General features: G+C 32.6%; 5 protein-coding genes across 5 annotated transcripts; all 5 read left to right on the top strand.

Annotated features, from left to right (window-relative positions):
* The first annotated feature begins 7213 nt into the window (after positions 1-7213).
* On the top strand, positions 7214-7606 carry LOC133292349 (nuclear transcription factor Y subunit B-6-like). Its single transcript, XM_061490758.1, has one exon. It carries the CDS (start codon positions 7214-7216, stop codon positions 7604-7606), a length of 393 nt encoding a protein of 130 aa, XP_061346742.1.
* Positions 7607-13467: 5861 nt separating this feature from the next.
* LOC133292348 (nuclear transcription factor Y subunit B-9-like) lies at positions 13468-14055 on the top strand. Its single transcript, XM_061490757.1, has one exon. The coding sequence runs from the start codon at positions 13468-13470 to the stop codon at positions 14053-14055; it is 588 nt and encodes a 195-aa protein (XP_061346741.1).
* A 22604-nt stretch (positions 14056-36659) lies between these two features.
* Positions 36660-45295, top strand: LOC133292347 (nudix hydrolase 10-like). The gene is made up of 12 exons (XM_061490756.1): positions 36660-36845; positions 37834-37899; positions 38137-38274; positions 38405-38482; positions 38577-38627; positions 38733-38767; positions 38981-39089; positions 39956-40153; positions 41671-41893; positions 43564-43734; positions 43856-43987; positions 45231-45295. Exons 1-12 carry the CDS (start codon positions 36660-36662, stop codon positions 45293-45295), a joined length of 1452 nt encoding a protein of 483 aa, XP_061346740.1.
* Positions 45296-60119: 14824 nt separating this feature from the next.
* LOC133292346 (nuclear transcription factor Y subunit B-9-like) lies at positions 60120-60659 on the top strand. Its single transcript, XM_061490754.1, has one exon. It carries the CDS (start codon positions 60120-60122, stop codon positions 60657-60659), a length of 540 nt encoding a protein of 179 aa, XP_061346738.1.
* Positions 60660-68232: 7573 nt separating this feature from the next.
* LOC133292345 (nudix hydrolase 10-like) lies at positions 68233-71723 on the top strand. The gene is made up of 8 exons (XM_061490753.1): positions 68233-68418; positions 69465-69530; positions 69776-69913; positions 70054-70131; positions 70226-70276; positions 70382-70416; positions 70621-70729; positions 71520-71723. The coding sequence occupies exons 1-8, from the start codon at positions 68233-68235 to the stop codon at positions 71721-71723; spliced, it is 867 nt and encodes a 288-aa protein (XP_061346737.1).
* The last annotated feature ends 366 nt before the right edge of the window (positions 71724-72089 follow it).

Genomic DNA, 72089 nt, shown 5'->3' with positions numbered 1-72089 from the left:
GATTAGTATTGACACACATGACATGATTATCTGCTGCATTGCATTGTTTTTGGAATGATAAATGATAAACTGCTTTTGAACTTATATTGCACATGTAAGTGAGCTTGGGGTGGAAGATCCTTGAGGACTCACTGACTTACTGAGATTTCTAGATTAGAGATCTTACCCCACGTTTGGGGAATGCTTATTTCAGGATCAGGTAGTATGGGTACTGATGCCTCAGGCGGCAGGAGGCCGGAGCTTAGCTGATTTTGTTGTTTCTGCTTATTTGTTAGCATGACTGGATTTGGATGCTGTTTATGTTTTCCGCTATTTATGATATGATGTTGTTGAGACTGATGTTGGGCATGTTGCCTTAATTGAGTGAGCATGGGGATTGTCCATGACACTTTCTGTTAGTACTTGTAGTTTGGAGTTGTATAAACTGTTAGATGGTCCGGTCTACGTTGTTGTAGTTCCGTGACTAGAGCCACACTTATATTATCTATGTTATGAGGTATTTCAGTTAGCTGTTTTATTGCAATTACATACAGACGATGTTTTATTAATTGATTATTAAGCAAGTTGGTAATGTTAATGGCATCATAATTGAAAAGAAAAAGTAATTCCGCATTTTAATTAAGCGCAGCTTAATACGATATTATGATAACATTACCGGATATATACGGGGTGTTACAGGTTTCCCATCCAATCAGGCTCCTTGTGTGTAAGTATAATGTGATAATAATATCAAGTTCCCAGCCTACAATAAATCAATAATAGGCTCTCACCTTTAAAAAATTCATAGTGCACCAGAGCTTACACATATTGATGTTAATTAGCTTATAGTGTTATGTATTATAAGTCACTTCCCCAAAACAAATTTTATAAGACAAAATCAATCATAAACATTACTTTTTGTAAACCAATTCACCAATATTGCAGTGCTTCTCAAGGATTCAAATGTAAAATTATAAACAACTCACAAAATATGTAGTATCCTTCCATAGCATTTCTCAATATCTTCTAAACCAATATATTTATTAAATATGATCATAATCAACAGAAATGTTACAAAAAATTGTTATAGAAAGCAAATCATACAACTCTATTTTATATTACCTCATCCCTTAAAAATGATTATGTAAATAATATTGTATCTTTTCATTCATAAAACTATTGTATAACAAAATTAAAACTAAAATAAAAATATTGATAATAGAATTTGAAATAAAGTTTGGACTTGGCCTATATAGTCCCCATTATTCACTCACCTAAGTGTTGATGAAAAAGGTAGGAGTCAAGACTACTACCAATTGGTGTGAAGATCTTGAGTAAATATTTACTTGATAAGAACTTCTTTCAAATCTCCTTATGTTTAATTCTTTCTCTATCTTTCTATTTCACTCTACTGTCACCATTTTCTTCTCACTCTCTTCAATTTTTCTCCCCTCAAAATTCTACTAAAATCTCACCTATTTACAGACATTCCTCCTTTAGAAGGAGGCAATGATATTAGCACCATCTTTGGACATTTTTCCTTAATTATTATTGCTTTTACTATTAATCCTTTTGGTAATTTTCAATAATATAGCTTCATTATTTCTTTTTTTTTTGGAAACTGATCATAATTACCTCTTTGAGGCGAATCAGAACCCTCGGTATCCCCACGGGTTCGACTCTTTGAGCCGCCTATGGGACTAATCCAGAGTTTGGGTGCGAGTCCAAGGATTACGGTACTTATGCCCCTCTCCATATGGTGTTGGTGGGATTCGAACCAAGGTCCTCTCCCACCACTCAGTCCCCATGCTACCAACTGAGCAACCACACTTGGGTATAGCTTCATTATTTCTTTCACAACTAATCACATTATCACCACCATTTCGTATTTTTCAATGATGTTGCTTCGTTATTATTTTCACAACTAATCGCCTTTGTCATTGTCATTTGATATTTTTCAATGATATTTCTTCAATTTGGACCCTTTTGCCTACAATTATTTTTATAACTCATCACTTTATCACCACCATTTGGTGTTTTTTTAGTAATATCCTATCATAAATTTGCATAATTAAAAAAAGCCAATAAATTATTTGATGATATATATTATCAACTTGTTTTATACTCAACACAAATTTATTTCTTTCTTTCTTTCTTTCTTTCTTTTTAATTTTTTTGGATGTTATATTAATATTGTATTTGGCTTCTAGATTAGCTTCAATATTTAGTCATATTATAAAATTGATTTTGCGTATAAAAATTGCCATATATATATATCTATGATAAAAAAAGTTTTATTTTCGCTACGAGTAAACCATGCAGAATGTCTTTTTATTTTATTCTGTTAGATTTTTTCCTAAAGTTTGGATTAATTATAACCAAATCCATGATTTTCATCATTTTGGAAATTTGGATAACAGACTCTTCTCGGAAACGATCATCCATAACCGACTTTGTGTGATGGAAAGAGGGGTGTGCACTCATGGTTTTGGTCCTAAAACCCACGCTTACTCACAGTGTTATACGTACACCATCTAATTAGGGAGAGAAAGGATTTAGAAGGGTTGAAATGAAACACTACTTCACAACCTTGAGTTACGGAGCAAGAACGACTAGGGCAGGATGATTCGATCCTTTTATTTTCATTCCACATTGATCTAATAGTTGTTTGATTATGTGAGCATGATTAGATTGTTTAAGAATATCTATCATTTGATATTAGAACACTTTAATTTTTTGTTTTTGATTTTTGCAATGTTACGTATATAATATGTATTTAGTAAAATAAAATAAAATTTGGAGAGTAGTAATTTTTTTATTTATTTCAATTTTATAATTTAGAACCTTTTTATGAAAAATAAGGTTAAAAATATAAACAATAATAGGATTTTTAGCATTTTGTGTTTTAAACTATATATCGATTTTACCGTGTGGAATCAAAGTTGAGACAGCATGTGAGAGTTAAACTAAGGCAACAACAATAAGAATTGTGATAATTGATGATAATTTCTTGTTTATTGGCTGCAATTTTTCCCTCATTTGATTTTCTTCGAATAGCGGTCAAACAAAGTGTATGAGAGAAACATAGACAAATTAAGCTTACAAAAGAAATTAGAAGAAATTAATCATAGTAACCATGTTTGGCAAGGATATTTCATCAGAGTAACTACATAGAGTCCCAACTTAGTATTTCCCTGCTTGTGGTATACGCTTAACTTTTGCTGCATAATCCAGCTGTTAAACAAAAAAGAAAAGAAAATTAAGAACTTCAATTAGTCTAAACTTTCACAACCCTAAATTTATAAAGAACCGTGGGGTTATATCGTTTCTCCAAACTCTTTTTCAACTGACATTGCTGATATCCTGGAAGACCTTGCCATTAAGTTCCTTGAGGCAATGCCTTTGGTCCTTAATTAGGCTTTGCAATGATGAAAATGTTAAGGTCATACCGAAGATACTCGACCCTCTGGGTTGACTCCTTTGTTCTTTGTGCTGCCCCACTAGGAGGCCATGGTTGAAGGAAGAAACTTTCTTTCAGTGGCAGCTGAAGATCTCTTGGTTAATCTGAGGTCTGTGTTCCAGCTGCCAAATTCCATAACACGTAAGGTTATAATTATCTTCATTTTACTTTCTTTATGTCACTAAAAAATACCCCATTTCTTATTTATTTTTTTTCCATGTCTTTCATCTAACTCATTATAAGAAGCTACTCAAAATTTTTCTACCGCATTTCTATATTATTCATCTTTCATCATTCAATGGAACATCCATGACCCATTTTAGCAATTAAGAGTCTTTGCTGGGAGGGTACAATATATACTACAATATATGAGACGTAAAAATTAGTGATTTCCACTATACAAGCCAAGATCTTTGACCTAATGACCCTTACAATCAAAGGGGGCATCTCTTATCTTGAATAGATATAGAAAATTGTATCATCAAGAGAATTTAAGTAAACCAAGCAAAATGTGTAAAACAAAGCACGTCAAGAAGAAGGCAGATCAGAAAGCACGAGCAACAAGAAATTAATTTGAAAAAAAAAAAAACTCGAAAATCAAGCTATGTCAAAAAAGGCTTAATTTGAAGGATCTTATCGATTGTCGAGAAGCTACCTGGCGACAGAGACCGGCAATGGTGGCTGTTAAAGTTTGTGAAGAAGGAGGAGAAAACGTCCACAGAGTCTGAAATTTGTAAAACATGAATTGATTTCAAGCCCATATCATTGTAATAAACTAACTATAAGGCCATATTAACGTAAAATTTTCCATTTGTATGTACTTATATAATCCAACTTAATATGAATATTACATTAGTGTACTTACATAATCCCACCAATCATCACTAAATTTATAATTCATTAATTTTATCCCAACTCTACATATTTTTATTTCCTATACCATAATTTCATTTTTCACGTTTACCGATAAAATTACATTGCAGTATTTTATTCGGTAAAAATCACTATTCATCAAAATTTCTCAAAACATACCTACCAACTCCAAATTTTGTACTAAATCCATTTTCAGTATTATTTTACTCAAATTAAACTCCGATTTATCATTTCATGGTACAGGTTACGTAATTGGCAATTTATCATTTTGCCCCTGATGGATATTTTGACTTCAAATATCATGATTTTCACTAATTACACCCTCTAACCCTCAATTTAGCATTTAATATCATAATTAAATATGTGAGATGTTATATAGATGACTCAGTATAATTTAGTTTGCCTTTGACTAGTCTTGGCATGATACATTTTACAAATAGTACAAATTAATTTAGACTTATTAAAATACATATTTAGAAATTAAGCCACAAGTCTATTTAAAAAGACCCAACCTATAAACCTTTAGGTCCGGCTTGTATTTTTTAATAAATAATATATTACGCAATTTTCAACAAAATAGTTAAATCGTCAATATTTTGGCTTCAGTTATTGTATTATTTTGATTTTCTATCAACTTAAACATACAAAAGAAATAAAATAATTATAAATTATAATTTATAAAGTACAATATGTTATTTTTAAAGATTTTGTAGATTTGATAGGCCATATTAGATTTTGTAATTTTAAAAAACAAGGCAGGTCAAATCTATAATTTGATTGGTATCATGCTAACAAGTAAACACAGACTTGAAATATATTTTATACAAGTACAAATCAATTAGTCTCAAGTCTAGTTTCACATGGCTCATTTATACCTTCATCCCCATTTTTAGATCCCAGCGCTGGATATGGTTTCAATTATCACCAAAACTTTAGCAAAGAAATTAACATTATAAACTTTTAAAAAGAGATATCGCATGGGTTTATCGTAGCCACAAAACAAAAATTATTATCGATATATGACAAGTTTTATACCCAACATCAACTTTATAAGGACATATTGAAGCTAATCTACAAGATGAATACGACATTAATATCACTCACTTTTATAATAGGGGAAAATATTTATCTTTTTAAAGGACACTTATTATTTTAGTTAAAATAATTATTTTATTTAATATATAAATTAAAAAATCTCCTACTTTATCCTACCATGATTTTTATTGTGTAACTATTTCTCTCACCATAAAATATTGTAGTTGGAATAATTGTCCACCCTTCAAGCCCAGTGAGCTCTCGTGTGAGGGGATGTGTTGAGATATATAAAATCATTTATATAGTCTCACCCAATAACTTAAGTTTTTGGGTTGAATTGGTTCTTTAAATTTACTAAAATAACATAATTCTATGTTGTCTTTTTTTTTGGAAATAATAATTCTATGTTCTCTAAAAGAACAAAAACTAAGCCCTTTTTAATAATATATTAATAAATTTTGTAAATATGAAGAAAATCTAAATTATAAAATTATTTATTTTTTAACGCTTGAAAAAACACACTCACCTTAAAGTCAAAATTTTCAAAAAAGAAATTAAGAAAAAAGAGAGAGTTAAATGTCTTATTAATAAATTTATTATCCAATTTGTCTTGTTTTGATTGACCAACTTTAAATAAATTACAATGTAATAAATTTTTTATTACTCACAATAAATGATATTTATAAAAAAATAAAGTCTTAGATCCCTCATAAGAAACGCAAGATTTACTTTTCTCCTGTATAAATCCAGGGGATTGAAACCAGTGTTCATTCAATATGAAAATTAAAGCCATATTTCTTTTATGGGATTTGCATTTATCATTTAACATGATCACAAAAAGTTTTCTACACACACAACATTTTGTGGGGTCCACATGTTTTGAAGAAAAAAAAACTACAGCACGCAAAACGAATCTCTATAACATATCACAATCACTTTTCCTACAACATAACTTTTATAAAACTCTTCTTTTATTCAGCCTTTTATTATTTTGTTCAACTTTTAATTAATTATAAGGATAAAGTATGTGTTATTTTAAAGGATGTAAAGTTGTGTCATTTTAAGAGAGAGAAAGAGATAGATAAAGGAGGAGAGAGAGTTGACAAAAAAATAAAGATGTGGGTTCCACTTCTTTATGAGAGTAAAATGATATAAGTTGTGTCATTTAAAAGGATAAACATTTTTCCCTAATTATAAAGTAATAAATTTTTTGTTCTCAATATTAAATGGTTTTTAAAAGTCAAACCATCTTATCTCCCTCATTAAAAACACCACGATTTCACCAAAGAAAAATAATTAAATAAAAAGATCAAGATTAGCTTTTCCCCCATTATAAATTGAACACACTGTAACCAGTGTTCATTCATAAGCAAAGGAGAAAATTCAAGCATCTATTCTTTTATTCAAGGAGAGAGTATGGAGCACGGAGGGCCTTCCTTTCACCGTGGCCAGCCTGAAAAATCAATCTCTAGTAAGCACTCCAAAGAACTCAAACGTGTTGAATATATATATTGGTTTTCATTTTTAATACTCATCATATATAGACGTGTATAAGCTTTATCTCCAATACTATAGGTTGATATCTATACTAGTTTTGATAATTTTCTACAAGAATTGTTGTTTAAAATTTTATTCTCAATTTTTCTGTGAATATTGTCTTTGGTAATTTTTTATCAGAGTTTTTATCTCTCCTTTCCTTTTCTTCTTAATGTATAATTATTTGTATGAAGATAAACGATCACAAAACTTGGGGTGCATGTGTTTTTAGGTTCAAAGCAATTGCAGGAGGAAGGGGATTCTTCTTCAAAAAACAAGCAGGTGGTGGTGGAAGGTGCAGCTCCCCATCAAGAAAATCAAAACCTGCAAATGCCCAATGTGCTAAGAATCGTGCGCCAAGCTCTTCCACCGAATGCAGAAATCAGTGATGAAACAAAGATAACAATGGTACAGTGTGCGACTAATTTCATTAGCCTCATCACTAGCGAGGCTAAAAGACGGTGCGAAAGCGAGCAACGATCATCTGTTACCGAAGAAGATTTGTTATGGGCAATGAGGAGGTTAGGTTTACATAATTATGCTGCCTTTTGCACTCTTTACTCTGCATATCGTGGCGGACCTGTTCCAGCTGCACAACCAGCTGTGATTGCAAATGATAGTGTGCCACCACCATTATCAACAGCTTCTGATGCCCCAACTGAAAAAGATGAGTCAGGAGCTGGTACCAGCTCAAGTGGTGCCAAAGTTTACCGCTTACCTTAATCCTGACGAATTCTTCGATGACTGAGATGGCCGAAGAACGAAGCAATGCATTTGTAGCGTGGTGATCCAAGACAAATAAAATGTTATGTTTGCTTTATCAATAAATAAATAAAATAAAATAAAGAACGAACCTGTTTTATTTAGTGAAATTTATGTTGGAATTTTCTGATTATTTTTATGGTCTCTGCAATGCAATCAATTATTATTTTCGATTTGGCAAAATAGAGGCTAATATGTGAATCAATTTGAATATACTTAAAAGTGAGCTAATTCACACCTTTGTTAAATGTGCTTTTGATAGCAAGATGCCATAAAATTATCATCTTGAATTTTTTTCAGAATATCCTCAATGTATTTTCGCTGACTCAACCACAATCTTCCTTTATCACGCCCTTTCTTAATTTGCATACCCAAAAATCACATTGTTTGCTCCTAGATCTTTTATTTCAAATTGCTTTGTCAGGAGTCCTTTCACAGCGATGATCATCTTTAAATTATTTCCAATGAGTAACACGTCGTAAACATACAAAGTTAGAATAACAAAGTCACGTTCTATAATCTTTTCACATAAATACAACGGTCAACATCACAATGATCAAAGGCAAGCTTTACCATATAAGTGTCGAGCTTCAGGTACCACATCTCGAGAGGACTACTTTAGGCCATACAGAGATTTATTCAGCTTGCATACTAGCTCCTCTTTGCCTCTCCTCCTTTAAAATTAATTAAATAAGTAATATTGCATTTTATCATTCATAAAACTATTATATAACAAAATAAAAATAAAAATAGAAATATTCATAATAAAAACGTGGATAACATCCAATATTCAGAGACGGTCATCCATAACCGACTTTGTGAGAGGGAAAGAGGGTTGTTCACTGTTTACCAAAAAGAAGAAGAAGAGGGCTGTGTATTCATGGTTTTGGTTCCAAAACCCACGCTTACTGTCAGTTCTATACGTACGCCATCTAATTAGGGAGAGAAAGGATTTATAAGGGTTGAAATCAAACACTTCTCACAAACTTTATGTGATTTAATCCTTTTATTTTCAATCCACATTGATCTAATTTATATGATCATGATTGGATTGTTTAAAAATATCTATCATTTGATACTAGAACATTTAATTTTTCGTTTTTGATTTTTGCTATGTTACGTATATAAGTATTTAGTAAAAAAAAAATTATTTCAATGTTATAATTTAGAATCTTTTTAAGAAAAATAAGGTTAAAAACATAAGCAAAAAGGATTTTTAGCATTGTTATGTTTTAAACTAGGGAAAAATATTTCAGTTTTTGTTGCATAGATACTTTATCTGTCACACACACATAAAAATGAGTAAGTCTCATTTTGAAAAGAAAAGACAGAAGAAATTAATAAGATTCATTTACTTTTGTGTGAGTGTGACAGTGAAAACATTTCTGCAGTAAAACATAAATATATGTTAAACCTTTAAACTATATATCGATTTTGTCGTGTGGAATCAAAGTTGACTGCATGTGCGAGTTAAACTAAGACGACAACAATAATAATTGTGATAATTGATGATAATATCTGTTTATTAATTGGTGGCAAATTTTCCCTCATCATTTAATTTGATTTTCTTCAAATAGCGGTCAAACAAAGTGTATTAGAAAAACATAGACAAATTAAGCTCAGAAAAGAAATTAGAAGAAATTAATCATATTAACCATGTTTGGCAAGGATATTTCAGAGTAGATAGAGTCTCAACTTAGTACTTGATCTGCTTGTGGTGTGCTCTTAACTTTTGCTGCATAATCCAGCTGCTAAACAAAAAAGAAAAGAAAATTAAGAACTTCAATTAGTCTAAACTTTCACAACCCTAATTAAATTGATAAAGCACCATGGGGTTATCTCGTTTCCCCAATCTTTTTTTCAACTAACATTGCTGATATCCTGGAAGAGCTTGCCATTAAGTTCCTTGAGTGAATGATTCTGGCCCTTAGGCTTAATTTGCAATGACGGAATTGTTAAGGTCATACAGAAGATATATACTCCCCTCAGATGCAACAATGTCCTTGGCTGACTCCTTTGCCCTTTGTGCTGCCCCACATGGAGACCATGGTTGAAGAAGAAAGTTTCTTTCAGTGGCTGCTGAAGATCTCTTGGTTAATCTGAGGTCTGTGTAAACCTGCCAAATTCCATATATAACACACCTATATACAGCTGTAAGGTTATAATAATCTTCATTTTACTTTCTTTATATAGTCAGGTCTAATTTTTTTCCCCATGTCTGTCTTTCGTTATAAGTACTCAAAGTTTTCCTACCCCAATTCTATATTCATCTTTCATCATTCAATGCAACATCTATGAACCATTTTCTGTTTAAGACTTGCTGGGTGTACAATACTACAATGACACGTGAAAATTAGTGATTTCCACTATACAAGCCATGATCATTGACTTTGTTGAGATATATAAAACCAATAATATAGCTTCACCCAACAGCTTAAACTTTTGGGTTGAATTGGTTCTTTAAGACTTAATGACCCTTATAATCAAACGGGACATCTCTTATATATCTTGAGTATATATAGAAAATTGAATCATCCAGAAAATTTAGGTAACCAAGCAAAATGTGTAAAACAAAGCATGTCAAGAAGAAGGCAGATCAGAAAGCACGAGCAACAAGAAATTAATTTGAAAAAAAAAAACTCAGAAATCAAGCTAAGTAAAAAAAAGGCATAATTTGAAGGATCTTACAGATTGTCGAGAAGCAACCTGGCGACAGAGACCGGTAATGGTGGATTGGTGCATGGTTGTCATAGTTTGTGAAGAAGAAGGAGAAAACATCCATAGAGTCTGAATTTTGTAAAACATGAATTGATTTCGAGCCCATATCATTGAAATAAACTACAAGGCAATATTAACGTAAAATTTTACATTAATGTACTTATATAATCCATCTCAATATTAATATTACCTGTATAATGAACAATAATCAATACATCACACAATGAACGTGATGAAGCTCATATCATTCTCATGCTTAAGGAGTTTTTCTTCACACTATAAATACCCTCTCTCCTCCATGAGAGAGATCATCTCTTTCACCATTACCATTAGCCTACAGAGAGCACTGTTCATTGCCATAACAGTGCCTTTACACCTCCCCTTGATTCATAACTTGCTTGAGACCTCTACGCATGGTGAACTCTATTAAGATATATTTCAATACTATTGTTTTTTTTGTTACTGTTACATTGATTTACTAGGAATATATCACCCTTCTTTTCCCTTAACAAATTCAGGTATTAAATTTATCCGATACCAAATGATAAATATTCTTAAATGATGTAATCGATCATGCCTACATATCCAAATAGCAATAAGATCATTGCGGAATGAAAATAAAAGGATTGAATTGTGCCTCCTACCATTATTGTTCATTCAAGGTTATAATTAAGTAGTATTTGGTTTCGACTATTATAAGTAGTATTTTTATAAAAGCTCTTACTATAATTTTTTTTTTATATAATATTAAAAAAAATCTAAAATCTCTTAAGAGAAACTTTTTTTTTTGAAGATGTATACCAATTTTTTAGAAAAAGTTATATATTATTTTACCAAATAATTTGTTTTTAGCTTGAGAAAATAAAATAGTTTGTATAACCACCAAATAACTTTTAATTTTTTAAAAGTTTTTATTTTTAACTTTAACTTAAAAAATAGTTTTAGCATAAAAAATGTGTCAAATATGCTTTAAATCATTTCTTTTACGGCCTATGTGGTGTATTTCAATCTGGGTAAGAATGAGTTTAGAGAAAAAAAAAAATTCATGAGTGTATGCCCCTTTTATAAGCTCTTCCCTTCGTAAAGTCGATTATGAATGTGCAGCAATAAATGATGATGGTTTCTAAACATTGGAAAAATACATTATGCACATTTAGGAGTGTAGTCGGGTCAGACGGCATGTCAAGGGCCTACAACTTGATCTATCATAGCATGATATGTTTTAAAAATGGTACAAGCTGCAGATTCATTAAACTGTATATTTAGAAATCAGGCTTCAACTTCATTTTAAAAGACCTTACCTATATACCTCTAGGTCCAACATGTGATTTTTTAATAAATAATATCTTATGATATTTTTGCAAAACAGTTAAATTATCAATGTTTCGGATTGTGACGTGGCTTCAGTTATTCTATTATTTTGACTTTCAATCAACTTAAAAAACAAAAGAAATGAAGTATCATAATTAAATTATAATTTATAAAATACAATATGTCATTTTTGAAGACTCTGTAGATTTGATAGATTATACCAAATCTTATATTTTTTAAAAATAAGTCAGGTCAAATTTATAATTTGATTTATATTAAGCTAATAAGTCAACACAAACTTAAAATATTTTATACAAATCTAACTCATTCAAGCTAAAGTTTGGTTTGACATGACTAATTTATACGTACCCCTATCCACATTCATAAATCCTAACACTAGATATGGTTTCAATTATCACCAAAACTTTAGCAAGAAAAATTAACATTATAAACTTTTAGAAAGAGATACCGCATGGGTTTATTGTAGCCATAAAAAAACATTATCATCGATATATGACAAGTTTTATAACCAAGATAGAATGTATAATAAGTACATATTGAAGCTAATCTAGAAGATGAATACGATATTAATATCACTCACTTTCATAATAATATATTATAAATTTTGTAAATTTATATAAAAGCTAAAGTATAAAATTGTTTTTTTAACGCTTAAAACAACACACTCATCTTAAAGTCAAAATTTTCAAAAAACCAATTAAGAAGAAAATAAATTTAGAGTTAAATGTCTTATTAATAAATTTATTACCCAATTTGTCTTGTTTTGATTTATCAACGTTTAATTAATTACAATGTAATAAATTTTTTATTCAGCACAATAAGTGATATTTAAGAAATAAATAAAGTCTTAGATACCTCATTAAAACCGCCAATCAAATCACCCGGATTAACTTTTCCCTTGTATAAATCCAGTGGATTGAAACCCGTGGCCATTCAATAGGCAAATTAAAGGCATATTTCTTTTTTGGGAACATGATTTATGCTTTTGAAATAGATAAATTTGTCTCTGCCACGTAGATCAAAGAATAGAGAGGGAAAGCATAAAGGAATGAAAGAGAGAGAGAGAGAAATGATGGGGCCACTTCTTTTTATGGGAAAATTTTAATATATTACCATCGCATTTAATAGGACAGTCATATTTGCATTATATACTCTATTTTTTTTCTCATAAAATATTGACTGATATATATGAAGTAAGAAAAAAATATAACGTAAATATTTTCATTAAATACTCTCAAGAATATATAATGAAAATATGACCATCGCACATTCCTGAACACTCGGTGCGAAAAGCAGAAATCATATTCCATTCTTTTATTCAACCTTTTAGTATTTTGGTCAACTTTTAATTAATTATAATGCAATAAATTCTTTGTTCACTACATTAAATGGTTTTTAAAAGTCAAGACCATCTTACCTCCCTCATTAAAAACACCAAGATTTCACCAAAAAAAATAATTAAATAAAAGTATCAGGATTAGCTTTTCCCCATTATAAATTGAACACACTGTAACCAGCGTCCATTCATAAGCAAAGTAGAAAATTCAAGCATCTATCCTTTTATTCAAGGAGAGAGTATGGAGCACGGAGGGTCTTCCTTTCACCATGGCCAGCCTGAAAAATCAATCTCTAGTAAGCACTCGATCCAAAGAATTCAAACGTGTTAAATATATTGGTTTTCATTTTTAATACTCATCATATATAGACGTGTATAAGCTTAATCTCCAATACTAGTTTGATATCTATATATACTGGTTTGTATAATTATTTGTATGAAGGTAAATGATCACAAAACTTGGGGTGCATGTTTTTTAGGTTCAAAGCAATCGCAAGAGGAAGGAGATTCTTCTTCGAGAAATAAGCAGGTGGTTGTCGAAGGTGCAGCTCCCCGTCAAGAAAATCCAAACCTGCCAATGTCCAATGTGCTAAGAATCGTGCGCCAAGCTCTTCCACCGAATGCAAAAATCACTGATGAAACAAAGATAACAATGGTAGAGTGTGTGACTGAGTTCATTTGCTTCATCACTAGCGAGGCTAATATACGGTGCCAAAGCGAGCAACGAGCAACTGTTACTGCAGAAGATTTGTTATGGGCAATGAGGAGGTTAGGTTTACATAATTATGCTGACCTTTGCACTCTTTACCATAATCGTTATCGTCTCAGTACAACTGCATATCGTGTGCCACCACCGTTATCAACAACTTGTGATGCTCCAATGGAAGTGGGTGGGTCAGGTACAGACGACCCATATCCAGACCCAACTGAAAAAGATGAGTCAGGAGATAACAGCTCAAGCGGTGCCAATGTTTACTTTGATGCTACTGCTTACCTTAGTCCTGACAAATTCTTCGATGACTGAGATGGCCGAAGAACGAAGCAACGCATTTGTAGCGTAATGATCCGAAATAAATAAAATGTTATGTTTGCTTTATCAATAAACAAAATAAAATAAAGAATGAACTTGTTTTATTTAGTGAAATTTATGTTGGAATTTTGTAATAATTTTTATGGTCTCTGCAATGCAAATATGCAATCAATTGTTATTTTCGATTTGGGAAAATAGAGGCTAATATGAGGATCAATTTGAAGATACTTAAAATTAGCTCACTTTTCTAATAACTGCAGTGCTTTTGATACACTAATAAAAACTCAAACCCAAAAAAGTTCTAACTGGATAACGACAATTGATGCTAAACTGAAGTACTAATGATCCGAAGAATGTTTCTATACAAAAAATGATCCGAAGCAAAAAAAAAAAAATGTTTGTAGAGTAAAAAAATTAGTGGATATCTGTATAATATATTCAAGGGGAAAAGTTCAAAAATCCTTCTGATGCTTTTTCTTAGAAACACTTATTTTTTTATGGTTTTACTTTTATCATTTATATTGATATGATTATTTTCATCCAATCCACCTTCTAATACCATACAGTTAAAAATTAAATTAAATTATCAATTTTACTCCTATAAAAAGAATCACTACCAGATTATATATTACAGTGTTCCTACCCACTTTTTTCAATTTCTTTGGATGAAAATTTTATCTAACATCACTACTAGAAAAGTCCAATTTTTCGACGGAAAATATTCCATCAAAATTAGAAACGGAAATTTCAACGAAAAACGTATTTCGTTGCAGTTTTCGACGGAAATTATAATCTGTGGAAAATTTTCAACGGAAATTATATTCCGTCGAAGATTTTTCGACGGAATTCAGATTCCGTCGAAGATTTTCGACAGAAAATGAATTCCGTCGAAAACGATCATAAAAAATAAATCAGAAAAGAAATTACATTTATAGATTTTTCGTCGGAATTCAAATTCCGTCGAAAATCTTCGACGGAAAATGAATTCCGTCGAAAACGATCATAAAAAATAAATAAGAAAAGAAATTATATTTATGGATTTTTCGACAGATTTTGGATTCCGTCGAAGATTTTCGACGAAAAATGAATTCCGTCGAAAATGATCTTAAAAAAATAAATCAGAAAAGAAATTATAATTATGGATTTTTCGACGGAATTCAGATTCCGTCGAAGATTTTCGACGAAAAATAAATTCCGTCGAAAACGATCTTAAAAAAATAAATCAGAAAAGAAATTATATTTATGGATTTTTCGACAGAATTCGGATTCCGTCGAAAACGATCATAAAAAAATAAATGAAAAAAGAAATTTTATTTATTTATTTTTCGACGGAATTCGGATTCCGTCGAAGATCTTCGACTGAAAAGAAATTTCGTCGAAAACTATCATGAAAAAAGAAATTATATTTATGGACTTTTCGACGGAATTCGGATTCCGTCGTAAACAATCATAAAAAAATAAATCATAAAAGATATTATAAAAACTACAATTATATATAATTTTTTATTTCATTTAAAAACTATAATTTAAGTTCTTTTGTATTACCTTTACATATTTATAAAAAAAATTAATTTTTTTATCTTTTAATTTATGATTTATATATATATTTTATATTGGTTGTGTCTATATATTTAAAACGTGCTACAATATATATTTTCTTAATTTTCTCTTTCGTGTTGCAATAGTGTTGTATTGACATTGAAAAAAAAATTTCCTAAAATTTTGTTAAGAGAAGATTTCCCTAAACCGGTTAACAAAACAAACCTATCGAACTAATGACCTGTATTAATGGTTTTCAAATTCAATTCAATTTTGTTTAAGTTTTTTTTTTTTTAAAAGTCAAAAATAAAAATTCCAAATAATACATGGAGATGATATTTAGTGACCATTGTTTCTTGTTTTGTTATGTCAACCTAAAGAACTTTGTGACTTTTGTATATGTATGTCCTTATTGATTAGTATATGTCTTGGACATTTATATATATAAGTCTGTTTTGATTAGTATATGACAGAGATTTTTGTACACATAATTATATTAAAATCATATAATTGTGATATGTTAGTTTCATTATATTTGTTTATAAGGTGTGAAACATAAATTGATATTAATTTTGTAGAGAAAAAAATATTCAACGGAATTTTATGAATTTTTTGTCAAAAATTTTCGACGGAATTTGTTTTCCGTCGAAAATTATTAAAAGATTTTTCGGCGGAATTTCATTCATTTTCCGTCGAAAATTTTCGACAGAATTTATTTTCCGTCGAAAATCATTAAAAGATTTTTCGACGAAATTTCTTTTATTTTCCGTCGAAAAATTTCGACAGAATTTATTTTCCGTCGAAAGATATTAAAAGATTTTTCGACAGAATTACATTCATTTTCCGTCGAAAATTTTTCACATAAATTGTTTTCTGTCAAAAATTGATACAAGATTTTTCGACGGAATTTCATTCATTTTCCGTCGAAATTTTCCACAGAAATTATTCCGTCGAAAAAATTCGACGGAAATAATTTCCCTCGAATTTTTTCGACGGAATCTCTAATTCCGTCGAAAAATTTGTTACCTACGAAGACTTATTCGATGGCTTTTTTCCGTCGAAAATGTCATTTTCGACGATATTTTTATCATTTTCGACGGAATTTTTCCGTCGAAAAAAAGCATTTTCTAGTAGTGCATCACAATATATTATATATTGTTAATATATTATAATAAAGCAAATAAGCAAACATACATTACATGTTCAAACTCTTAACACCATCAGAGCGTAGAATTCAATTTAAATTGAACTCTTTTTATTATAACTCAATTGACTAATTTTTCTAGATTTTTCTATTTTATTCATTATCAATTCGCTTCTCATCTGTGTGTATTTGTTTATATCATTTAGCATAATATTAGTGAGTATTGTATATCAATAGATTAATCTATTACTTAATATATTAGTATTTTTTCCAAAAAATTTATTTTCTTTATTACCTATCTCTGACTCACATTTTTTTTTATTTTTCAACCCAGAATAAAAATATATTTACATATAAATTGATTACTTAAATAATCTTTGGTTTTATTTATTAAATTTAAGATATTAATATATTTATCAAACTCGAGTCAAGTTAATTTTATAAAAGATATATAAATTTGTAAGAAGAAAAATAATAGTTCTAAGTAAAGCGTTCATTTTTGCTAACAATGTTGTGAATATAATCATATTGGAAGATGGAAATTAATTACTAGCTTATAGCTTTCATTGTAATTTTTTTCTAAATATTGTTGGGATGCAATTTTTTTTAATAGTTTGGTATATATTTTAGAAAACAATCAGAGTTGGATGAAAAAAAAATTGCGTTATCAAAATTTTATCTCTAAATGATTCTTTTTACAAGGGAAAAATAGATAATTTAATTTAATTTTTGAAACAGTTAGAAAATGGATTGTATGGAAAAAATTTAGGGGGTAAATGATGGAAAAAAAACATAACCAAAGGTGTAAGTGATTTTAAGAGAAATCATAAGGGTTTTTGAACTTTCCCCCCCAAAAAATATATTACACTATAAGATTCTCTTTCCAAGAAGTTGAAAAAAGTGAGTAGGAATACGGTAATAGATAATCTGGTAGTGATTCTTTTTATAGGAGTAAAATGGATAGTTTAATTTAATTTGTAACAATGTTAGAAGGTGGACTGGATGGAATAAAAAGGTGGACTGGATGGAATAAAACTAGAAGGGTGTAAATGATTAAAAAAAAAATCTTAAGAGAGTGAGTGATTCTAAGAGAAATGATATAGGAGTTTCTGAACTTTTCCCTAGTTTTAAGTAATTAACAAGTAACCACAACGTATTTAATTAGTTAAAAAACATATATTATGAGTTCTAGGATCACACATAACGATATTAATTGTAGTTTATCATATGTGATATAATAGATCTTATCGTACATAAAATTTTATTATATTTTGTATGTTTGATTAGGATATAACATCAAATTACATTCTTAATTTACACACACAAATTAGGAAATAATTGACAGATTTATCATAAAGTTATGCATGGACCAAATTGAATTAAAATTTTAGCCCACAAAAAAATTTATACTTATAGATTCATAAATGTTAAGTATGCTTTATATTAGTAGAACTTGATATATGATTTATTAGTCTCAAATTTTAATTATAGCATGTATGGTTAATATTATGCCGTCATGCAACCTACAAATTTCTTTGATGTGAAATTTGACATTATTCTTGAACTTAATTAGCGCTAATAATTATAAGTGGGAGGCTGGGAGCTACTGGCATTCGTTATTTTATCAATATGCATGACAAAGTTAAGACACTTCTAAATGCTATTGATGAAAAATTTAAGTCTTTGGACAATACACTTGTTGGCATCCTATTTATGAGGTTTTCATCAATGAAGCTCACAAATTTGTTGAGATATATAAAATTATTAATGTAATCTCACCCATCAGCTTAAACTTTTGGTTTGAATTCGTTCTTTACATGGTATCAGAATCCAGTAGACTCTCGTGTGAAGGTACGTGTGAACTCAGCGTAAGAGGACATGTTGAGATATATAAAATTATTAATGTAACCTCACCCAACACAATATGCCCGACCCTTTCCCTGTGGACTTTACTTCAAAAAAAAAATACTTGTCAAGATGTACAACACACCTAAATTTAAATGGTCAATCAATGAACTTTTGACCACGTCGTCATGGAGGAAGGAATATTGTTAATCAAATTGGAAGAGTGCATTGATTACAGCAAAAACGAAGGATAAGAACCCAGTCAAGAAGAGAGGAAAAGAATACAATACAACTCTAAGGTGAAATCAAGAAGGAATTCAAATATATTTTTAATAAGATGAAAGAACTCACCAAATTTCAGCACGATTGAGAAGAAAGACATGTCAATCATACCCTTTTTCGTGCACTTTTGTTTTTAAAAGGATGGTTTTTAAAATTTGACTCATGAATGGATACTAGTTCCACTGGGCTGAATTTATACAAGGGAAAAGCTAATCCTAGTGATGCAACTGGTGTTTCAATGAGAAATGTAGGATGTTCTTGATTTTCAAAAATTATTTGTCGTGGTGAAAAAAGTTATTACATTATAATTAATTAGAAGTTGATCAATTAAAACAAGACAAATGGAGTAATAAACTGATCAAGATCACTGCATTTAGTTTTATTTTATGTTTTCAATTTTTTTTTTAATATTTTTAGGTTAGTGCGTGTAAGTGCGTGTTTTTTTTTTTTCTACATTAAAAAAAATATATTTTTTTCTAAACTTGTATATAAATTTACAAAATTTATTAATATTTTATTATAAATATGAGTACCTAAAATTGTATTTAGCTTTTACATTAGCTTCAATATGTGCTCACAAAATTGATTTTGGGTAAGAAAATTGTCATATGTCTGCAATAAGAGTTTTCCTGTCGTTACGATAAAAGAAATTTTGTTTTGTGAAGGTTATACTTATAAGTTATAACCTGTCGCTACGATATATATATATATATATATATATATATATATATATATATATATATAACTGTTAATTTTCGTCAATAAATAGTTATTATTTTTATAAATTAAATTAATTAATTAATTATTATTTTATAATAAATAATAACTGTTAATTAAAGAAAATCAACAATTAAAATATAATTGTAAGAAGTTGTAAATGAAAATAAATTATAAATAAATATTAGATTTTTTACTAAGTTTCGATGATAACCAAATCAGCAATCTGGCCCTTGATTTTCAACGTCTAGGGACGCGGATAATAACCTGTTCCAATATTTAGAAACCAATCCAGAATCGACAATATGATGAAGAGTGTTTCCACAAAATGATGCTTGCTCCCTGATATGACACACTTAATGAATCAAAAGATAGATACTCAAACTCGAGGGGCAACATTTATTAATAACAAGACTAGTATATTACAATGTTGTTTCAACTAATTATTAGCTAGCATATTAAAATCCGGAAGGTAATACTTATTATTTTTTTCATATCATCTTTTATCATTAATTTTGTAATTATTCAAATTAACAGTTATAAAATGGTATTAATTGAGAATTATTGATTTTATTTTAATCCTACCATAATAAAGTAATTGTAAGAGGTGATAAAAAAATATAATAAGTATAATTTATCTCTATTAAAATTATAATAGAAACAAGTTATTATTACACCGGTATAAGAATAAAAAAATTTACATTCAAATTTAACTATTAAATTGCTTACATCTAATAGTTCACATATTTAATAAATAAGAGTTTTGAGATATAAATAAGATTAATGACTAAAATCGAGAATGTAACTTACACTAGTATAAAATAATATGACCCATTATAAAATATAAACTTGAAAAATAAAGATAAAAGATAGTCTCATATATCATTTTTCATAAAAGCATACATGCATATAAACCACCCTCCCATGGAGGTCGGTGGAACAAGCAACATATCAATACGAGGACACGAGTGCTTACCTTGCAAGCTATCAATTCAAAGTCAAGAGTCCACACCAGCTCAAAGTCCATAAACAGAAAAATCACAATCTGTTTAGACCAGAAATCTTATCAACATTCATAATCTAGAAGTTCATTATGTTTTGATAACAATTTCTTTTTAGTTTCATGCCATTAGGCTTCTCCCAAAGCCATAAGCCTTAATCTAAGTGATTCTGACTTAATTAACTTATTACATAGGTTCACACTAACCAACATAGGGTCCAGAAATCCAATTCACACTTCTATTTGGACAGAACAGGTCCATAACTCGAAATTTCCAGAATATCCGGATATTTATCGGGGGCATATCCAGATATCCATATCCAGATATCATAAACCCCATATCCGTATATCAATATCCGGATATCATATTCGAATATTTCGCGACAGAATTTCGTTTCTGCATTTCACGAAGATATCCCTCAAAGGTTCATCTTTTCACGTTTCCAGACGTTCAAACATACATTTTTAGGTGTGTTATACCTTACCCACCCTTAAGTTATTATCTTTAGCTTGTTACATGCATCAAAGTTCATTCTTTCTATAGAAAATCAAGAGCAAAGGTGGTGATGCTTACCCAAAGGCTTAAAACAGAAATAAAGGGTGCTCTTGGAGCTCTCAATGCAGCTTCAATGATCTGACTTCACAAGGCCACAAAAATGGCTATCAAAGCTTGGTCCTTTATCAATAAAAACGGCTTCTTGAGAAAACAAGTGTGAAAGAAATGGCCTCCACACTACCACAATTGGAGTCGGCCTTCAACCCCTCACCAAACAGTAGCCACACACAGAAGACAAGAGCCTCTCACTCACACAAGACATGCTACTATGTGTTTACAAGGTTGAGGAAGAAAAACCATGGAGAAAGGTGGTCTCTTGGTGGGTTTTCATGAAAGGGGAAGGTGGAGGCAAGTGAGGAACACAAAACTCAGAAATGGAGGCACATAGAACTGATGGAAAATCAGCCTAGGGTTTTGTGCACAAGTATTTATAGCCACATTAAGTTTTAATCGTTGATATTAACACTAATAGCTCATCTAATCATTTTAATCACAAACTTCATATTCTGAACATATCTATTTTTCTAAGATTTTTCATATTTTTATTATAATTTTTCCAGTACTTTGCCGATACGCGTTTTTACGTAGCCTGTATCAGGTCTGACGTCAGTTCTCATTATTTTGACTCCAAACTTGGTATACTTGACCTAGATATTTTTCTAGGAATATTCATGTACTTACTATAATTTTTTGGGATACCTCATCGCTACGCTCTTATACCGTGAAGTGTAACACCCCGTGTATACCCGGTTTGTTAACATGTCATCGTATTAAGCCACGCTTAATTAAAATTGCGGAATATCTTTTTCTGTTCAATTATGACGTCATTAATCTTAGCCAAGTTGATTACTTAATCAATTTCATAAAAAAAATATCGCCTGTATGTAATTGCAAAGGATAGCTAACTGAAATACCTCATAATATAAAATAATAGTGAGTATCTAAAGTCACGGATCTACAACACATAGTCCAGACATAATCCTGATACATTATTACAACTCTAATCCAAACTAAAACATAGACAAGTCAACAAGGCATGGACAAACCCTGTAACACCCCAGTATATATCCGGTAATGTTATCATACTATCGTATTAAGCAGCGCTTAATAAAAAGAATGCGGAATATCTTTTTCTTTTCAATTATGATGTCATTATCATTACCAACTTGCTTATTAATCAATTAATAAAACATCGACTGTATGTAATTGCAATAAAACAGCTAGCTGAAATACCTCATAACATAGATAATAAAAGTGTGGCTCTGGTCACGGAACTACAACAACGTAGACAGAACCATCTAACAGCTTATACAACTCCAATCTAAAGGTACTAACATAAAGTGTCATGGACAATCCCCATGCTCACTCAAATAAGGAAACACGCCCAACATCAGTCTCAACAACAACATAAACATGAATAACGGAAACCATAAACAGCATCCTTATTCAGTCATGGCAGCAAAACAACATAATATCATCAACTAAGCTCTGGCCTTCTGCCGCCAGAGGCATCAGTCACCAAACTACCGGAACCTGAAATAAGCATTCCCCAAACGTGGGGTGAGATCTCTAAACAAGAAATCTCAGTAAGACAAGGTGTAAGAATCCGCACTGTTAATTAAGGAATTTAATTAATAAATTACGAGAAAATAGGAAATGATTCCATAATTGACCCTAATAATTATTATGAGCCTTTAATAATTATAGTAAGTGGGTAATATTGCTGAAAGTCGCTTTTCGGAAGAAAAGTGCAGATACTGGTTCTGCTAGTCGGTATAAATGAGTACCGAAAAAGTATCCCAGAAAATTAAAGTAAGTGCATGTTAATTACTAGAATAATATGTAGGACTTGTAAAACGATTTTCAAGTCCAGATAATGAGAACTGGTGCTAGAAACCAGTACTGACTTGGAAAAGCGCGTACCGCAAAGGTGCTCAGAAAATTATAAGAAAAATATGATAAATCTTAGAAAATTATGTAGTTTCATAATCCAAAGTTTGGGATTAAAATGCTAAGCGTAGTTATTTTTTTACTTATACTGTGTGTTTAAGTGGCTTGGGCTATAAATACTCATTTTTAAGGGCACATAGCCCTAGAAAATCGAAAACCAACGTGAGAGGGAGCTGACCAGCTGCTTGGTGATTGCTCTATTGGCCTTTCCTTCCATTCTTGAACTAAGTCTTGATCTTTCTTGATTTTTCTTCATCCTTTCACTTGGGAAACACTTGGGAAACATCTTGAGAGGGTGTGAGGGTGCTGTGCTTGAGGTTTGGCCACTGTTTGTGGGCTGTTTGTGTTCTGAGTTGGGGTTTGGGTGGAGTGCCTCCTTGCTCATTGGGTTTTGAGGCTTAAAGGAGCTTTCTTGTTGAGTAAAAGGACCACCTTGGTATACCATTTTCGTGTGCAGAGAGAGACAGAACCTTGGAGTGACCTTTTGAGCTCCAAGAGCACCTCTTGTTGACTGGTTGAGCTTTGGTAAGCCTTGTCACCTTTGGTCTTGAGTCTTTGAACTTAAAAATGGTACCTTGATGCATCTAAAGGCTAAAAGATGATTGCTTGTTGTTGGATAATGTTGAACACACCTAAAAATGCATGTTTAGGTGCTTAAAATTGTTAAAAACCCAACCTTAATGGATATCTTCACGAAATGCAGTTTCTGCATTCTGTCGTGAAATATCCGGATTTCTGCCCGATTAATATCTGGATACGTGATATCCGGATATGGGATTTGGATATCCGGATATTGGATATCCAGATATGGGATTCTGGATATCCGGATATGTGATATCCGGATATTGCCAGTGAGATATCCGGATATATCCCAAGGAATATCCGGATATTCTGGGATTTCGAAGAACAGTAGCTGTGCTGTGAGGACAGTAGGCTATTGGGGGTTTGTGGACCCTAGATTGAGGAAGTTGAACTTATGTTTTAATTAAACTAAGTCAGAATCAAGTGATTAAGGGCTTATGACTTGGTGAGAAGCCTCAAGACATAAAGCGTAATGAAATGCGTTGTCTTTAATTTGTATGCATGTGGTACATGTTATTGATATAGTATTGGTCCATAATAGATTGTGAATATGCTGTGATTGGACTTTGAGCTGTGGACTCTTGGCTTTTGGAGTTAGCTTGCAAGGTAAGCTTTCGTGTCCTCGGTTTAGTCATGTTGTGGTTCCACCATGTCCCACGGGGGTATGGTTTATGCATGTTGTGTACATGCTTTTGGATATTTGATATGTTGATTGAACTTTACATGTAATGGCTTTTAATATGCATGTGTTGTTTCATCTTGAAGGGAAGCCTGAGTATGTAGCGCCATACAAGACGGTGTACCGGGGTGAATGCAAGTGGTACTTGCACGGTGTGTAGGTGATAGACGTATACCTGCACTGTCTCTGGCCAGTAGATTAGTATTGACACACATGGCATGATTATCTGCTGCATTACATTATTTTGGAAATGATAAATGATAAACTGCTTTTGAACTTATATTGCACATGTAAGTGAGCTTGGGGTGGAAGATCCTTGAGGACTCACTGACTTACTGAGATTTCTAGATTAGAGATCTTACCCCACGTTTGGGGAATGCTTATTTCAGGATCAGGTAGTATGGGTACTGATGACTCAGGCGGCAGGAGGCCGGAGCTTAGCTGATTATGTTTTACTGCTTTATGTTAGCATGACTGGATTTGGATGCTGTTTATGTTTTCCTCTATTTATGATATGTTGTTGTTGAGACTGATGTTGGGCATGTTGCCTTATTTGAGTGAGCATGAGGATTGTCCATGACACTTTCTGTTAGTACTTTTAGATTGGAGTTGTATAAACTGTTAGATGGTCCGGTCTACGTTGTTGTAGCTCCGTGACTAGAGCCACACTTATATTATCTATGTTACTAGGTATTTCAGTTAGCTGTTTTATTGCAATTACATACAGGCGATGTTTTATTAATTGATTATTAAGCAAGTTGGTATTGTTAATGACATCATAATTGAAAAGAAAAAGTAATTCCGCATTTTTAATTAAGCGCAGCTTAATACGATATTATGATAACATTACCGGATATATACAGGGTGTTACACAAGGGGTCCTCAAGGATCTTCCACCCCAAGCTCACTTACATGTGCAATATAAGTTTAAAAACAGATATCATCATCAGTTCTAAAATAGTGCAATGCAGCAGATAATCATGTCATGTGTGTCAATTCTATTCTACTGGCCAGAGAAATGCAGGATTTACATACGCCAAATACCCACACTAGTGCAAGACGCTACTTGCTTCCACCCCGGATCACCATCTTGTATGACGCTACATACTCAGGTTACCGTCAAGATGGAACAACACATGCATATTAAAAGCCATTACACATAAAGCTCAACCAGCATTTCGAATATTCAAAGCATGTAACACAGCATGCATACAACCACACCCCCATGGGACATGGTGGAACCACAACATGGCTAAACCGAGGACACGAAAGCTTACCTTGCAAGCTAACACCCAAGGCCAAGAGTCCACAGCTCAAAGTCCAAACACAACAGATTCACAATCTGTTATGGACCAATACTATATCAATAATAATGCAACACAAGCATATAACTTAAAGACAACGCCTTTCCTTACGTTTTATGTCTTAAGGCTCCAGTAGCCTATTGTACACACAACACAGCTACTGTTCTACGAAATCCCAGAATATCCGGATATTCCTCGGGACCATATCCGGATATGAAATATCCGGATATCTCACTGGACATATCCGGATATCCAGAATCCCATATCCGGATATCTAATATCCGGATGTCCAAATCCCATATCAGGATATCACATATCCGGATATTTTTCGAGCAGATATCCGGATATTTCACGACAGAATGCAGAAATTGCATTTTGTGAAGATATCCTTCCAAGGTTAAGTTTTTACCGATTTTAAACACCTAAACATGCATTTCTAGGTGTGTTTGACCAACCCCAACATTAAGTTATCATCTTTTAACCTTTACATGCATCAAGGTTCCATTTTTAAGCTCAAAAACTCAAGATCAAAGGTGGTGAAGCTTACCAAGCTCAAACTCAGAAAAAGGGTGCTCTTGGAGCTCACACAACAGCTACAAGGTTATTTCTCTCACTGTACACGAAAATAGTGCACAAAGGTGGTTCTTTTACACCACAAGGAAGCTCCTTTGAGCTCCAAAATTCCACCACAATGGCTAACACTCTCAACCCCCAAAGTCAGCAAACAAGGACCCTCCAACAGAGGTAAAAACTCAGAATGATGTTCCCAACACACTCACCATAGTGTTTCTCACTCACTCAAGGTGTCTACAAGAAGAAAGTGTGAAGAAAATGGCTTCAAGCCTCAAGAAAGGAGAAAAGAAGCCTATGGAACAGTGTTTCAAGGTTCAGGTCAGCCACTCTCACGCACAAAAACTGAGGTCCTAGGGTTATGTGCCAATCATAAGGCTATATATAGTGGTTTAACAATTAAACACATAGTATTAACTTTAATTGCTACGCTTAGCATTTTAATCCCAAACTTTGTAATCTGAAACTACACATTTTTCCAAGAATTATCATATTTTTCTTATAATTTTCTGAGCACCTTTCCGGTACGCACTTTTCAAAGCCAGTACCGGTTTCTAGCACCAGTTCTCATTATTTGGACTTGAAACTCGTTTTACAAGTCCTACACATCATTCTAGTAATTATCATGCACTTATTATAATTTTCTGGGATAATTTTTAGGCACACATTTATACCGACTAGCAGAACCGATATCTGTACTTTTCTTCCGAAAATCGACTTTCAGCATTATTACTCACTTACTATAATTATTAAAGCCTCATAATAATTATTAGGGTCAATTATGCAATCATTTCCTATTTTCTCATAATTTATTAATTAAATTCCTTAATTAACGGTGCGGGTTCTTACAAACCACATGCTCACTAAATAGACAACATAACAACAGAGTCTCAACAATGTAATCCATAACTGAAGCTAAAAGCACAAAGTAGTAAACAGGATCCAGCATCCAAGCATAACAGCAAATCAGCATAAGCAGCATAAATAAGTATCAACTAAGCTCTGGCCTCCTGCCACTAGAGGTATCGACCCCCTGGTTATCTGAACCTGAAATAAGCGCCCCCAAACGTGGGGTGAAATCTCTAAACCAGAAATCTCAGTAAGACAAAGGGTCCTCAAGGATCTTCCACCCCAAGCTCACTTACATGTGTAATATAAGTTCAAAAGCATTTAACAGTATAAGTTCCAAAACTATGCAGTGCAACAGATATTCATGCCATGTGTGTTAAAACTATTCTACTGGCCAGAGAAATGCAGGAATACGTCTATTACCTACAGTTAGTACAAGGAACACCGCTTGCACCTCACTCACAGCCTCACCTTATTGTATGTACCACATACTCAGGCTTACCGTGTAGGTAGAACACCATATGCATATCATAAAGGCACTCGCATATAACAACTCAACATCATTTCACAAACCAATATATCATGAAAACAACATCATGCATATAACCATACCTCCATGGGACATGGTGGAACCAACAATGGCTAAACCGAGGACACGAAAGCTTACCTTGCAAGCTAGCTATCCTAGCCAAGAGTTCACACAATCTCAAAGTCCACAAACAGCAAGATCACAATCTGTTTAGACCAATTATAAAATCAATATTTATACTCTATAAGCATACTCTAAAAGACAACGCCTTCTCTTACGTTTTACGTCTTTAGGCTCCTCACAAGCCACAAGCCCTTAATCAATTAGATTCTGCCTTAGTTAATTATTACAGAGGTTCAACATAACTCACCATGGGTCCACAAACCCATAAAAAACAATCTGTATGAACAGTATCATCATTGTCCACGAAAACCCAGAATATCCGAATATTCCTCGGGGACATATCCGGATATTTCTCGAAGACATATCCGGATATTCAGAAACCAATATCCGGATATTTCTGTCCAAATATCCGGATATTTCACGACAGACTGCAGTTCTGCATTTCGCGAGATATCCTTCCCAAAGGTGGTTCATTTCCAGCATACAAAAGCTTAATATTGTGATTTAAGGTGTGTTTAACATTAACCAACGTTAGGTTATGATCATAGGTTCATTTCATGCAGCAAGGTTCTATTTTTAACTAAGAAAACTCAAGGATAAGGGTGATGATCAAACCACCAGCTCAAAATAGAGCAAGGAGGTGCTCTTGGAGCTCTCACTTCAGCTCTTACAATCTGACTTCAAAGAGAAACGAAAATGGCACACAAGGTGGGTCCTTTCTTCACAAAGAAAGCTCCTTGAAGCTCCACAAGCCAAGGAGATGAACCCTTTCACCCCAAACTCAGAACACAGCTCTTAAACACCATCAAACCAGTGGCCAAAACTCAGAACAATGACCCTCACTCAACCCCAATGATGACTCTCACACACACCCAAGTGTTTAGGATGAAGAAACAATCAAGAAAAGGTCTCAAGGTTGAGTTTTGGTCAAGAACAAAGGAAGATGACAATGGAACATTGCAAGAGTGCACTTCAGCCGCCCAAGTCACGTAGAACAATAGGAATGTCTAGGGTTATGTGCAAATAAGTGTATTTATAGCTACTTAGGAATTAAACACACAGTATTATCGCTAATTGCTACGCTTAGGATTTTAATCCCAAATTTTGGAATCTGAACCTACTCATTTTTCTAAGATTTATCATATTTTTATATTATTTTTTGCAGCACCTTTTCGGTACGCGCTTTTCCATAGCCAGTATCAGTTCTGGCACCAGTTCTCATTATTTTAACTTGAAACTCGTTTTTACAAGTCCTATATAATATTCTAGGAATATTCATACACTTATTATAATTTTCCGGGATACTTCATCGGTACGCATTTATACCGAGTAGCAGAACCGGTATCTGCACTTTTCGTCCGAAAAGCGACTTTCAACATTCTTAATCACTTACCATAATTATTAAAGCCTCATAATAATTATTAGGGTCAATTATGGAATTATTTCCTAATTCTCACATTTAATTAATTAATTTCCTTAATTAGCGATGCGAGTTCTTACATGAAGCAGAACCGGTATCTGCACTTTTCGTTGGAAAAGTGACTTTCAACATTATTAAGCCCTTATATTAATTATTCAAGTCTTTCCATATTTATTCTACGTCAATTATGGAGTTATTTCTTAAACTCAATATTAAATTATTAAAATTCCTAATTTAACGGTGCAAGTTCTTACATTACTCTACGTGAAACTACTACTCATACACTAACCTTTAAGGGCCTGTTTCAGGCATTTAATAAGGGAGATAGGATAGGATACTTTATCCTATCATGTATGTATCAATTGTTTGATGTGTTCAACGAATAGGATAAAGTTATGCTAATATTATCATACCCAAAGCATGATAACTTATACCAAGGGGGCTTAGGTTAACATCTGGTAGGATAGGATAACAAAAATAATTTTTATTTTTTCCAACAAAATCCGAAACGTCACAAATAGTGTCATTGACCATTTACCATCAATTCCTCAAATGCATTGACACCGACACATTCTTCTCCTTGTCGTTCTTGGTGAAACCATTCGATGTCGATTTTTCGGCGGCCTAATTTCTCCCTGAGCTCCACGGCTCTTTCATTTTCTTCGTCGTCGGTGACAACATTAGGAACATGAATGACTCCTTTATGTCGTTGTTATGACACCACTAACTACAACGCTTCTTCGATGCTCCATCAGAAAGTCACAGTTGAATTAGGGTGAGAAAATAGTGTTTGATGACGGGGGAAATTTGGGTTTGTGAGAGGGTTAGGGTTTTAAACGAAGGCTTTGGAGATTTGTGTAACGCTCTGAGTGCACCCGGTGTATTAGCATTAATTATAGCATTAAGCGCAGCTAAAAATTGAATAATTAAAGTGAAATTACGAATAATTTTTTTCCTTTTTCCAAATAAATCAATTTCGTACTCATCCGTATCTAAATACTTAATTATTGAGTTTATATATGTTAGGAGTATCTTGTATTAGCATATAACCCCATAACAAGTGGCACACATAAGGGTAAAACATAATTTAAAGGTGTAGGTTGTAGCATATTTCAATGTGTTGTAGCATATATTAGCACGTTGTAGCGCGTTATAGCACTAATTTTGCTCTTGTCTAGCGCATTGGAGTGCCTAGAAGTGCGCTATAGCATACTCAACAGGTATTTTCTTCTCATGCAACGCTCTCTAGCTTGCTATAGCCTCCTCAAATTATTGCTTATTATCTTATAGTGTGTTTTAGTGCCCTCTAGCGAGCTCTAGTGTGCTAGGCTGAGTCTTTTTCTGATTTCCTAGCGCGTTATAGTGCTTTGTAATGCGCAAACTCAGAGAGAAAGTGTCTTCAGCGCGTTTTAGCACGCTCTTCATGAAAATGAATGGTTCATTTGGTGTTTTGAACTCCATTTCAAGTACTTAAACACTTCTCAATATATTTAACAACCATTTTAACATTCTTCGTGATAATAAACATCAAGGTACACATTTCATTCAAAAATCCAATGTTCTTGGCATCAAGCCATTAAATCATTACAATGTGCTTCTTACATAGATGCTAGCCATAAGTAATGAGTCAAAATATATAATTATACACATATTTCAAGTTTCATATCTCATTGTGCTCAAGATTACAAAACAAGACACCTTGGCCCTCCTTTATGACATAAGCATATACATGACCAATTTTACAACTTCTCATCATGCATAAGTCCAACACACATTCCAAAATATAATCCTACCATGTTCCTATGTCAAAATCAAAATATAAGTGCTATCAATTCCCTAAACCGGCCTCTTGCCACAGGAAGTCTCAACTTCATCACTAGGTGTACCTGAAATATAAATCCCCACATTGGGTTAGATGACAATTTCAATAAACTAAGTTCATTGAAGACTCATCCACCCTTAAATTTACTTTTATAATATACAAGTATTAAAACAAGCACAATACATTATCTCTCATCAAAGAAGCATATATATATAACACTAGAGTCATTCTATTGGCTAATTTATCAAATATAAGATTGCTCATATGGAACTTCCGAGAAAAGTCCTTATAGGCTCCTTCTCTCAGGTGTTAATCGCAATGAGTTTCTCCATGAATTTGGCGTCAAGGGAATTCCATATATCCATAATCTCCTGGCCAAGGAACCTCCTCAATCATATAATCATACAAAAGTATATTTCTCATAACAAGAAATATTACTCATTTTAATACATAATGCATATCATTCCATAAGAACCATTACTCCCCATGGAGTATAATGGAATAACAAAGGGGATTAGCCTCAAAGTCCAAGAGTTTACCTTTCAAAGCTATATTCTCTAACTACTCTTGGTCCAAGAAAGTCAATCTCAACACAATCACCAACACAACCTATTCAAAGCTAGTGTGCAGTTCCAATTAATATATACATACATCTCGAAACCAAACCACATTCATTAGTATCAACAAACTCATAAGTATAGGAACTTACCTCAAATTCCTTGAAACACTACAATGGAACCTGTAAGAACCCGCACCGTTAATTAAGGTATTTAATTAATTAATTATGCAAAATTAGGAAATGATTTCATAATTGACCCTAATAATTATTTATGAGGCTGAATAATCGTAATAAGTGATTAAGAATGCTGAAAGTCGCTTTTCGGAAGAAAAGTGCAGATACCGGTTCTGCTAGTAGGTATAAATGCGTGCCGAAAAAGTATCCCGAAAAATTAATGTAAGTGCATGATAATTACTAGAATAATATGTAGGACTTGTAAAACGAGTTTCAAGTCCAGATAATGAGAACTGGTGCTGGAAATCGGTACTGGCTTGAAAAAGCGCGTACCGGAAAAGTGCTCAGAAAATTATAAGAAAAATATGATAAATCTTAGAAAATTATGTAGTTTCAGAATCCAAAGTTTGGGATTAAAATGCTAAGTGTAGCAATTAAAGTTAATACTGTGTGTTTAAGTGGCTTGGGCTATAAATACCCTTTTAAGGGAACATAACCCTAGAAAATTGCCTCTATGCGTGAGTGTCTTGTGGTGGCTGATCAGTTTTACTCTGTGTTGGTGCTCTCTTCCCTTGTGTGAGCCTTGTGACCTTCTACCTCCATGTTACCTCTTCCTAAACACTTGGGCTTGAGGGTGTGAGTCTTGTGAGCAGAAAAGAGTCATCTTCCTGAGTTTATGAGTTGCTGTTTGTGAGGTTCTTGCTCTGAGTTGGAGAGTTTGGAGGGGAGTCATCTTGTTCTTGGTGGTTTTGAGCTCCAAGTAGCTTCCTTGGTGAGGAAAGGACTCACCTTGTTGGTCCATTTTCGTGTACCTGTAGAAATAGTACTTGGAAGGGTTGTTGGTGAGCTCTTTGGGTCATTCTTGCTGAGTTTAAGCTTGTGGTATGATCTTCAACCTTTAATCATGAGTTTAATGCTTAAAAATGGTAGCTTGATGCATGTTAAGGTTAAAAGATGATAACTTGTTGTTGGGAGAGGCTTAACACATCTAGAAATGCATGATTAGGTGTTTAAAATCAGTAAAAAGGGAACCTTTCAAGGATATCTTCACGAAAATGCAGAAACTGCATTCTGTCGTGAGATATCCGGATATCTGTCGAACTGATATCCGGATATTGGATATCCGGATAGGTGGTTTTGGGATATCCGGATATTGGATATCCGGATATGTGAATCTGTATATCCGGATATGGATAGTGAGATATCCGGATATTCTGGGATTTCGCAGAACAGCAGCTGTGCTGTGTGTACAGTAGGCTATTGGGGGGGTTTGTGGACCTTAGTTTGATGAAGTTGAACTTCTGTATTTAATGGATTAAGCCAGAATCATGGGATTAAGGGCTTGTGGCTTTGTTAGAAGCTTTAAGACTTGAAAACGTAATGAAAAGGCGTTGTCTTAATATTGTATGCTTGTGGTGCATGTTGTTGATGTATTGTTGGTCCATAACAGATTGTGAATCTGCTGTGTTTGGACTTTGAGCTGTGGACTCTTGGCTTTTGGAGTTAGCTTGCAAGGTAAGCTTTCGTGTCCTCGGTTTAGCCATGTTGTGGTTCCACATGTCCCATGGGGGTATGGTTTATGCATGCTGTGTACATGCTTTTGGATATTTGATATTTTGATTGAACTTTACATGTAATGGCTTTTAATATGCGTGTGTTGTTTAATCTTGACGGGAAGCCTGGGTATGTAGCGCCATACAAGATGGTGTACCGGGGTGAATGCAAGTGGTACTTGCACGGTGTGTAGGTGATAGACGTATACCTGCACTATCTCTGGCCAGTAGATTAGTATTGACACACATGACATGATTATCTGCTGCATTGCATTGTTTTAGAAATGATAAATGATAAACTGCTTTTGAACTTATATTGCACATGTAAGTGAGCTTGGGGTGGAAGATCCTTGAGGACTCACTGACTTACTGAGATTTCTAGATTAGAGATCTTACCCCACGTTTGGGGAATGCTTATTTCAGGATCAGGTAGTCTGAGTACTGATGCCTCAGGCGGCAGGAGGCCGGAGCTTAGCTGATTATGTTGTTTCTGCTTATATGTTAGCATGACTGGATTTGGATGCTGTTTATGTTTTCCGCTATTTATGATATGTTGTTGTTGAGACTGATGTTGGGCATGTTGCCTTATTTGAGTGAGCATGAGGATTGTCCATGACACTTTCTGTTAGTACTTGTAGTTTGGAGTTGTATAAACTGTTAGTACTTGTAGTTTGGAGTTGTATAAACTGTTAGATGGTCTGGTCTACATTGTTGTAGTTCCGTGACTAGAGCCACAATTATATTATCTATGTTATGAGGTATTTCAGTTAGCTGTTTTATTGCAATTACATACAGGTGATGTTTTATTAATTGATTATTAAGTAAGTTGGTAATGTTAATGGCATCATAATTGAAAAGAAAAAGTAATTCCGCATTTTTAATTAAGCGCAGCTTAATACGATATTATGATAACATTACCGGATATATACGGAGTGTTACAGAACCCTAACTCAAAGTTGAGTCCAATGGTGGTCTCTCTACTAATTAATCACTAGGGTCAATATTCCTACACACAACAACAAAGTTCAAGCATCAATCCTCCATACTCAAGCTTAAAACCCAAAAATCCCCAATTTCTTTATGGAAACCCTAAAACCAACTTCACCAAAATCTAACAAAATCACAATGAATCCATGGAGCTTATATTACCTCAAAGCTCCTAACTTAAGCGGAATGCGAAAATCCAAGTCCCAAGTGTGAAGAATCCTCTCACTTTCTCGTCCTAGAGGTGGTGCCCCAAAGCAAGAAAAGTAGGTTCTTCACTTTTTTTAGCTTCTTGAGAATTTAGATGGTGAAAATGGTGGAGGGTTACTTAAGAGAAGATGGTTTCATAAAGACTCAAGGGGAGGTGAGGTCTCTTGCTCTGTAATGGAGCAAATCGATCAAAGAAAAAGAGAGAGAGAGTCGTGAGATGCAAATGGGGAGGTAGAGAGAAAATTTCTTGATTTTTAGAAATATCTTCTAAGGGGAAAATACCTTTTTGCACCTAGTTCCACTTTCTTATGACAATCCTATTACTCTAGCCTATTACATTTCATTTTGGTGAGTTGGGTCCCCATACAAGGTGTCATGCACTTGATTTATTTTGGGTCTCACTTACTTCCATAATTTTACTTAAATAGCCCCCTAATTATACATTAATTTCTAGTTAATGTAATTTAATTATTTGAGTCATTATAATTTGTAGGGTTTAAAATTAAGGGGCTTAGAATGTTTTACATGGTGATTTAATTGAAATTATGGTGTGTGTGTTTTTTTTTAAACGAGACAAGGGTTAGTCTTGTTTTTCCCTTGGGGGGGTTATTGATTATGGTAGATTGAGGATGGTGAAGCTTTTAGGACTAAATCGTAGGGAGGCAGATGAACCAAGGCAAATTGCCTCAAGGTCCAATCTGACCAGTGAGTCCAGTGAAAATGGTTGGCTCATCAGGTTCTTTGATTAATTGTTCTTTTGCGAGTGGATTGTTTTTAGCTACTTGTACAAACATGATCATTTATGTCTTGTTCTTCTTTCTGCATTTTTTTCTACTTCAAGCTCAATCCAAAGCGTTGTTTCGGATAATTTTTTTCTTCTTCTACATTTTGTTCCACCACCTTCAACACCTCTATTGTCAGAGATAATGCATGCGACTCTTCCTCCACCGTCTTTGCCTATTCCATTCATAGAACCTCCAATAAAAAATGTTACTTTTAAATATTTAATTTAAAATTATAATTTTTAAATTTTTTAAGAACTTACAATAAAAAATAATTTATAAAGTAAAAAATGTTTAAAAAATAATTTAAAAACAAAACTATAAAATTATATTATAATTTGTATTTTTATTTATTTATATCATATTCTAACGTTATTTGGTTTACCTCAAACATAACATAGGATAACATAATTCTATTATACTCCTTATCTAGTGCATATCAAACATAGGATATGATATAAACTCATATCCATCCCTCATATCATATCCATCCTTATCCTATATTATCCACCAACTACGGGCCAAAGGAGACTTCTCAGGTAGACAATTTCTATGGGACGTTGGCCTCCCAAAAAGTAATGGAGGGTGCAAAGATTTTCTCATACCATATTTATCTTATCTTATCTTATCCACCAAACAAGCCCGAAACATGAAACACCTTTTGAAGTCAACTCAAGTCGTGACTTGTAAGGCACGTCTGAAAGGTCGGTTCTTATACTCCTTTTAAGGTTTTCTCTTCAGACTTTTAAGGTTTTGGTATTCGACTTTCTGCCGAAAGAGAAAAACTTTGATCATACTGCTCAAACGATCGAATTAGTGTTGACTATATGGCCACCCAGCTGGCTACCATTTAGGCAACTATAGTCTATTCCATCAAATAATAAATATGTTTCACCTATAGCAATATTATAAAGTTTTATGGAAGTCAAATATTAAAAAAAAAAAAAAAGTTCATCATTATAAAGTTTTAAAATGTACACTTAATTATCCTTAAGAAAATTTCTTATTCTGAAACATCTTAGAATTTCTAGCAAACATAGCTCAGTTAATATCAATGCATATATATTAATATATATGACAGTTTTTACATCGAAAGCAACTTACGTAGCTACAAGGGAACTTCAACGCGCAATGTGCTTGTCCTGGAGTCGATTTGGTTATAAATTGCAACCTTGTGCCCTTCAACTTCCCAACGTCCATTGAGTAGTTCTTCCCTTTTACTCTTCCCTAAACTTTAGCCTTTTGATTCCCCATACATCGTCATTTCATCTCTTATCAATTCTACAGGTATTCTCTGTTGTTGCCTTTAGAACTTTCTTATTGTGTCATCAGGGTTTCATGGTTTCTTAAAGTTTACTACTACTATAATAATATATTAAGGGGTTTATTATTTTTGTTATTTTTAAATATAATTCAGTTTAGCCCATGTCGGTCTCACCTAGTCAAGCACCATTAGGTGAACTATTGTGTGACAATAGTTTTGAATGTGATGACATTCTCCCTGCCACTGATGATGCCCATGGAGGAGTCATTATAGACTTGAAGGAGCCAATGGACACTGAAGTTTTTGTTACTTTGCTCAGAACTTCAATTTCACAATGGAAGCAACAGGTGATTATAATAATAACTATTTATATATATAGCCTTTGAATGATGATGTATTTGTTTCATTCATTCAGATTTATAAAATAAAATTCTCACGTGAAAAATCAAGTGTAACTACTCTTCTAGCTTCCTTTTATCTTAACTCGTTCAAATTTCTGAAGTGTCCCAACTAATAAGCTATTTGACAGATTTTATGGTGAATTGTGTACAATTTCACGTTTTCTCTCAACAGTTTCTTAAAGCTTCGATCATCTGGCTTCTGGATTTCATTCCTAGGGCACCCTCTAGTATCATGTAGAGCTTGCAACTTGCATGCAAGGTCTTTCTCTCTGAAAGCCTCCAGAACTGATTGCAGAATCACCAATCGCTCAGATAAATTTTGAAACCAAGTGAGGGAACGAGGGAATCAAGTGTGTGAAACCATGAACTATAATATGAATTTTGAAATGCTCCATATTTACAATCCAAACAAAACGTGTTTTATAATAACTGGTATTTCAATTTCAGTATTTTGAATTTCTGGGATTTGAAAAACACTCTATCCAAACACAACTTCGGTGAATTCTTTTATCGAAAAAAGAAATCATTATACTTCAATTTATCCCCTTGGAAGTCCTTATTTGTATGGATTTTATGTGACTTCAAGGTAAACTGTGAGACAATGTTAATGGACATATAGTTTAAGCTTCAAAACTTAATATATATATTTTTTTTTGCTAAGAAACTGTGTAGTAAGGTTACTAATTAAGAAAGACTGGTTCAACCATATACCAACTTCTTACCTCTACATAGTGTCATCATCTACTAATTAACTCGAATAATTATATATTCTCCTATGAGAACCCTCCTAGTTACTTAAAGAAAAAAAAATATTAAATGTTTTTCAGGCTCTTACTATATTAAGTATTTTTACTTTTCCATTTAAATCATGAGGATAAAGAAGAATTAGCTAAGCGAATATAACATATCCTATTAATTGTAATACACATTGCAGGGGAAAAGGGGTGTTTGGATCAAGTTACCAATTGCACTAGTTAATCTTGTTGAAACTGCAATTAAGGTAATCTCTCCAAAACTATCAAGCCATCATAAGATTGTTTATGTTCTCTAACTTTGAAATTCAAATGGGAATGTTTGTCATATATCTCATAGAAGCCACACAGGTTAGCTAGCTTGATTTTGTCCATCCTCTTTTTGTACACCTTTTGTGTGAAATTTGGTTTAAAATAAAACCTAGGTAGATTCTATAAAGCTAATAAACATGTTATCTTATGTTGGTCACATATCTCATTGGCAGGAGGGTTTCTGGTACCACCATGCTGAACCAAGCTATCTCATGCTAGTTTATTGGATTCCTGAAACAGGCTGCACAATCCCGCCAAATGCATCCCACCGTGTAAGGGTCGGTGGTCTTGTCTTAAACAATAAAAAAGAGGTCTAAAATGAGAATGCTTCTTTCATCTAAGCGCTTTCAAATACTCAACCTGGTTTCATACTAGCTAGCTGTTCTAGAAATTTGATTATTTTTCCTCTTTCTCTTTTATTTGTTTTTGGTGGGCTTCTAGGTGCTTGTAGTCCAGGAAAAAATAGGTAAATTCCAGGGTATTGGCGTTTGGAAGATACCAACTGGAATAGTTGAAGCGGTATGAGTACATTGAAAGAAAATTTTCTCCTCTAGTGTTGAAAATTAAATTCCAATTTGGTCTGAATCATGAAACTAACATGGTATAACTTCAGGGTGAGGAGCTTTTTGCCGCAGCTGTCAGAGAAGTGAAAGAAGAGACAGGAGTAAGTGTCAAAATAGAATGTTTCGTTCCTATTTTGTTCTTGAATGCGCTTTGTGACTTTGCATTAATTTAACTTTAAATTGGTCTATTTTTTTCCCTTGTTCAGATTGATACAGAATTTGTGGAAGTACTAGCATTCAGGTCTAAATTTTCAAGTCTCTGATATCTATACGTACATTTAGACCTCTATTGAAGTTTTACTTTAAAAACTGATCGATCTAACTCTCTTCACCTCCTCCTGGCTACCTTATCTTTTTCATGATTTCAACATTGGAAAATGCAAATGAAGTCAGTCTTTCTTATTTCCTTGTTATTTTATTTTTGTTTTAAACTGCTCATGTTTATAATTTTCAGAGAATCGCATAATTCATTCTTTGGAAAATCGGACCTATTTTTCCTTTGCAAGTTGCGTCCTCTTTCTAGTGACATCAAAAAGCAAGATTTGGAAATTGAGGCTGCTAAGGTATAATTATATTTGTCAAAGTCACCTTATATATCTTTCATTGGTTTTGATGTAGAGATCTCACATATGATATTTTGCCACAATAAAAGCAGATCACATATATGCATGAGGGTGATATATACTTTCATAACATAAATGGAACATTCTTCTTCCAAAATGTAGGATTTCTATTGACTAGCTAAAAGATGAACCAAGCAATTAATGCACATCATTATCAACCTTAACGTATGTTGCTGCTCATGATCAACAACGTCATAATGGCAAATGTACTACAAAATTCTTAACTGAAAATGCAAAGGAAAAATGACTTCCAATATGGCCTTCTGGTGTGAATGTGAATTGTGAGTGTGTGACATAATATACCAGAAGGTTGAATTCTAATTATTCTCACACGCTAAACAGTAAATACACTGATTGGTAGATTATTTAACATCATGAGACACATTAACTACATGACCACATGATTTACATGGTAAATTTGTTCCCACGTTGTTGAAATTGACCCTGGAACTGATAATTAAGAATGATGGATTCTTGACTACATGCCTACGTTAGAGGATTCTTTTAGTTCAAAGTTGTTAGTTTTTACACGTTTATGCTTGCAATTTATCGAGCCTCACCTATCAAATTAATGCCCCTTTCTCTCAAGATGAGTCAGATATTATATGAAACCCTGCATTCAAAAGAGAGCACTTAACACGAAGCTAGTATATGCTGATTAACTTCCTACTTTATTGCCATATATATAAGCCATTACCGTTGGCCAGTTGAGTTGTTTCCGTAATGAATCTAGTGCTATTGTTATCCATCTTTTGCTACTTTTTGAATATAATTTATTTTGGTGTGCTTTTCCTTTTCTAACGAAGTGGATGCCATTTGAGGAATATGCTGCTCAACCTGTCACCCAGAAGCACGAGCCTTTCAAGTACGCAAGTGAATTATGTTTGGCAAAAATAGAAAGGTGCTATGCTGGATTCTCACCACGACTTATCTCATCATATTTCAAGGAGCAGTTGAGTTATCTTTATTTAAACAGCCATGACCTGGACAAGTCTTCCAAGTCAGTCTAGGTCTTGGACAATAGTTGATATTGACGTTTCTCTCTAATGAGATGCTCGCTGCACCTTACTTTCTTGCTTAGTGCTTAATTATGGCTACACTGGGGTCCACCTCATGTTTAGCATTGACACTAAACCAGAATTTCTCTGCTTTTGCCATGTATCACAGATTCTACACTTTGATTATACATGTTGTACGAAACTTACCTAAAAATAATCCTACGTTTGGCAGAGGGAAAAAAAAATACAACTGTGAAAAAAAATTTAACTTTTATATTTGGATGATAAAAAAAGTAAAATATTAAATTAAATTAAATCTCAAAGTTTATTAGATTCCATATATCTTTGTGTGTATATGAAATAAAATTATTTCCTTCCATATAAGATATTAAATCCTATTTTAAAATTAAAGTATTTTTCCATCTTTCAATTTATTTATCCACAAACGAACCAAGATAAAGTGATGTGCAAAATCATGCGGACGTTTTTTTCTTCAAATCTTCCATGACAATAAATTTCTCAGAGACATTTCCTTGACAAACTTTTCATCTTTTCTAGTCATCGTTATGACTAACTCCATTATTAACGATGGTACAGGAGTTATCTATGATTATAAAAAGACATGTTTAAAGCCAAAACAATAAAAAAAAAATAGAGAGAGAAGGGGAAAAAAAAAGTAGAAGTGAAAATGAAAGGTTGAAAATTTTGTTAGCATAGATTAGAGACTCATGCAAAATGGTGGAGATTTGTGAGTGCTGCTTCAATACGATAACGACAAATATACTGTCGTGCGGCACCAAATCCTGTATGCAGAAGAAAAATTGGCGAAAGATCCAAGACCATATTAGACAGGTGCTGGTTACATATCAAAAAAGGAAATTTATTATACTCTTTTCCCGTAAAGCTCTGTCACAACATCATTGCGCGCAATCCTCATTTCTTTCTTTCTTTCCTCTTATAAAATGATTTTCTAGTGTGAATGAAAACATTAAAGTAGATAAAATAAAATAAAATAAAAAAAGAGAAAGAAAATGTTTCCATCAAATTTCCTGCTGGTTGTAGTGGTACCGTTTTGGTTATCAGTGTGCAATTTTCATTTGGAAGCAGCTTACGGTGATGCATATCCCCAACTACTGTTGAGATATATAGTCTTACATTGGTTATATGTGCAACTAATGTGGAGTTTATAAGACCTTGAGCACTCCCACACTTTGAGCTAGCTTTTGGGGTGGTGTATCTCAAGATTCTTTACATGGTATCAGAGTCTCGCCGCCCCTGACTTTCTATTGTGGCGTTTCTTAGCACAGGTAGGCTGGGCCTGTTGCATTGTCCACTCTTTAAGCCCAATAGGCTCTCGTGTGAGGGGGCGTGTTGAGATATATAGTCCCACATTGGTTGTATGTGCAACTAATGTAGAGTTTTATAAGACCTTGAGCACTCTCACCCTTTGAGCTAGCTTTTGGGTGGTGTATCTCAAGGTTCTTTACATGAACTGCTACAAATGTGATCCACCATGTCAATAGGTTTTTCCACCACTTTCTGGTTATCCTTCTTATGGAGATCTACCACCGCCACCTCCACCTCCTCCTCCTCCGCCTTCTGGCTACTCTATATATGGCGCCCCACCGCCACCAAAGAGTAAGTGCCCTCCTACTGCTGCAGGTGTTCAGTGTTGTACTCCTCCTGCTCCTTACATTTATGAACCTCCAAATCCATACACCTACGTGCCTTATGGTGGAGGCGAAGGCTCTGCTTCAATGCTTCTGCCACTTCTAGTTCCTCCCCTGATGCTTTTTTCTTACTTTATTTTTCTCTTCTGAATCTAGCTGCTTTCATTTATCTAGTCATGGAAAAAATTAATGATCGTTTTAAATTGGACGTGCTATGTAATATGATATCGGGTTATCAGTACTTGTAGTCTGTAGATGCTGCTGTAATATATCCGTCCATGATAAGATTCTCTACAAGTTTCAATTATATCCAGGATTATTGTTTATCATGTTACATTAAATAAATTTGTTGCATGAAACAAGTTTATCTCATATGCATCATATAAAAAAATATTCCCTCTTTTGTCATAGCTAAATTGCTAAGAACTTGCTAACAACTTCTTTCTCTCTTCTTATTTCACTACACTCACCATTTGCTCCTTACACCTTCCAATTTTTTTTCCAACTTCTACTAAAATCCCACCTATTTATAAACTTTCTTCCTCTAGACAACGAGACAATGATATATTTTTTTATTTTGTATTTCTTCCCACAATAGTTTCATAAGTTGCCCGTGAATTAATCCTGAGTTCAGGGCGAGTATACAATTATGACTTTAAATATCTATCAAAGATAATAATGAGAAGGATCGAATACATCTCCACTTCAAGCTTCCGTGCACCAACTGAACTATTATTCCTGAATTCAAATTAATCGTGAAGTTTAAGAAAAAAAACCCTTTGGAAAAACCTCTGCTAAATATTTTACTGGAAGTTATTTAGTATAAGTTAAAAAAAACCTCTATTAAATAATTTAAATTTTGGAGAGTTTTAAAACTCCACAATTTCACATTATATTTTGCCACTATGAAAGTTACATGTTAATGGAATGCCGTACGTTTTAGAACAGAGCAACCAATGGGCACGTAATTTTTCACACTTGACTGACCCAACGCAAACACAACACTCGCTTTAGAACAACTCGTCTTCTCAATTTTCAAAAGCCTTTAACTTGGAATGAAAGGCTGAATCCAAATCCAATGGCCTCCCATCTTATTCGTACTCTTCTTCCCCTTGGTTTGTGCATGTTTTACAATCGGAATTTAAGTAGAGTTATTTCTTTAATTGCAATGGAAAAATATTATCTTAAAATTGTGATTCTATGTTTATTTATAGAAAACATAAAATCATAATTCAAAAGATATTTGCTGATGATGAAATAACATATTCATTCAAATTTCTTTTAAAGTTTTATAAGAGTTATATGATAAGAAAATTGATTGTGTTATGTTATAAAGATTTGTTTTGTGTACCGTAATTTTTTTTTTTTTACTTCAAAAAATGCAGGCCCCACAAAATATTGTATGTCTAACAAACTTTTTATTTTCATGTTAAATTTTCATAAACATAATTAATTCAAAATTAATCCACACTCCTCTCTCTATTAGTCAGTATTGTTCTTCTATGTTCTGTCGCTGAATACTCATTCTGATTCTTCTATTTCCTTTATCGCAGGGTACGCCACTTTCATCTTTTATACTCCTATATGGTCTTTTTCTCATCATCAATTTTTTAAAAATCCTTCATAATATTTAATAATGCTTTCTACCTGTTTGTTTCTTTTTGTTCTATAAAATAAATAGCGCTAGAAATACTTGTGTTTATCGATTGTGTGCGAAACCACTGAGCTGATTCTTATATGGTTTAGGGTTTTCTGGAAGCTCTCGAAGCTATAGCATTGTTGAATCGTCGAAACATATTGTGTTGAGACCTGACGACGAGGAGATAGCCGCGCTCCGTCGCGAATTCGAAGTTGCAAAACAGAGTTTTCTCAAGATTCCCGATGCGCTCAGAAAAATGCCCAAAATGAATCCTAAAGGTTCGTAACTTGTTTGGTTGCTTCAACATTTGTTTTTCAAATAGAATGAATGAGTGCGTTTCTTTTTCTTTTTTTTTTGTGAATATTGATCTATTTTTTTTCTGTTCGTGTATTGGATTAGGCATATATGTGAATAAAAGCTTGAGATTGGACAAATTGGAAGTTTATGGATTCGACTATGATTACACATTGGCACATTACTCGTCGCATTTGCAGACTTTGATATATGACCTTGCCAAAACTCACTCTTGCTGTTTGTTTTTGCTGACTGTGGTTCCTTTCCTTACTCTTCTCGTTGCTTCCTTCAGCTTAGGTCTCCTGAGATTTGCATGGATTTTAAATTGATCCAACTTTCCCCATTAGGTTCCTATACTATAATTCTCGCACCCTTAATTCTTTTATCCTCCTTATTTCCTCTGTGAGAGTTACATGTTAATGGAATGTCATGTTTCCATATAACTCCACCATACAAATAGTTTGATCTGTCCATATACATCCAGCACATATCTAGCGAGACAAGATGATGGGTATGAGGAATATGTCATCACAATGTAACTATCTAAATAGTCTTTTGAAAGCATCCATATGCAAGTTGAAAATCAATATTAACATCGACATCACCTGACCAGAAATTAGACTCAGATATACAGAATATAAACTCCTCAGAACCATTCTTCAAGTTTATTAATATACAATTCCAAAGGTCTGACTGCAGTATAAGCCAAACTTGATCGATACTTCTTCAACCATAGGTGCATTCTATTTGGTAAAAGGGCAATGTTAAACGGTACATCTTTCTGTACATTCATTCTGTTTATCTAATGTGAACAAATAATTTTTATTCCCCTCTACGTGAATTGATTTGATTTATAAATGAGTTTTTTCTTCTTCTTTTTATTTTTTTCCCCTAACTTTAGTTGTATACATATAAAAATTTACTCAAACTTAACGTGACTTAAAGAGTAGCAGCCCAGTCACTTACCACTCTTATCCCTTAGCAGTCCACCGCATCCAGCTTTCTTTGAGTTGTGGTAGGAAGCCCCATCAAAGTTGATAAGGAGATAAGACGGTAATTAATTGCAAACTATTTGTTACTATATTTGATAAAGACAATTGTAAAGGAATAGATACTATGCAAACTGATTCATATTCGTGGTGGTGTTGGCATTCAGGGCCAACCTAAAAGGCATTCTTTGACCATCTTGAATAATACCAGTGGCGTTATCAAACTTGAAAAGTAATTTTTTTTTTCTACTTTTAACTTATTTACTTTTTCTCTTTTTATTAATGGAATCCGCCCCAGTTCCTGGAATGGAGTTATATGTTAGCCTTAAGTAACATAAACCAGTGTCCAAGATAGAAACCCAGAATTTCCCTATGAACTTGCTTTAATCCTAGTTTAAAACATTAAGGAAATGTTGTTTGTTTGAGTTGACTTTTAGGAAATTTACTTCAGACAATCTCTTATGCAAACAACTGTGTGCATTGTGTTGCAGATAATCAGTTTTCTTCAGCAGAATGCTCATCCTCGAGTTGCAGAAAGGATGCCATCTGTGCCTGAAAACGTCACACATCAGGTTTTGGAACGTAATACTGTGTGTGTGTGTGTGTTCTGATGTATAGCATTGTAATGGTGACAGATTAGGCTATGGGAATCAGATCTAAACAGAGTTGAGATGACAGAAGCATATTATTACTACGAGTTTCCTTCCGGGGTAAGCAACTTAGCATCTTTGAGTCCATGTCTTTGTCTATGTAATTATATGTGTGTAACACCCGGCCGCTTCAAGAATTAATGACTATCCTCACACACTAACACGAGACTTTTCAGCGTGCTTTGTCCTCACTCGCACACTTTCCGGGAAAACTTCCCAGGAGGTCACCCATCCCTGAATTGCTCCAAGTCAAGCACGCTTAACTGTGGAGTTCTTCCGATCCGGGCTACCGAAAAGCAGATGCATCTTGTTAGTATAGGTAGTACCAATTAATTCTTATAAGCTATCCTTAGATGTGCTGTCCTATACCAGCACAGTCTCTGGAATCCCTCTCTTTCGGGTGTTGATTCGATTCATTCATGTACCTCCGTCGCTGGAAGCCTATCAGGAGCCGCTCCTTGTTTGTGCCCTTTTGCACCATGCCCTTTCGCACCGGCGATCACTCCCCGCCCTCGTCAGCGCTCGGGATGTTACATGCCCACCAGCTTCCGCCTGGTTCGTCCTCGAACCACACCGTACTGGAAGAGAGGCCCTGCTCTGATACCACTTGTAACGCCCGACAACTTGCAAGAATCAATGACTATCCCCACACACTAACACGAGACTTTTCAGCGTGCTTTGTCCTCACTCGCACACTTCCCGGGAAAACTTCCCAGGAGGTCACCCATCCCTGAATTTCTCCAAGTCAAGCACGCTTAACTATGAAGTTCTTCAGATCCGGGCTACCGAAAAGCAGATGCATCTTGTTAGTATAAGTAGTACCAATTAATTCTTATAAGCTATCCTCAAATGTGCTGTCCTATACCAGCACAGTCTCTGGAATCCTTCTCTTTCGGGTGTTGATTCGATTCATTCATGTACCCCCGTCGCTGGAAGCCTGTCAGGAGCCGCTCCTTGTTTGTGCCCTTTCGCACAGGCGATCACTACCCGCCCTCGTCAGCGCCCGGGATGTTACAATGTGTATAATTTGTGGGGCAGGAAGTATTTGAAGCTGCATGTGACTGTGCAAGAGATTGGAATGGTTTGTTATGAGAAGATTCAAAGAAGATGCATATGGTGGTCAAGACTGAGGTACATACGTATGTACGAGATTATTTACGCCACCAAAACTAGTAGTAGGAAAGCCATGACCATCTCATGCATCTTATTTATCTCATAACACATATATGCTTTTATGTTTATGATAATACAAGTAAAAATTTCCAAAGTGTAATGGAATAGCTAAACTTTGTTGGTGCCGGTGGCCAACTACTCCTTTACTTTTTAAAGTAATTAGTGAAAACTCATTCCTCACCACTGTTTATTTATTTTCTAGTGTATGTTTCTATGATTAGTCCACTAATAGATATTTCTATTCTGGTATTCTTATATTTCGATGATTAGAATCCAGTCTTTTTACTGTTTGTTATTTCTGCATATTTTAGATTCTCCTGAGTTGCCTCGTAATATGCATTTTAAAAAATATGTATTCAGCACTCTGGCCCGAAGGGGACTGACTCCGAATGTTGATGGCTATAATATCATATCATGATTTATGGATTATTGAAGATTATAATGGTGGATGAAGCCACGAATATTTTTTTAAAAAGTACATGTACTTCTAATGTTCTTTCAGGATCCCCTGTGGACATGAAGCATTACCCACCACTGCTACTTTCCTTTCTAAACAAATGAATTCAGGGAAATTTCCCCAGAGTTTACTCTCTGTGTCTAATTAATGATTGGGAACTGCAATATCAGTTTCTATTTTCATGGTTGCTGTCTTCCTTCTTCAAATGTCGTCTCACTCACGAGGTTGATTGTTTTCGTTCCTGGCAACTATGGGATAAGATCTACAATTTTTAACTTGCAAACTACTTCTTCTCCAATGATAATGATTTCATATATTTATTTTAGTGTTGAACTCAATATTATTAGTTTAAGGGTGACGTTAAGTGCCTTATTATTTTAAACAAGCTAAAAGGTCCAATATTGGTTTTTCACATAATAAAGGGAGTGAAGAAGCTATTTCAACACCATAGAGAAGGTCTTCATTTGATAATAATGACCCTTAAATTGGGTCATGGGAATTCAATATTTTTCCTTTGATTTTGGATTTTGTAAAGTGATGTATGCATCGTTAGAGACTGCAATGGATTTCGGAGCCTTGAGATGAATTTATGCGTTCTTGTTTTGATTATTGTAATTTTCCTATTCTTTCTTGTTCACACATTATTGAATTATTCTTATATTTCTTTTTTGAATGTGTATCCCTTGAGTGAGGCATATTCATACTATGAATGCCTTTTTGCCCTTCGTGAGATAAGAAATCACTTTTTGAGATAGTAATACATCTACTATCCATAGAATTGACTCATTTATCTTGATGAAATTTACTATATAGGGAAACTTTCCATTACGAAGGTGATTGAAATATTTAAGTTGAATAGTTTACTTTTCTTAAAGTAATTTAGATATCATATATGTCCTCAAATGAAAATTATAGATAATTTTGTTTTGATGCTCTCCGAAATTTCCAATCCTTCTAAGGTTTATAATATTCTTCTACTGCATCCGTATAAATCTCAGAACAGTGACCAATGTATCACACATTGATCACTTTTTTACCAGAATGCCACTCGAACAGCAATATTTGCCAAAATATCATGTATTCGAGTTCGTTACAGCAGCTAGCGAACTCAATTGCTGATGTGGCGTGTTTCTGGTTGTCATCTAGTTCGTTACTGGGTGTAGCGAACTAGGTAATAATTAATACTCCTCTACTCTAACAAAAATAAAACACGTGGCAGTATCATAGAAATTCGTTGGAGTAATAACGAACTATGTAAAAACAACTATTAAAATATATGTCAGATACACATAAGTTCGCTACATTAAGTAGCGATACGGAGCTTATCTAAGGCTGACCGTATCTAGTTCCTTGCTTTTGTCATTATTGCTTATATTGATAGATGTGACGTGAACAGATGGAACTTTTCCACCTCGAAGACTTGCCTACATATCCAAATAGCAATTATATCATTGCGGAATGAAAAATAAAAGGATTGAATTGCGCCTCCTACGTACCATTATTGGGGTGAGTGACCATTTTGTCATGTTTTGGCAAAAAAATTATCAGAATGTCACGCGGACAGTAAAATTTTTCAAACTGCCACGCAGCATAATTTGCTACACAGTGTAGCGAATTATGCATGCAAATAATTCGCTATACAGTGTAGCGAAATATGCCACGTCAGAACCAAAAAGTGCCATGTGTCAAAATTGTTGAAATTCGCTACCCTATGTAGTAAATTTCAACATTCTGACACATGGCACTTTTTGGTTCTGTGCATTCTGACGTGACATATTTCGCTATACTGTGTAGCAAATTACTTGCATGCATAATTCGCTACACTGTGTAGCGAATTATGCCGCGTGGCAGTTTGAAAAATTTTACTGTTCGCGTGGCATTCTGGTAATTTTTTTGCCAAAACGTGGCATTTTGGTCACTGTCCCCATTATTGTTCACTAACTCAAGGTTATATAATTAAGTAGTATTTGGTTTCGACTATTATAAGTATGATTTAGCTTTTCTTCTCTTTAATTTAAAAGGAGAATTTAGCCAAACATATTTTTATAAAAACTCTTACTATAAAAAGAGTTTTTTATATAATATTAAAAAAGGCTAAAAACTCTCTCGAGAAACTTGTTTTTTATGTATACCAACTTTTTAGAAAAAATATTATTTTACCAAATAATTTATTTTTAGCTTGAGAAATTAAAAAGTTTGTATAACCACCAAATGACTTTTAACTTTATTTTTTGATTTTTAATTTTTAACTTTAACTTAAAGAGTAGTTTTAGCTTAAAAAAATGCGTCAAACATACTCTAAATCATTTCTTTTACTGCCTATGTCACCATGTGGTGTATAACAATCTGGTTATGAATGAGTTTAGAGAAAAAAAAAATGAGCTTATGCCCTTTTTATAAAATCTTCCCATCGTAAAGTCGATTATGAGTGTGCAGCAATAAATGATGGTTTCTAAACATTGGAAAAATACATTATGCATATTTAGGAGTGTAGATAAGTCATACAATTTGTCAAGGGCCTATAGCTTAGATTGCTTTTGGTTTATCTTAGCATGATATTTTTTAAAAATAATATAAGATTGGACTCATTAAAATATATATTTAGAAATCATGTCCCAAGTCTATTTTAAAATACCTAGCCTAAAAACTTCTTGGTCCGCCAATATTTTTTAATAAATAATATCTTATGATTTTCAGCAAAATAATTAAATTGTCAATATTTTGGCTTCAGTTATTATATTGTTTTGACCTTCTATCAACTTAAACATACAAAAGAAATGAAGTAGTCAAAAATTATAATTTACAAAGTGTTTATATTTTTTAAAAACAAGTCAGGTCAAACTTACAACTTAGTTTGTATCAAGCTAATAAGTCAACATAAACTTGAAATATTGTATATAGATCTAACTTATTAAAGCTAAAGTCTAGTTTGACATGCCTAAATTATACCTTTATCCACATTCCTAAATACTAGTGCTAGATATGGTTTCAATTAACCAAATGATGGTAGTGTATTTCGCGACTGAATTTCAACGACGGTTGATGGTAATCCGTCGCAAAATATGATATCACGACCGTTAGTACGACGCCCTAACCAACTGTCGTTAAATATAACAATTCTACGACGGATATCAACGACGGTTTGTAACCGCCTCCAAATATATCATTTCAGCCAACAGGATTTGAACACATTACACCTTGGACAAATTAAATGACAACAACCACTATGTCATTGAATTCTTTGTGCTATTTTGTTATTATTATTAACATATATATATATATATATGTATATGATCCTTTGATATCGGTGTCAAACTTTGATATTTAACACCAAATTATAACAGTTGACTTCCACCAATGAACGATTATCATTTATTAGGAATTGATTTTTAATTAATTAATTGGATTCATAATAAATGATAATTGTTGATTGGCAAAAATCAATAGTTAGGATTTAGTGTCTAATTTTAAAGTTTGACACCAGTGTCAAAGGATTCTACCCTATATATATTACATACTTTTACGTGTTATTTAAATCAAGCTTTTCAACTAGTGACACTTCCAATTGGACTAGTGAACCACTTATCTACTACTGAAACCGAGTCAATGATAAGTCGCATTTTCATAAAATTGGTTCAACCATATAATTTTGTTGAGTATCTCTTCTCTGAAGTCTCCTTGCTATAATTTAGACTTAAAGCACCGAAATTGAATGATGGTTACATAATTTCTATACATACCCTAATATGGAGGCCGGTACAATTGGAATAATGAAAAGTTAAATTAATAGAGTATAATTTGGAGATCAAACTGAATATTTAATAACATAGTAATTTTGATTGGAAAGTCAATCAAATTTATTTCGTACCGTTCGCTTAATGAGAAAATGCGTATTAAGTGAGAGAAAAAAATAGGTCATGAGAGAGAGAATAGACAAAAATAAAATAAAATAAAAGTATGGGTCCATCTTTTTGTGAAAGTGAAATGAGCACAACTTGTGTCAATTAAAACGACAAATATTTATGTACAATAAAAGGACAAATATTTTTTTCGTAAAATAAATTATGGTTAATATTTAAAATAAATGAATTATTGTAAAAATCCTATTTTTTTTTTTTAATTTTAATAATCCCTCCCAAATATTTGAAGATGACACGTTTTAGCAAAGCATAAAATGTAAGTCTATTGACCTAACTTAATTGTAAGGTTGTTATTTGAATTAGTTTTCAAATTTAATATCAATGTGGGAAGTTAACGTGGTTTTAATTGGTTTTCAAATGTTATTTGAAGATCGGGTATTCTTGCGTGATATCAAGGTTCATCCATCCTTGAAGCTTCTGAGTAAGGATGAAAGCATGCGTTTTATCTTATGTGTTTGGGAAATAGTTCCAATGATTTTGGGAAACCAATAACCTGAAGATGCAATTTCCAAATAAACTCTTTTATGTGTAGCATTGATGACGACGACCACAAGAGACGTTAAGATTCTTTTATCTGTTTGACTTAATTGGTGTTTCAATATTTAAATTAAAAATATAATTTTTAGTATACTTCATAAATAAAAGGTATCTTAATGAATAATGTAAATAAAATAAACGAAAAAATGTGTATTATTTTAAGTGAGAGAAAAAAAGTAATGAAAGTGAGCGAGAATGGACAAAAAAATAAAGGTATGGGTTCCACCTTCTTATAAGAGTTAAATGAACACAACTTGTGCCAATTAAAATTACAAATATTTGCATCTAGCTAGAACATGATAGGAAAGAAAATTAGGACAAGAGAAAGATAAATGAAGAGGAACGCCGGTTGTGTTGAACTTGTTACCATTCTAGGGTACTTAATTATTTTATGTTTAATGTAGGAAATTGCTGAAAAGAATACTGCCAACAGGGAAAAGCTAACAATTCCTCACACTTTAGGCTCAAAGTCTATTGCAAGAAGAAAAAGAGAGCTGGTACAGATTTTTATTTTTATTTTGTATGATTATGTGATTCTATGGTTCTTGTTAAGTAAAAATACCTTTTTTGGTTATATAACTCATTAAGTACAGTGATTTGCATCCACTATTTTTCTACTTGGTTTCGATTACAGAACTTTATGTGTATGGTTTGTTTAAATGATGGATGGCCCACAAGTTTGGTTGAGGAATATGGTAATCTGCATTTGATGAATTGTAGTAGTTTCTACGGTATACCTTTAATAGATAACTTGTTATTTTTTGATAGAGATGCAATTGGTAATTCTGGTTCCCAATTTTTGGGCCTATTCTTGATATTCTGTAAACATTAATTTTATGCATTGCTTGTGCCTTGTTTTGGAGTTATGATTGAGCATCTTGTGGTGTATCTTGTGTGATAGGCGTTGTGTAAATTGTTTTTTGTTCTTAATTTTTGGTTGTTGTCCAACTCTGTATTGCTATTAGTACTTGGTTAAATCATACAGAGTCTTGGTAAATAATTTTTGTTGGTTATTTTATTGTTTTAGGAAATTGAAAAAGGTAAGCCTATCAATAGAGCGGAAATGTATGGCTATTCACATCTGAAAAAAGATGGTACATTTGTGAATGAAGAGGCTATGGAGAAAAATGTAAGTGGAATATAGTTGTTTACTTGTATTCCTATATGACAATGTTACTGTTTTTAAATTGGTTGTTGGATCAAATTTTGTAGGATTTGTTATTATCTGCACAAAATGATGGAACTTTATCCGAAGAAGATGCTTATGTTCAGGTGTTTGGGAAGGAGCACCCTGGACGTGTACGGGGTATGGGATTTGGGGTCTGCCCTTCCCAAATTTTTAAACGTCATTGTAGTTCTGGGGCATCTTCCTCAACATCTACAGACAATGAAATTAGAGAGTTGAAATCTAAAGTTCAATCTTTGGAGGAAGCATTGGCTTTTGGGGTACGTAGCTTTGGGGGTCAAATGCCCCCTGGTTTTGCATCAAATGGATTGCAACAGGTATATAATACATTTACCAAAATTTTCTTATGTTTTCTGTTTGAGATGATGATTGGAACTTGTTTTAATCATGTATTTTAAATTGTATAATATGACTGCAAGGGCAGAATAATTTGTCAAATTTAACGGATTTAAGGAACTTGATTATTAGTCTGTCAATATATTGTTATATTGAAACTATAAAGTTGGAATTCCATCACATCTCATCACATGTCTACAATTGCTCATATTCAAACTGTACGAACGTAGATCTCTAGTTAAGTATATAAGATTGTTATGTGTCATTACGTGCTTGAAAGTAATGTGTGGCTTTTTTTTATTTGATCTAAGTGAAAGGTTTTAAAGTGGAGACTTTATTTTTTAGAAGGCTTTTTAAATTGAAGTTACTGTTCAAAATATTTATGATTAATTGAAGTTTTGTTTTTTATGCTGATTTAGGATACGAAAATAATATATACGTATATGTTGAGCACGAAGTTTTGTTTGCAGGCTTAAAGTGAAGGCGATGTTCACTTCAATGTTATTAGAGGATCCATTTAAAATGTTATCATTTAGATTTGAGGCATGACCAATGGCCTAATCTATGGGTGTATGTTTTTGTGTATGTAGAAGACTTAAATAGTGGACGGTTATTCCAGCGGTTCAGCTAAACCGTCGTTGAATTGCCTCTCGACGGTAGTAACAACGACGGTTGGTTAACAGCCGAAACACGCATTTGGAGGTGGTTTGAACCGTCGTGAAATGACCTGTGAACCGCCTCTGTATACCTCTTTTGTTGTAGTGGGTGAAAACATGTGTTTGATCTTCCTCACTCAGTACTATCTTTGAGAGGTGTTTATAGTCTCAATCCTAGATTCTCCCTAAACAAGATTGCCTCCCATGAAAGATACATGTGATTTATCTAAAAAAACTCCAATAAAAGATACATGTGATTTATAAAAAATATATATATATGGTTTCAATTATCAACAAAACTTTAACAAAAAAATTAACTTTATAAACTTTTAAAAAGAGATACCGCATGGTTTTATTAGCCATAAAAAAAATTTATCATCGATATATGTAGGAGTGTTCATCAACTGATCCAAACCGATTCAAACCGCGGTGACCGAACCGAAAAACCGATAACCGAATAAACCGAAAACCGAAAAACCGAAAACCGATTAAAAACCGCAAATTTTAATTGGATTGGATCGGTTTTTGGATGGGTTGATGAAAACCGATCCAATCTAAACCGATCCAATATATTAATTTTCCTTTACCTACTTGGGTATTTCCCTAATAATAGCCTAAAAATTTCTAAACCCAAGACCCATTAACCCATCAACTAAACCCAAGAAAAAATCTAGTCATATCTTATCAACAAAATTTTATCTTTGTAGGGCTTCATATCTCATTGCCAAAATTAAAAAAATTATATTATAGTTTACTAATACTTTTGTATTTCAAAAAAAAAATTACAAAGCCAATATATACAAAAGATGTTATTTGCACAATAATCATGAAATAAATTTTAAGAATTTCAAAAAACTGAAAACCGATCCAAACCAAACCGAAAAAAATTGGATTGGATCGGATCGGATTTGAAAAAAAATCAAAACCGAATGGATGATTATATGATCAAACCGAAAGGATTGGATCGGATGATTTTTTCTTCTAAAACCGATCCAATCCAGACCGCGAACACCCCTAGATATATGACAAGCTTTATACCCAAAATCAACTATATAAATACATATTGAAGCTAATCTAGAAGATGAATACGATATTAATATCACTCACTTTTATAATAATATTAATAAATTTTATAAATTTATATAAAAGCTAAATTATAAAATTATTTGTTTTTTTAACGCTTAAAACAACACACTCACCTTAAAGTCAAAATTTTCAAAAAAATAAATTAAGAAGAAAATAAGTAGATTTAAATGTCTTATATATTAATAAATTTATTACCCAATTTGTCTTGTTTTGATTGATTAAAGTTTACTTAATGGAAATTAAGTCTTTCTCTGTGGGCCCCACTGCTTTTTTTTTGAAAAAAAAAGTCTAACATGCTTTTCCATGAATTAGTAGGAAAATGGTTTCACCTTCCTGGCACGTATGAATTGAATTTCCCTTAATTAATTACAATGTAATAAAAAAAATTGGTAATATAATGTAATAAATTTTGTATTCATCACAATAAATGATATTTTAAGAAAAAAGTCTAAGATCCCTCATTAAAACTGCCAATCAAATCACCCGGATCAACTTTTCCCCTGTATAAATCCCGTGGATTGAAACCAGTGTCCATTCAATAGGCAAATTAAAGGCATATTTCTTTTATTCAGCCTTTTATTACTTTGATCCATTTTTAATTAATTATAATGCAATAAATTTTTAGTTCCCCACATTAAATGGTTTGTAAAAGTCAAACCAGCTTATCTCTCTCATTAAAAACACCAAGATTTCACCAAAAAATAATTAAATAAAGGAAAAAGTATTTTTCCAGTGACTAAAGATAAAGTTATTTTCAGTGAGTCTAAAAATAACGTCATTTTAGATTGTAAGATTAAAAAATTATAATGATAAAAATTAATATAATTTTGCAATAAATTAGAATGATAAAAATATCATGATTTCCGCATCAAAACGAAGTCATTTTGAATTCACCGGAGATAATTTATTTTGATTGATAAGAGAAATCCTTTACGCTTAAATAAAAGTATCAGGATTAGCTTTTCCCCATTATAAATTGAACACACTGTAACCAGTGTCCATTCATAAGCAAAGTAGAAAATTCAAGCATTTATCATTTTATTCAAGAAGAGAGTATGGAGCACGGAGGGTCTTCTTTTCACCATGGCCAGCCTGAAAAATCAATCTCTAGTAAGCACTCCAAAGAATTCAAACGTGTTAAATATATTAGTTTTCATTTTTAATACTCATCATATATATATATATATATATATATATATATATATATATATATATATATATATATATATATATATATATAGATGTGTATAAGCTTAATCTCCAATACTAGGTTGATAACTATATAAATTGGTTTGGATAATTTTCTACAAGAATTTTTGTTTAAATTTTTATTCTCAATTTTTCTGTCAATATTGTTTTTGGTAATTTCTTATCAGAGTTTTTATCTCTCCTTTCCTTTTCTTCTTAATTATTGTTTTTTCTTTCTTAGCAAAATGATCACAAAACTTGGGGTGCATGTGTTTTTAGGTTCAAAGCAATTGCAGGAGGAAGGGGATTCTTCTTCAAGAAACAAGAATGTGGTGGAAGATGCAGCTCCGCATCAAGAAAATCTAAACCTTCCAATGTCCAATGTGCTAAGAATCGTGCGTCAAGCTCTTCCACCGAATGCAAAAATTACTGATGAAACAAAGATAACAATGGTAGAGTGTGTGACTGAATTCATTAGCTTCATCACTAGCGAGGCTAATATGCGGTGCCAAAGCGAGCAACGAGCAACTGTTACCGCAGAAGATTTGTTATGGGCAATGAGGAGGTTAGGTTTACATAATTATGCTGACCTTTGCACTCTTTACCATAATCGTTATCGTCTCCATGCAGCTGCATATCGTGTGCCACCACCGTTATCAACAACTTGTGATGCTCCAATGGAAGTGGGTGGGTCAGGTACAGACCCATATCCAGACCCAACTGAAAAAGATGAGTCGGGAGGTAGCAGCTCAAGCGATGCCAATGTTTACTTTGATGCTATTGCTCACCTTAATCCTGACAAATTCTTCGATGACTGAGATGGCTGAAGAATGAAGCAATGCATTTGCAGCGTAGTGATCTAAAATAAATAAAATGTTATGTTTGCTTCCTCAATAAGTAAAATAAAAAAATAGAATAAAGAATGAATGTGTTTTATTCAGTGAAATTTATGTTGGAATTTTCTGATAATTTTTATGGTCTCTGCAATCGAATCAATTGTTATTTTCGATTTTGCAAAATTTAGGCTAATATGAGGATCAATTTAGGCAATGAAATTAATGTTCATTGCCATAAACGTGCCTTTACATCTCCCTTGATTCATAACTTTCTTTAGACCTCTATGGAGACCTCTATGGTGACCTCTATTAAGATATATTTATACCATTGCTTTTTTTGTTACTGTTACATTGATTTGCTTCATCTTTCAAGAAAAATATCACCCGTCATATCTCTTAACAAGTTCAGGTATTAAATTAATCCGATTCAAAAAATGATAAATATTTTTTTTTTTATGACTAAAAGTTTAAGTGAGATTAAACACCGATATCTTACTAGGATCAGGGAAGAGCCCTCAACTTCTTTAAAAAATTTCGGAAGGAATTACATATCAGCAACCAATAAAGTGCTCACATCGACATCCAAGTTTGAACAAGCCCTTGTGGGGTATAGATCAGACCCTTAACCAACTATGCTCACCTTTGTAGGCAATGATAAATATTCTTAATGATATAATCATACCTACATATCCAAATAGCAATTAGATCATTGTGGAATTAAAGTAAAAGGATTGAATTGTACGTCCTACCATTATTGCTCACTAACTCAAGGTTATAAGTAGCGGACAGGTTATATTTACAAATTTTTTTGTTTACAAACTCTTACAAACTACACTATGTAGGACCGGTCCTACATTAATCACACAGTGTACGATCGGTTCTACATTAGTGTAATTGCAAAAAAAGTTTGTAAACGGATCTTGTCCCTATAAGTAGTATTTGGTTTCGACAATTATAAGTAGTGTTTAGCTTTTCTTCTCTTTAATTTAAAAAGAGAAGTTTATCCAAATATAATTTTGTAAAAGCTGTAATTGTAAAAAGATTTTTTTACATAATATTAAAAAAAGTTAAAAACTCTTAAGAGAATTTTTTTAATATGTATATCAACTTTTTAGAAAAAGCTATATATTATTTAACCAAATAATTTATTTTTAGATTGAGAAATTAAAAAGTTTATATAACTACCAGATAACTTTTAGTTTCATTTTTTAAGTTGTTATTCTTAACTTTAACTTTAAAATTAAGTGTTAGCTTAAAAAAAATGCGGCAAACATGCTCTAAATCATTTTTTACTGCCTATGTGGTGTATAAATATATGGGTAAGAATGAGTTCAGAGAGAGAAAATTCATGAGTGCCCCTTTATAAATTGTTCCAATCGTAAAGTCGATTATGAGTGTGCATAAAACGTGTGCAACAATAAATAATGGTTTCTAAACATTGGAAAAATACATTATGTATATTTAGGAATTAGGAGTGTACACGAGTTAGGCGATTTGTCAAGGGCATATAATTTAGTCTTCCATTGGCTTGTCATGACAAATTAATTTGGACTTATTAAAATACATATTTAGAAATTAGGTCACAAGTCTATTTTAAAAGACCCGACCTATAAATCTTTAGCTCGGGCCTGTATTTTTTAAGAAATAATATCTTACGCAATTTTTAGCAAAATAGTTAAATCATCAATATTTTGGTTTTAGTATTGTATTATTTTAACTTTCCATCAACTTAAACATACAAAAGAAATGAAGTAATTATGAATTAAAATTTACAAAGTAAAATATGTCATTTTTAAAAACTTTGAGATTTGATAGGTGGTCATATCCGATCTTGTATTTTTTAAAAACAAGTCAGATCAAACTTATAATGTAATTTGTATCAAGCCATTAAGTCAACGGAGACTTGAAATATATTTTATATAGGTCTAAACTAATTAGGCTCAAGTCTGGTTTCGGCTCATTTATACCTTTATCCACATCTCTAGATCCCGGCGCTAGATATGGTTTCAATTAACACCAAAACTTTAGCAAAGAAATTAACATTATAAACTTTTAAAAAGAGATACCGCATGGGTTTATTGTAGCCATAAAGCAAAAATTATTATCGGTATATGACAAGTTTTATACCCAAAATCAACTTTATAAGTACATATTGAAACTAATCTAGAAGATGAACACGATATTAATATCACTCACTTTTATAATAGGGGAAATTTTTTATTTTTTTGGTGTGAGGGGGGAATGTTTATCTTTTTAAAGGATCATTATTTTAGTTAAAATAATTAATTATTATTTAAATTAAAAAAATCTGTCACTTTCTCCCACCATAATTTTTATTGTATAACTATTTCTCTTATCATAAAACATTGTAGTTTTAACTAAAATGACATAATAATATGTCCTCTAAAAGGACAAACACTAAGCCCCTTTTAATAGTATATTAATAAATTTTGTAAATTATTTATTTTTTAATGCTTAAAAACACTCACTCATCTTAAAGTCAAAAATTTTCAAAAAAAAAATTAAGAAAAAAATAGAGTTAAATTAAATGTCTTATTAATAAATTTATTATCCAATTTGTCTTGTTTTGATTGATCAAATTTAAATTAATTACAATATAATAAAAATTTTATTCCTCACAATAAATGATATTTAATAAAATTAAAGTCTTAGATCCCTCATCAAAAACGCCAGGATTAACTTTTCTCCTGTACAAATCCAGTGGATTGAAAACAGTGTCCATTCAATATGCAAATTAAAGGCATATTTCTTTTATTCAGCCTTTATTATTTTGATCAACTTTTAATTAATTATAATGCAATAAATTTTTTGTTCTCAACATTAAATGGTTTTTAAAAGTCAAGAACATCTTATCTCCCTCATTAAAAACACCTAGATTTCACCAAAGAAAAATAATTAAATAAAAAGATCAGGATTAGCTTTTTCCCCATTATAAATTGAACACACTGTAACCAGTGTCAACTCATAAGCAAAGTAGAAAATTCAAGCATCTATCCTTTTATTCAAGGAGATAGTATGGAGCGCGGAGGGTCTTCCTTTCACCATGGCCAGCCTGAAAAATCAATCTCTAGTAAGCAAGCACTCCAAAGAATTCACACGTGTTAAATATATTGATTTTCATTTTTAATATTCATCATATATAGACGTGTATAAGCTTAATCTCCAATACTAGTTTGATATCTATACTGGTTTGGATAATTTTCTATAAGAATTGTTGTTTAAATTTCATATTCTCAATTTTTCTGTCAATATTTTTTTGTTAATTTTTTATCAGAGTTTTTGTCTCTCCTTTTTCTTTATTAATTCTTATATGTAATTATTTGTATGAAGGTAAATGATCTTAAAACTTGGGGTGCATGTGTTTTTAGGTTCAAAGCAATTGCAGGAGGAAGGGGATTCTTCTTCAAAAAACAAGCAAGTGGTGGTGGAAGGTGAAGCGCCCCATCAAGAAAATCATTACCTGCCAATGTTCAATGTGCTAAGAATCGTGCACCAAGCTCTTCCACCGAATACAAAAATCACCGATGAATTAAAGATAACAATGGTAGAGAGCGTGACTGAATTCATTAGCCTCATCACTAGCGAGGCTAATATACGGTGCCAAAGCGAGCAACGATCAACTATTACAACAGAAGATTTGTTATGGGCAATGAGGAGGTTAGGTTCTCATAATTTTGCTGAGTTTTGCACTCTTTACTATAATCGTTATCGTCTCGATGCAGCTGCATATCGTGTGCCACCACCGTTATCAACAGACCCATATCCAAACCCAACTAAAAAAGATGAGTCAGGAGCTAGTAGCAGCTCAAGCGGTGCCAATGTTTACTTTGAGTCTACTGCTTACCTTAATCCTGACAAATTCTTCGATGACTGAATGAAGCAATGCATTTGTAGCGTAGTGATCCAAAATAAATAAAATGTTATGTTTGCTTCATCAATAAATAAAATAAAATAAAGAACGAACCTGTTTTATTTAGTGAAATTTATGTTGGAATTTTCTGATTATTTTTATGGTCTCTGCAATGCCATCAATTGTTATTTTCGATTTGGCAAAATAAAGCCCAATATGAGGATGAATTTGAAGATCCTTAAAAGTGAGCTAATTCACACCTTTGTTAAATGTGCTTTTGATAGCAAGATGCCAAGATCCACCAATTCAAAACTCGAACTAATTTTGGCTGAAATTCTTTTTTTTTTCTTTTATGATAAACCACATGTATTATATACCGGAGGTAATCTTGTTCGAGACTGATCTAGGATTAAGGTTTATTTTGGTTTAATTCTATTAGATTCATATAAGAATTAATTTTTTAATTAATATCATTTTCTCTAGCTAAAATTAAGTTATACTTCCTCTTTATTCCATTAACTTTTATATTGTGACCCTATGACTTGCTCCATTAATAAGTAAGAGTGAAAGTTGTAAAGGAAGACATAATTATTTGAAGAAATTGCTTAATACAATCAGGATATAATAAATTTGAAACTTATCTTATATATAATTGGTGTTGTATAATATCCATATATATAGTAAATCTCTAGCTAGCTCATAATAGATTATGTAATATAACATGGATTTTCATTAAAAAATATCAAATTATTCATTTAATTCATTTTACAAAAACAAATACGCTAATAAAAACTCAAACCCAAAAAAGTTCTAACTGGACAACGACAATTGATGCTAAACTGAAGTAATGATCCGAAACAAAAAAGTGTTTGTAGCTAGAGTAAAAGATTTAGAACAAATAGTTCGGTTAGTGCATGGGAGCTAAGTAGATGGGGTGAGAGATATGTTTGATCATCCCCAGTATAATTTTTGAAAGGGGTTTAAAGCCTTAATTCTGGACCCGCCCCGAACAAGATTACCTTTCGTGGAGGATACATATGGTTTATAAAAAAAAAAAAAAAAAAAATCAAACATACATTCCATGTTCAAACTCTTAACTCCATCAGAATGTAAAATTCAACTTAAATTGAACTCTTTTTATTATAACTCAATTTGCTCCTCATTAATTTAAATTTTTCTAGATTTTTTTATTTTATTCATTATAAATTCGCTTCTCCTCTGTGTATATTTGCACAAATCTTAGAGAGTAACGTTGGTGAGTACTATATATTAATAGATCAATCTACTACTTAATATATTATTATTTTTCCAACATTTATATTTTCTATATTACCTATCTCTCTGACTCATATTTTTATTTTTATTTTTGACCCGGAACAAATATATATTTACATATGAATTTATTACTTAAATAATTTTTAATTTTATTTACTTAAATAAAAATATGGGTCTCACCTTTTTGTATCTATCTCTCTCCTAAGATGACCTAAGTATGTATCCTTTTAAAGGACACACACTTTTCTCAAATTTTATCTCAACAATGATTCTTTTTACAAGGGCAAAATGGACAATTTAATTTAATTTAATTTTTGAAAGAGTTAGAAAATGGACTGGATAAAAAAAAATTATAGAGGGTATAAAAGATAAAAAAAAATAACCATAAAGGCGTAAGTAATTCTAAAAGAAATCACAGGGGATTTTTGAACTTTTCCGAAAAAAAAGTATTACATTATAAAATTTTCTTTCCAAGAAGTTAAAAAAGAGTGAATAGGAACAAAGTAATAGATAGTCTAGTGGTGTTTCTTTTTATAGGGGTAAACTGGATAGTTTAATTTAATTTTTAAGATGTTAGAAGGTGGACTGGATGGAAAAACTAAAATGGTGTAAACGATAAAAATAAATAATAAATAAGAGGGTAAGTGATTCTAAGAGAAACGATATAGGGTTTCTGAACTTTTCCCTAGTTTTAATTAATTAACAAGTAACCATACAACATCTTTAATTAATTAAAAAAACATATATTATGAGTTCTAGGATCACATAATGATATTAATTGTAGTTTATATATCATATGTGATATAATAGATCTTATCGTACATAAAACTTTATTATATTTTGTATGTTTGATTAGGATATAAAATTAAATTACATTCTTGATTTACATACACAAATTAGGAAATAATTGACAGATTTATCATAAAGTTATGTATGGACCAAATTGAATTAAAATTTTAGCCCACAAATAATTTATACTTATAGATTCATAAATGTTAAGTATGCTTTATATTGGTAGAACATGACATATGATTTATTAGTCTCAAATTTTAATTATAGCATGTATGATTAATATGGGAGTGGATCCTCTCATGTGCTAATTAATATGACCATATCATGTGGGTCAATCATAACCATACATGGATGAGTTAGTAGTGATAAGGGATGAGAGAAAAAAAAATAAGGATAGAAAGTTACACAATCATCACCGTTGATTTAATTATTAATGGTTAAGATCATTTCACATGACATGATCATGTTAAATTACACATAAGAGAATCCATTTCCGATTAATATTATGCCATCATGCAACCTACGAATATCTTTGATGTGAAATTTGACATTGTTAAATATTATAGATACAAGAGGAAATGATAGTAATCCTTGTTGTATTAAACTACACAACATTGGTGCTATTATATAGCAAACCAATTGAAGAATACAAAGAGACACACTCAATGTGGGACTTCTACACTATTAACACTAACACTCTTAACACTCCCCCTCAAGCTGTAGCATATAGATCATATGCTACAAGCTTGATACATAAATAATACTCCCATTAGGAACCAAAAACAACAATGCTACATCAACGAAATGAAATGACTAAGTACAACAAATCAACTGGAATGACCATCAGTGTGAAGAGCTGATAAAGAGACAGTGCTGGAATGGACATCAGAGCATGGATGGTGCCGAAATTATCATCGGCAAAGACAACTGAGCTGACCAGGACATCAGCATCAAGATCCCTCTCAGACATTTCATTTAACAGTTGGTGAGCAGCCGTGGTTTCCCCTTGACTATGCTACAAGCTTTATTACAAGAAAGACCAAGTAACATAACATCAAAATAAATCTCCTAAATGAGAAACCAAAAATCAACAATGTGCTAAAAATGGCGTCGAAATGAACATCAACATGGAAGATGCCAGAATGATCATCGGCAAAGACAATTGTGCTGGAATGACCATCAGCAACATGGACGGTGCTCCCCCTCAAGAGGAACTTCTAAACAGTGCCGGAATGATTATCAGCAAAGACAATTGTGTTGGAATGACCATCAGCAACATAGACAGTGCATGGACAATGCTCCCCTTCAAGAGGAACTTCTAAACAGTGCTAGAATTATCATCGGCAAAGACAATTGTGCTGGAATGACTATCAGCAACATGGACAGTGCTCCCCCTCAAGAGAAACTTTGGTGTCGGAATTAACATCAGCGGAGACAACATCAGCAACTTGGACAGTGCTCCCCCTCAAGATGGATGATGAATAGTATAAATACTCCATCTTGGGAAGAAAGAAGATTAAAGAAAAACAAAGCTTCGTGGAATCGGAAAAGTCGCCGGAGACGGTGGTGGGTCGTCGGAAAAGTCGTCGGAGACGGTGGTGGATCGCCGAAAAAGTAGCCGGAAAGTCATCGGAAAAGTCGCCGGAGACGGCTGTCAACGGTGGACGACGCGGTCAACGACAACGGTGGTCAACCCAACAACTTCTCAAGGATCATTCTTTTCTGATGTGACAGATCAGTCTAAGCTGCAGTCACAGAGCATACTAAGAAAAACCCGAAAAAGAAATAGCAACGGGAATCCCTCAAGGAGGGTGATATCTCTCTATAATCATATTGAAATTATGGAAAATAGAACTAAGTTAAACGGATTAAGATTCCTCTTGCTAGGCTCTAGATACCATGTTAAATATTATAGATACAAGAGGAAATGATAGTAATCCTTGTTGTATTAAACTACACAACATTGGTGCTATTATATAGCAAACCAATTGGAGAATACAAAGAGACACACTCAATGTGGGACTTCTACACTATTAACACTAACACTCTTAACAGACATTCTTGAACTTAATTAGCGATAATAATTATAAGTGGGAGCAATCTGATTGCCTTAGTTATCTTCATGAAGACCTAAATTTCTACTGGCATTCGTTATTATTTTATCATAATGCATGACAAAGTTAAGACACTTCTAAATGCTATTCATGAAAAATTTAAGTCTTCGGATAAAATACTTGTTCGCACCCAATTTATGAGGTTTTCATCTATATATGAAGCTCACAATTGTAAAAGGTGTGTGTGAGCACATCATACAAATAAGGAATGTTGCGACTCAATTGACGGCACTAGATGTTGATATGACCCACTCTTTCCGTGTGGACTTTATTTCAAAAATACTTCCACTCCACGACAATATATATAGACTTGTTCAATTCCAGTGGGCTGAATTTATACTTCAGTTCACTTTTGTTTTTAAAAGGTTGGATTTTAAAATTTGACTCATGAATGGTCGACACTAGCTAGTTCCTGTGGGCTGAATTTATACAAGGGAAAAGCTAATCCTAGTGATGCGACTGGTGTTTCAATGAGAAATGTAGGATGTTCTTTATTTTTAAAAATTATTTGTCGTGGTGAAAAAAGTTATTACATTATAATTAATTAGAAGTTGATCAATTAAAACCAGACAAAATGAGTAACAAATTGATTAAGACTGCATTTAATTCTAAATTTATTTATTTTTTTATATTTTTAGGTTAGTGCGTGTGTTTTTCTTTTCTACATTAAAAAAATTAAATATTTTACTAAATATTACACAAAGTTATTTTTCAAAATGAGCACCTAAAATTGTATTTAGCTTTTAGATTAGCTTCAATATGTACTCACAAAATTGATTTTGGATATAAAAGTTGTCATATGTCTACAGTAAGAGTTTTCCTTTCGCTAAAATTTGAGACTAATAAATCATACATTTCATATTGTCATATTATAATATTAGATTTTTTCCTAAAGTTTCGATGATAACCAAATCCACAATCTGGCCCATGATTTTCGTCAATTTAGGGACGCGGATATGTTCCAATATTTAGAAACCAATCCAGAACCGACAATATGATGGAGAGTGTTTCCACAAAATAATGCATGCTCCCTGATATGATACACTTAATGAATCAAAAGATAGACACACCAAACTCGAGGGGCAACATGTATTAATAACAAGATTAGTATATTACAATGTTGTTTCAACTAATTATTAGCTAGCATATTAAAATCCGGAAGATAATACTTTTTTTTTATCATCTTTTATTATTAATTTTGTTATCGTTGATCAAAATCAAATTAACAATTATAAAATGGTATTAATTGAGAATCATAGGTTTTATTTTAATCCAACAGTAATAAAATAGTTGTAAGAGGTGATAAAAAAAGTAATAAGTTATTAAAAAAAAGTAATAAGTATAATTTATCTCTATTAAAATTATAAAAGGAGCAGGTTATTATTATATCAGGGTAAGAATAAAAAAATTTACACTCAATCTTGATCATTAAATTGCTTATATCTAATGACTCACATATTTAATAAATCAGAGCTGTGAGATATAAATAAAATAAATGGCCAAAATCAAGAATGTAATTTACATTAATATAAAATAATCCTTACTCATTATAAAATATAAACTTGAAAAATAATGGTAAAAGACTCTTAGTCAAGGATACTCTACGATCTTCTTGTTAGAATATGCTCTATCATTATGATTGAAATTCACGTACATAAATTCTATTATTCTTATAATTAACTCATAAGGTGTTTAAATATTATCTAATCACAGAGGATTTTAAATATTCAAAATAAATCTTACGAGCGCACCACAGACAATATATTTTGTACCTGTTATATTGAACCAACATTAAAAGAGGAAAAAATGCAAAAAGGTAAACCAAGCAACATAAACAACTTTGAAAAGACTACTAGATCAACTTATAAATAATTTTGAAAGATGGAATTTTTCGTTATTATAAAATCAAGTTGAACGCAAACTTTATATATGCACGGCAACATTTTTGTTTATTTTACATATTTTAAAATTAAAATAATTACATTCATATATGTAAATTTAATTTATAAATATATTGCCAGACTGATAATTTATTACAAACTCAAATCCCTACCAAACACAATAAAATAAAAGATCAAACATCATTCAAGTTAATATAAAAAGTTAATTATAAGTTTCTTTATAGTCAACCTTAGAAGCGTTACCTTTAAATATTTATTCAAAAAACAAAAGAAAATTTTTATACAAAAATAAAACTGGTCTTTAAATATGGCATTTTATAGGGTTTTTTTTTTAAATATGAAAGTGCAACTCGCTTACTATTATACTAATACCAACTCTCTTGTTGAAAAGATTCATTATTTAAATCTGAATAAAATATGAATTCATCCCTGACTGGGGGTAGCTTTGCCAAGATATTGATTCAGTCTTGAAGCTTATCAATTATAACTAAGTATGAGTCTTACTACTCATACGCGAACCTTTAAACGTGAAACACATTCTAAAGTCAACTCATGTCGCGACTTGCAAGACACGTCTGAAAGGGCGGTTCTTATACTCCTTTGAAGGTTTTCACTTCAGACTTTTAAGGTTTTGGTATTCAACTTTCTGCCGAAAGAGGAAAACCTTTGTTCATACTGCTCCAATGATCGAATTAGTGTTGACTATAAGGCCACCCAGCTGGCTACCATTTACGCAACTATATCATTAAATAATTAATATGTTTCACCGATAGCAATATTAAAGTTTTAAAATGGAAAATGGTACACTTGGCTGCTCAGTTGATGAGAGGGAGGTGAATTGGGGGGCGGGGGGGAATTTGATTCGATCTCTGTCAATATCATCAGGTTATAAAATTTTAACTTTTAATCCGTCCCACACTCAGAATTAATTTCAAAACCGACCAAAAAAATCGAAATTAATGTGGATGCTTGAGAACTTACTTATATCTAAAGAGAGTTAAGTTAATATCAACACATATATATTAAAAGGTAAGTTATATTTATAAAATCTTTGTTTACAAATTATATTACGTATTTCGAAAAGTAGAAACAATTAAATATATGTGAAATATATAATATATACTTTTCTAATTAAATACACAATGTAATTTATAAGAATTTGTAAATAAAAAATTTATAAATATATCGTTACGGTATATTAATATATATGACAAAGTTTTTACATCACCGTGCACTCCGAGGCGCAATGTGCTTGGTTATAAATTGCAACCTTGTGCCCTACAACTTCCCAACGTCCATTGAGTAGTTCTTCCCTTTTACTCTTCCCTAAACTTTAGCCTTTTGATTCTCCATATATCTTCATTTCAATCGTGTCCATTCTCCTGGCATTCTCTGTTGTTGCCATTGGAACTTTCTTGTGTCAGGATTTCAAGGTTTCTTAGTGTTTACTTTGACTATAATTATATTAAGGGGTTTATTATTTTTGTTATTTTTAAATATAATTCAGTTTAGCCCATGTCGGTCTCACCTAGTCAAGCACCATTAGGTGAACGATTGTGTGACAATGGTTTTGAATGTGATGACATTCTCCCTGCCACTGATGATGCCCATGGAGGAGTCATTATAGACTTGAAGGAGCCAATGGACACTGAAGTTTTTGTTACTTTGCTCAGAACTTCAATTTCACAATGGAAGCAACAGGTGATTATAATAATATCTAACTATATATAGCTTTTGAATGATGATGTATTTGTTGTTTTAATTAAGATTTATAAATCAAAATTATCATTTGAAAATCAAGTGTAACTACTCTTCTAGCTTCCTTTTATCTTAACTCGTTCAAATTTCTGAAGTGTCCCAACTAATAAGCTATTTGACTGATGTTATGGTGAATTGTGTACAATTTCACGTTTTCTCTAAACAGTTTCTTAGAGCTTCATCCTCTGGCTTCTGGATTTCATTCCTAGGGCACCCTCTAGTATCATGTAGAGCTTGCAACTTACATGCAAGGTCTTCCTCTCTAAAAGCCTCCAGAACTGATTGCAGAATCACCAGTAACTCAGGAAAATTTAAAAGAGAAAGATAAATTTTGAAACCGAGAGAGGGGATGAGCGAATCAAATGTGAAACCATAAACTATAATTTGAATTTTGAAATGCTCCATTTTTGCAATCCAAACAAAACGTGTTTTATAATAACTGGTATTTCAATTTCAGTATTTTAAATTTCTGTGATTTTGAAAAATACTCTATCCAAACACAAGGTCGGTGAATTCTTTTATCGGAAAAAGAAATCATTATACTTCAATGTATCTCCTTGGACAGCACTGTGTTTTTGTTTATATATATTGGATAGAGTGTTATTTGTATGGATTTTTTGTGACTTCACGGCGCAAACTGTAAGACAGTGTTAATGGACATTTAGTTTAAGCTTCAAAACTTGATAATTTTTTTTGCTACGTATAACTGTGTAGTAAGGTTACTAATTAAGAAAGACTGGTTCAACCATATACTAAAACTTCTTACCTCTAGATAGTGTCATCATCTACTAATTAACTCGAATAATATATTATATATTCTCCTATGAGAATCCTCCTAGTTACTTAAAGAAGAAAAATATTAAATGTTTTTCAGGCTCTTACTATATTAAGTATTTTTACTTTTCCATTTAAATCATGAGGATAAAGAAGAATTAGCTTAAGAGAATATAACATAACATAACTCCGATGAATTGTAAAACACATTACAGGGGAAAAGCGGTGTTTGGATCAAGTTACCAATTGCACTAGTTAATCTTGTTGAAACTGCAATTAAGGTAATCTCTCCAAAACTATCAAGCCATCATAAGATTGTTTATGTTCTCTAACTTTGAAATTCAAATGGGAATGTTTGTCATATATCTCATAGAAGCCACACAGGTTAGCTAGCTTGATTTTGTTCATTCTCTTTTTGTGTGAAATTCGGTTTAAAATAAAAGGTAGACTGATTCTATAAAGCTAATAAACATGTTATATCTTATGTTGGTCACACACCTGTTCAATAAATATATGTTACTGGCAGGAAGGTTTCTGGTACCACCATGCTGAACCAAGCTATCTCATGCTAGTTTATTGGATTCCTGAAACAGGCTGCACAATCCCTCCAAATGCATCCCACCGCGTAAGGGTCGGCGGTCTTGTCTTAAACAATAAAAAAGAGGTCTGAAATGAGAATGCTTCTTTGATCTACGCGCTTGCTTTCAAATACACAACCTGGTTTCATACTAGCTAGCTGTCCTAATCCTAGAACTTTGATTATTCTTCCTCTCTTTTTCTTTTCTGTTTTTGGTGGGATTCTAGGTGCTTGTAGTCCAGGAAAAAATAGGTAAACTCCATGGTATTGGCGTTTGGAAGATACCAACTGGAATAGTTGAAGCGGTATGAGTATTTTCAAAGAAAATTTTCTCCTCTAATGTTGAAAATTAAATTCCAATTTGGTCAGAATCACGAAACTAACATGGTATAACTTCAGGGTGAGGAGCTTTTAGCCGCAGCTGTCAGAGAAGTAAAAGAAGAGACAGGAGTAAGTGTCAAAGTAGAAAGTTACATTCTTAGTTTGTTCTTGAATGCGCTTTGTGATTTTGCATTAATTTAACTTTAAATTGGTCTATCTTTTTTCCTCGTCCAGATTGATACAGAATTTATGGAAGTACTAGCATTCAGGTCTAAATTTTCTAGTCCGTGATATCTATACCACATTTAGACCTCTATTGAAGTTTTACTTTAAAAACTGATCTATCTCTCTTCTCCTCCACCTATCTTATCTTTTTCGTGATTTCAAAATTGGAAAATGCAAATGAAGTCACTCTTTCTTATTTCCTTGTTATTTTATTTTTGTTTTAAACTGCTCATGTTTATAATTTTCAGAGAATCGCATAATTCATTCTTTGGAAAATCGGACCTATTTTTCCTTTGCAAGTTGCGTCCTCTTTCTAGTGACATCAAAAAGCAAGATTTGGAAATTGAGGCTGCTAAGGTATAATTATATTTGACGAAGTCAACTTATATATCTTTCATTGGTTTTGATGTAGAGATCTCACATATGATATTCTGCCACCATAAAGCAGATCACATACATGCATGAGGGTGATATATACTTGCATAACATAAACGGAACATTCTTCTTCCAAATGTAGGACTTCTATTGACTAGCTAAAAGATGAACGTAGCAATTAATGCATATCAACCTTAACGTATGTTGCTGCTCATGATCAACAACGTCGACTAATGGCAAATGTACTACAAAATTCATATCTGAAAAAATGCAAACGAAAAATGACTTCCAATATGGCCTTCTGGTGTGAATTTGAATGTGAATTGTGTGTGTGTGTGTGACATAATATAAAAGAAGGTTGAATTACTAATTATTCTCACACGCTTTATGACCACACGATTTACATGGTAAATTCGTCCCCACGTGTTTGAAATCGACCCTGGAACTGATAATTAAGAATGATGGTTTCTTGACTACATGCACCTAGGTTTCCCATTTTTTTCGAATTAAAGCTCCTTTCTCAAGATGAATCAGATATTATATGAAACCCTGCATCCAAAAGAGAGCTCCCAACAGAAAGCTAGTATAAATATGCTGATTAACTTCCTAAGACTATTGTCATTTATATAAACCATTGTCGTTGGCCCGTTGCATGTTTCCCTTATAAATCTAGTGCTATTGTTACCTATCTTTTGCTACTTTTTGAAATCTATATTCAGTTCTCTTAATTAACTATGATTTATTTTGGTGTGCTTTTCATTTTCTCACAAAGTGGATGCCATTTGAGGAATATGCTGCTCAACCTTTCACCCAGAAGCACGAGCCCTTCAAGTACGCAAGTGAATTATGTTTGGCAAAATTAGAAAGGTGCTATGCTGGATTCTCACCACGACGTATCTCATCATATTTCAAGGAGCAGTTGAGTTATCTTTATTTAAATAGCCATGACCTGGACAAGTCTTCCACGTCAATCTAGGTCTTGGACAATAGTTGATAATGATGTTTCTCTCTAATGAAATATATTCGCTGCACCTTACTTTCTTGCTTAGTGCTTAATTATGACCACACTGGGCTCCACCTCATGTTTAGCATTGACACTAAACCATAATTTCTCTGCTTTTGCAATGCATCACAGATTCTACATTTGATTAATTACATGTCGTACAAGAGTTGCATAAAAATAATCCTACGTTTGGTTTGCGAAAAAAAATACAACGGTGAAAAATAATTTAATTTTTTATATTTGGATGATGAAATAAAAGTAAGGAAAAAATTACGAATTCAAAGTTTTCTCCGTAACCAAATAGTGGCAGCTAAATTAATAATAAAAAAGCTGAATAAG

This window comes from Gastrolobium bilobum, unplaced genomic scaffold, assembly GCF_033153095.1.
Source record: "Gastrolobium bilobum isolate Gb01-03AN ecotype WA unplaced genomic scaffold, APGP_CSIRO_Gbil_v1 utg2134, whole genome shotgun sequence".
In the NCBI taxonomy this organism is placed as follows: domain Eukaryota; kingdom Viridiplantae; phylum Streptophyta; class Magnoliopsida; order Fabales; family Fabaceae; genus Gastrolobium; species Gastrolobium bilobum.
This window is presented reverse-complemented; position numbering and strand designations above follow the sequence as displayed.

Excerpts from the sequence above, each read along its gene's own strand:
- LOC133292346 (XM_061490754.1), top strand. The coding sequence starts at position 60,120 with ATGATCTTAAAACTTGGGGTGCATGTGTTTTTAGGTTCAAAGCAATTG.
- LOC133292348 (XM_061490757.1), top strand. The coding sequence starts at position 13,468 with ATGAAGGTAAATGATCACAAAACTTGGGGTGCATGTTTTTTAGGTTCA.
- LOC133292347 (XM_061490756.1), top strand. The coding sequence starts at position 36,660 with ATGTCGGTCTCACCTAGTCAAGCACCATTAGGTGAACTATTGTGTGAC. Across the intron at positions 38,483-38,576 it reads CAACTGGAATAGTTGAAGCG|GGTGAGGAGCTTTTTGCCGC; the intron begins GTATGAGTACAT and ends GTATAACTTCAG. Across the intron at positions 38,628-38,732 it reads AAGTGAAAGAAGAGACAGGA|ATTGATACAGAATTTGTGGA; the intron begins GTAAGTGTCAAA and ends TCCCTTGTTCAG.
- LOC133292349 (XM_061490758.1), top strand. The coding sequence starts at position 7,214 with ATGCCCAATGTGCTAAGAATCGTGCGCCAAGCTCTTCCACCGAATGCA.
- LOC133292345 (XM_061490753.1), top strand. The coding sequence starts at position 68,233 with ATGTCGGTCTCACCTAGTCAAGCACCATTAGGTGAACGATTGTGTGAC. Across the intron at positions 69,531-69,775 it reads TTGTTGAAACTGCAATTAAG|GAAGGTTTCTGGTACCACCA; the intron begins GTAATCTCTCCA and ends TGTTACTGGCAG. Across the intron at positions 69,914-70,053 it reads TCTTAAACAATAAAAAAGAG|GTGCTTGTAGTCCAGGAAAA; the intron begins GTCTGAAATGAG and ends GTGGGATTCTAG.